The 71,615-nt window shown below is 40.5% G+C and overlaps 2 protein-coding genes across 4 annotated transcripts in view; one reads left to right on the forward strand and one right to left on the reverse strand.

Annotated features, from left to right (window-relative positions):
* The first annotated feature begins 371 nt into the window (after positions 1-371).
* Positions 372-38,883, forward strand: FHIP1A (FHF complex subunit HOOK interacting protein 1A). Its single transcript, XM_010120922.2, has 11 exons — positions 372-473; positions 1,864-2,490; positions 7,341-7,499; positions 9,715-9,801; positions 22,787-22,954; positions 26,656-26,735; positions 28,177-28,364; positions 28,862-29,902; positions 33,448-33,626; positions 33,917-34,055; positions 38,044-38,883. The coding sequence occupies exons 1-11, from the start codon at positions 372-374 to the stop codon at positions 38,292-38,294; spliced, it is 3,021 nt and encodes a 1,006-aa protein (XP_010119224.2). The 3' UTR covers positions 38,295-38,883.
* A 9,855-nt stretch (positions 38,884-48,738) lies between these two features.
* Positions 48,739-71,615, reverse strand: part of GATB (glutamyl-tRNA amidotransferase subunit B) — a 42,111-nt gene continuing 19,234 nt past the window's right edge. For 2 of the 3 annotated variants that reach the window (XM_086747441.1, XM_086747442.1), the window contains exons 6-13: positions 68,768-68,881; positions 67,604-67,688; positions 67,190-67,234; positions 64,961-65,150; positions 57,934-58,067; positions 57,439-57,517; positions 51,785-51,919; positions 48,739-49,215 (exon numbers count right to left, since the gene is read on the reverse strand). In XM_086747441.1, the coding sequence (XP_086603567.1) occupies positions 49,087-49,215; positions 51,785-51,919; positions 57,439-57,517; positions 57,934-58,067; positions 64,961-65,150; positions 67,190-67,234; positions 67,604-67,688; positions 68,768-68,881 (911 nt within the window). In that variant the 3' untranslated portion in view covers positions 48,739-49,086. The remainder of the gene's footprint in view (positions 49,216-51,784; positions 51,920-57,438; positions 57,518-57,933; positions 58,068-64,960; positions 65,151-67,189; positions 67,235-67,603; positions 67,689-68,767; positions 68,882-71,615) is intronic. The other variant, XM_086747443.1, reaches the window with a different exon arrangement.

Genomic DNA, 71,615 nt, shown 5'->3' on the forward strand with positions numbered 1-71,615 from the left:
TATTTATTTCAGTAGCATCTTAATTCAGTCACTGATTTCAAAAGTTTAAGCATTAGAAACTATTATCATGAGGAGAAGTTGGAGAAGATGGTCCCATATAACATGCTTTAAAAAAGTCTATCCTCAAACTGAACTAAAAGAAAAAAAGTTTTAGCGTTGTCTTTAAGTACATTATTTTTTTGGTTATAGATTATAATTTGATGTGCATAGGTATATGTGTGTTTTGTTTTGTTTGAAACAGATTTCTGTGGATACCAAAGCTCAAAACACGATATCAATCTCGTCGTGGTGCTTGAACACCTGAGCTAACTACAGGATTTTCAAAAGAAATCCAGCATGGCCTAGTTGGCTTGACCTGTGGGAAATTTATAATGTCCTCTGGAACCAGTATCAGCAAAAATCGACAGGCTCTGAGCCTGCAGGGTGTTGACCCAGAAACATGCATGATAGTGTTTAGAACACACTGGGCACAGGTAAAGTTAATTAGTTTTATTGATTTGAAGTAGACTGCATTAATAGGAATTTGCTTCATTCTTTCTTTTGCGATAATCCTGAATTGCTCAGGAATAAATGTCTTTCATGTAGAATGTAGCAGATCACGCTGAAACATTTTTAAAAGGCAAAGGTAATTGACCTTTCAAGGTATGGTTAGGCTTTACTAATCACACCTTGAACTCCAGATTTGCACCTAAATGGGAAGTACCGGGACGTGGTAATCTTACAGAAGGCTTAGATCTTCTTACTGGCTTTCCTAGTGACTGTACCCTGTTGCAAGCTTCTGGGCTTCCTTTCCTTGTGCTGGGTAGGGCTTGCCTATCTTTCATTAAGTGTATTATAGGCATGGGTGCAAAGTTGTGTGTTTTTTACGAATAGATGTAGATTATGCACTTCAGCATAATCTAAAAATTTTTTGCACATCATTAGGATTATAATCGCTTTTAGGCAAAGATGTTTTGCTCTGAGCACCATAATATAAGGTGTTGTTTGCTGCAGTAATATGAATGAATAACGGTTTATGTAAAATTGATTTCTGTGCTGCTGCTTTTGCTGGTTTTTGGCTAGCCTGAGAAGCCAGTCAGACGAATGGTGGTGTTTGAGATGTTTCCAGAGCCACAAGAGCCATCCTTCAAGAGTCACCTTTTCTCACTTAAGTCTAGTGATGCTGTCGTGTTAGGGGAGCCACTGTTCCTTTGTGTTTGGGGGCAGTTATCCTCCACATAAAGGCTAAAGACAGTGGCTGTTTCACAGCCAAGTTTCATTGATTGCGTGCAGAACAGAATTTCATCCGCAAGTATAAGTGCTGGTATGACAATTGTTACTCAATCCTAAACTGAGGATCCTAAATCCTATATTGAATGTTGCAGGAGTATGTGGGCATCAGTGGCCATTTTGTTTCACATCAGAAGTGGCAAGGAAAGATCAACTCTGTGGGCTTCTTCCACTCTTACTACTGCAAGTCAGCTCATTAAATTGATACTTCAGAGCACAGTTACTCTGGGTGAAGAGTAGGCCCTTTGATTTCAGTCCTCTGTGACAAAGAAACTTATTTCAAACATCACTGAAACTCAGTTTCTGAAGGCTAAGGGAACCTAGTTTATCCATACTTCAGAGAACCCCAAGTTTTCAGCGATAGGACAAGTCACAAATGGGGATGTTTATTAAAAAAAAAGGTGAACAAGAGCATTATGTTTTGGCCTTGTTCATGCCAAGTGAAACTTTTAAATTTAGAAAGCAAAGTAAAAGCATAAAAAGAGTTTGTGCTTTCTGTGTTAAGAACTTTAATGTTTTTTTTTCCTTATGAGGTAAGTGCATATTTTAAAAAAAATGCATTAAAATAACTAACCTGTCTTTGTTTCTCTTTAGGTTCTGAAAATCTTAGAGAAACATGATCCTTTGAAAAACACTCAGGCAAAGTATGGGGAAATTTCACCTGATGAGGCGAGCACTGTTCAGAATTATGTGGAGCACATGCTTTTTTTACTGATCGAGGAGCAAGCAAAGGATGCTTCAATGGGGCCTATTCTGGAGTTCGTTGTCTCAGAAAACATAATGGAGAAGCTTTTCCTTTGGAGTCTACGACGAGAGTTCACCGATGAGACAAAAATTGAGCAACTCAAAATGTATGAAATGCTAGTAACCCAATCTCATCAGCCTTTGCTGCATCACAAGCCCATCTTGAAGCCTTTGATGATGTTGCTGAGTTCCTGCTCAGGAACAGCCACTCCAACAGTGGAAACAGAGTTGGTTGTCCTCTTGAACCAGCTCTGCTCTATAATAGCCAAAGATCCCTCCATTTTAGAACTGTTTTTCCACACCAGTGAGGACCAAGGAGCTGCCAATTTCCTCATATTTTCCCTGCTGATTCCCTTCATCCATCGAGAAGGAACAGTAGGCCAACAGGCCCGTGATGCGCTGCTTTTCATAATGTCTCTGTCTGCAGAAAACAACGTTGTTGCAAACCACATAGCAGAAAACACCTATTTTTGCCCCGTGAGTTGCTCTTGTTTGTTTGATCTTCAGTGCTAAACTGTCTCCCCTGTATTCTTTCCATCCTTTTCTGTCATTCTTGATAAAGATGTGTTGTAACACATTTGTTTCTGCTAACAGCTATTTCACAAATCACGATGCCGTTCAAGCCAGCCCTACTGCCAAACGCAGTTTTGCTCCTTGTTTCCATACCAGTGTCTTGTGCTTTTGGGCCAGCACAGGTGTTTTTGTAGTTACACAGTGAATTGATTTGGGAAGCTGATGGAAGTTATAGCAGTACCTGGTGAGGGGAGACTCCGATGAGATTCTGGGGTGAAGGGAATGAGAAATGGGAAGAAGGTGTACTGAGGCTGTTGTTTCTGGTGGCAGCGCTAGCTTAAGTGGGCTGTGCTTGCTGCACTGTAACATCAGATCAACAGTTCAAAAACTACAGTGAAAATCGTGTGAGTGCTATAGAAATGTAATATTTTTGCAAGATAAAAGGTAGACTTGCTCTTTGTCACATAATTGGATGTTTCTGTGTCTGTCTCAGGCAAACCACCATCTTGTTATGTTGTACTCTGTTACAAAACTTGGTAGCAGTATTGCATTGTTAGATCTGGCAAGTCACTCTTGCTACATGACTAGAAGACTTTTGCTGTTAAACAAGTAAATCGAATTTAACAAACAAAGCTGCCCTACTGCAGTTTTAAAGCTAAAGCAGAATGGACATGACAACACCTGCTACTTCATGCCTTATCACAAAAATCACTTTGAAGTCTGCACTGGATGGGTTCAAAACCAAATATCATTCTGTAGAAAGGCTGTTCTTTTGTGCCAGTTTTTTGACTGATTCTTTTATCTTCTGCATGCCTTGTGTTTTAGTTTAATAAATGCCAGAAATAATGAAGTGGAAGGGACCCTTAAGCAGCTACTAAAGCAGAGAGCTTTAGAGCAGGGAACACTAGAATCTCTGCCTCAAGCATTAGCACGACAACTGTTCCAGCCATAGGTTTCCATTTACTCCAAGATTGCTATGTCCTTTGAGCAGTAGGGCAGAGCCAGGTTAGCAGGCTGGAGGAGGCCTACAAATTCCAAAACAAAACTTCTAAATGGCTTCCTTTGTCAGTTGTAAATACTGCATTGAGTTTCTTGTGCTGAGAGACTTCAGTTAACCTTGTGTAATAGATGCTGCTGAAGAATATGAACTTGATTCTAAAACTGTCCCTGAGACAGATACCATTATTGGATCCATGCTATAACTTCCATAATTACATCTCTCAATTAATTAAAAAAAAAAAAGCAGCCTTTTTACACTGAAGATAAAAGCCAGCTATATTAACCTTCGAACATCAGGGAACCGTGATTGACAATCATTCTAATTAGGAAGGCTTCTTGTCAAAATGTGCTAAAATCAGACTTTTCTGAACAGTAATGAGACTGGCCTAAGTCTCTAATAAAACTTTAATGCAATGCCATAGAATTAGCGCACTCACACAAAATCTTTTTTTGAATTTGACTGTGATGAGCTGAAGGAACAGGTTTTGTTCTGGTGGAAGAACTGTAGGTGTCAGTGGCATTGCTGTCTATCAATCAAATCACTGCAGCTGTGGCCTCAGCTATTCTGCGAAACAGCTAGCACAGTCCTGTGCTGATAGGAGTGCATTTGGGTGGTACTGTGGTGATGCTGGCTCTGGTTCTGGGGCCAAGTTGGTAGTGTATAGGGTTTTCTTTACCATGCTTTATTGCGTTGTATAGACATGCCCTGGGATGGAGCCTGACCGTAAATCTCTGCTGCCTCATATACCCAAATCAGTGTTAGATCTCCACCAAAGTGAACTTGAAGGCTTTCTTGATACTATTTTTTTGAGCTAACTTTGGTTAGCAGGTTTTTAAAACTAGCTTGTCCATAGTCTTCAAAACTGTAGGAGAGTAAACTATAAAAAAGGAAGGAGACAGGCTGCAGGAAGATACATCGCTACCAAATATTTTAAACACAGGATGTGTAGACAAACTTGGGCAAAGTTTTCTGATTTTACAGATTTTCCTGCTGTATTACTTTTATCATGTTTTCACTGGAAGGTTTTCTGGATATGATTGAAGAAACTGTCTGTTCAGCATTATAATAAAAAAACAATATTTCTAAAGAATTTTGAGCATGATAGCATCTCAAAGTCTCTCCGTAAAACTTTGTATTTGTAAATACCTCACAGCTTAGGAAAGGAAGTACTAAACCAGGGGGAGGTGTGGCTCTGCGATGTCCTTGAAATCTGAGGCTGGACAGAGATGGAATGACTAGGGATGTGGGATGAAAGGGAATTACTAAAAGGAAATAATTGGCTAGATAGCAATTGATTATATATTAACAACACATTTTAATCATATGGTGTGTCTAGGATTACAAATCACATAGTGTCTTCTGTGAGTCAAGAGAAAGTAAATAAATCAAGGAGACTGGTTTTCAGAGAGACTCATGACCCAATGATGAGAAAGAAACTGCTGGAGATGCTTGTAAAAGTAGATGGGCATGTAGGGTTGACATGACAAATCTTGGGATAAGTTTCAAAGGAAACTGCTCTGAGCAAAACAAAAAAATAAAACCAGTCTTGCCCTCCAGGATTTGTTTCCTTCCCTTTCAGATTTTTTTTTCATTGATTTTTATCATTTTACTGATTAAAACTCCCTAATGTAGTCTCTATATGTGCATTTATTATACCTACTTATAGAATGTGAAGAGTGCTGTTAGTCATTTCAAGTGGTAATCCTGTTTATACCATGTACTTTTATGAAAAGTTTCAAATCTTTTTTTACCCAAAGAGATGAAGTTGCTTTGAGTGGCTACTCTCTGTCTCGGTGCTTTAGAAACATAATTTCACCTAGAGCCATTTTTGTTGTACTTCGTAGCAAAAGTAAGCTTTCTAAACTTTATGGATTTTAGCAGCTACATCTATGGCTTCTTACTTCAGTAAGTCAGAGAAGCTAAAGAATTCTTCACTTCAAGACATTGACTGATCATGGATTCACTGCTCCTTTTAGTGGAGAGTTGTATGTTTAGCTCAAGGCCAGTTTCTTGTGCTTAAGGGCTAAACATCCATGTGAAGGAGAGATGTGAGCAGTACAGAGCTCTGAAAATCAGGTTGCTTACTGAGAGGGTAAGTATGCATTCATGAATAGCAATTAAATTTTAAGCGGACAACGGAAAATCAAGTGTGCATTGATTAACCAGTTGCAACACAAAAGAAACTAAAGTTCTCTCTTCAGAATTGTTTCCTTCCTAGAATCATCTGTATCCTGGGTTTGTGAGTGTAAGTGTGTGTGTGGGTTAGGTATAGGTAGTTCTGTACGGCTAGTAAAATCTTCCTAACTTTTTGCTTCCAGCTCTTCCACTGCAAGAGAGAGAAAAAGCAGAAAGATTCTGGTTGTAGGAGAATGTGATTATACAAATAAAGAGTTGCTCAATGGCTTTAGCTTCTTAATTTTTTTAACATATCTCCAGCATCTTTCTTCGTATATCTATGTATATAAGTGTATAAAAAAAGTAGCACATGTGCTAAAGCAGTGAATTTTCCAAAGTATTCCCCCGCCTTAATATTTGGCTTAATTATGTATGCCAGAATAAATTCATCTTCAAAATTATGTGATTTAGAAATGGAGAGCATTCAGAAAGACAGCCTTTGTCTGACTGGATGGGTTAGTAATTATGATTGGTTATGCTTGCGTATGATCAAAACCAGAATCCCTTCTGCAAACTCTTGGTCTTTGACCTGCGCATTGTCAACTGTTTGTTTTCTGACAGATAAAACAGTTGTGTTTCATCTGAGCTTTGACTGTCTAGCCCTGTAGATGCCAAGCAGCCCTTTGCAGAAAGAGGAAAAATTCTTCCAAGAGTCTGTTGAATGAAAACTAAAAATATTTCCATCAAACTGAGTCTTAATGTTCCCATTAAAATGAGAATCATCTTAAAAATGATCCTGAAGTTGTATTAAATCATGTCAGAAAGATAGGAGTTGTAAATAATATTTAGAAAGTTTCCAGCTTCAAATAACTTTAGTAATTAAAAACTTGGTCTGAAACTACCAGTACTCTAGATATATTCAGTAAAATTTAAAAAACCTTTTTGGAAATAGGCTTTAAAAATTGTAACTAAAAATACAATCTTGTGCTTCAGTTATATATTCTACATAAATCATCTGTAAGCATTAATATCACCGGAAACAATATCTATACAATAAATTATTTCAGACTTTTTTATTTCTTCCCTTCCCCCCTTCCAAATAAATAAGAAAGAAAAATGAGACATTACAAACAGAATTTTTTTTAAGTGGATTCAGCTGAGTTCAAGTGCCTAGGAATGAAAGTCAACATATATCTGTGGTCTACATGAGGCTGAACTTCATTTTTCTTGATGAGGGCATTTTCCCCCTCTAATGGTTCTAATGTTTTGTATTTCCAAGTGAAATCTCTTCATATAGGCTTGTGTAAGAAGTAACATTTAAATCATCAATGAAAGACAAGCTGTAGATACATGACAGGGATGTTTTTTTTTTTTCTGGAAGGGACTGAAGGAAAGTATAAAACTATTTTACAAGAATTTTAAAAGAAATTATAACTTTAGATTAAAAAAAAAGAGAGAACCTGCTTTTCCCCATCACTTTCTCCTAAATATCAGCTCTTGGAAGAAGGATGTTCTATGGAAGGCTCTTTAAAATATTCATGTATTTCTGCCACAGGACTCTTCCAAAAGAAAATTAAATTAGTCTCAACACTCTCTTATGTTACTGAAACTAGTAAGAGAAACGATTTGTGGCATTGCCATTCAAGCAGATGGACAGTTGGAAAAATCAGCTTATTTCTCTTTTGTTTTTGAAATACAGGTGCTAGCAACAGGACTAAGTGGCCTCTATTCATCTTTGCCTGCAAAGCTGGAAGAAAAAGGAGAAGAATGGCACTGTCTGCTGAAAGATGACTGGCTCTTGTCACCAGCCCTTGTACAATTCATGAATTCCCTTGAATTTTGCAATGCTGTGATACAGGTAGTGGACCAGAGTTGGCCTGTGCTTTTGAAGCAGTAGTCTTTTATATATTCTGCAGAAGATTGTAAATTGTAGAGTTTATTTACTTCTGTTAATGGCATGGACTTGCAAGTTACACTAAAATAAGTTGCTTATAAAATGAATGCTTTGTGCTGTTTGTCCTGCTTATAAGGATGAATTAATGTGGTTTTGGTTTTCAGGTGACAAATCTCTCAAATGAAAGCAGCAGAATTGTGTGGTGGCTCGGTATTTCATTATGTAATTGGGAGGATTTTTCTATTAAAAAAAAAGTTTATTGCATTTTAATACCACTGTTGATACTAAAAGTAAATTGAATGCCTTTACATGTGGAAAAATATAGTCTTTCTATATTTAAGCATTGAAAAACATTCTGTCTTTGTCTAAGCTCTCATAATAGGGTACAAAAGAAAATAGTCTGTTTTGCCTGTTGTTGAGTACTACATAAAGAAAGCTTTCCAAGCATAATTAAGTATCTTCCTAGAAATATAATTTCATTTTAGATTGGCCTGTTTTGAGTCGATGTTCTTAATTATTATTTCTTGATTAGTTTTCTCTTTTTTTTTCTAGCTTTGATCCTTTACTGTTTGTTTTTTTCTCAGATCTGAATGTAAAATGAGATTTTTGTCTTTTTATGCTTTTTTTTAAGGTTAGAGAACGCTGTAGAACTGTGGTCCAGTATTTTATTAAAACATGATATAAATTCTACAGAAACTGTGGATTTATGCCTTACTTGAAGAAATGTGCTGAATAGGATTGAAAATTTAGTCTCATTTACTGTTAAATAAAATATATGTTTTAGTGAGATGTATGCGGAATACAGTAAAGCAACTGATTTGCTATTAAAGCATTGAACAAGCGAAGATAATAGTAGCTGTCATTCTTCAAATGCAATATACAAAATAGATGTTTAAACATGAAGAGGAGACAATATTCATTTTGATGTCTAAGCGGAATTTTTCTACAAGAGATCTATATTTGCAGGAGGTCATATTTGATACCTTTTAAAAAAATTAATATAAAAGTTACAGCAGGCGATTTAAAAAGTAGCATAGTATTTTAAAATCACTTTTCAAATAAGCTCAAAATGGTTAAGGATCTTCAGCTGACATGCAGAAAGAGCAGTTTCTGACCGCTGCTTGATTGTGTCTTTATAGTTGTTCTTCAGCTGAATTGAAAGCTCAGTCACTGCAGGAATTTTTGCTCTGTGCATGGAATGATTTTCATGGTATAGCTTGTTGTGTGTTGACTCAAAAACTTTGGCCAGAGATTAAAAAGGGACGGCATAGCCACGAACTCTTGCCATTTACTACTTTTTCCCTGGATCACAGCATAGGAAGGGTGACACCTTCTCTTCTCCTTTCCAAAGTAAGGGTTACAAATTAAAGGAAGTCTGGGAAGAATTGCTAGTTGGGAGAATGTAATTGTGGCCACATGTAGGCTGTGACATTGCAGTCTCTGTGTGAACTTCAAACAGAATATATTAACTTAGAATGCTTCTGAATGGACTTTTTTTTTTTTACTTTTATCAAATTTCTTTTAAATGCATGAATTTATAATATATTTTCTTTGTGAAAACAAAATAAATGTGTCATTATAAAAGCAGATTTTTGGCTTCTGATAACAGTTCATGTTTTAAAGCTCTGAACCACCTATTGAGTTAATAATGTAGGCTTTATTTTCATTTCTGTTTGTTTTACAGTGGGCATGTGAACAGTATGTTCTTACCCCATAGCTAGAGAGTGCTTTGATTTACCTACTCTTGAACCGTAGGAAGCAGCTGTTCTGCTTTTTCTGCTTGTAAGAGGACAAGTTAACAATGGCAAATCCACCTTCAAGGGACCCTGATGAGGTTGCAGGAGCTAAATTTAGAATCTCAAATCTTCCTTTGATGCATGAGTATACACCCTTTTCTGTCTGTCCATTCATCTTTGTAAGCATGCAGGTAGACTGAGAAGTCCCTGTTCTCTAATTTTGACAGACTTACTGTAATTAAACGTAGTTTGTGTGTTTCTTTGAAGAAGAAAAAAAATCTTTAATAACCTGAATCACGGCAAATGCTGGTGTGACAAAGACAAATGAACATGTCTTGCTACATAGGAAACTGTTTTGGTAGTGCATGATAGGAGTCTGTGCCTCGTCTTGTTTTAAATCTGACTGGAACTTTTCTGTGTCTTTCTGTCCCACAACCTGTTAGGTGGCACACCCTTTGATACGTAACCAACTTGTGAACTACATTTACAATGGATTTTTGGTGCCAGTAATGGCTCCTGCACTCCATAAGGTCAGTGGTGTATGCAAGTGTGACACAAATTAATAATGGATAAAAGCATTGTGAATGATCTCTGTGTAAAGATACTATTAAATGTACTATCAGTTGTGACTTCCATCTAATTGAGTAAGTTTCTAGGCTGACTTTCCATCTTTTCATTCCGTAGTTTCTATTTACTCTGTACAGATTATTAAGCAAGACATAGGTATTTCTGAAAATGTTTAAAATTCTTAAGTGAAATGAAGAATTTAAATGTTTTTGTTGCACTAGGCTTGACATATGATCAAAAAAGCAGTGACCTTTTAGATAATATTTCATCATGGCAGACATGTTTCCATGAGGATTATTTTTTTCCCAAATGAACATTTTCCAAAAGGAAAATGCCCACAAGGAAAATGTTCAGTCAAGAAATATTACACCAATTTTAGCAAAGTTGGTATTGCTTTGTACTTCTTATCACAGTTGGTAGAGCTATTTTTATAAAGTGGAGAAGAAAGCAATTTATGTTGCTTTGAAGAAAAAAAATGCATTTTTTTCTTTGAATTTTAGGGTTTATACTTCACAAAATATGTCACTGATGTTGGTGGATTACTTAATTTTTTTGTTAGTCTGCAGAAAACTATATTTCTAGCTGTTGCAGAAAATGTCAGTTAACAGTCTTTGTTGCCCTGAAAAAGAACACCTTGTTTGAAGAGAAAAAGTAGGAAAAACATGGGAGTAAAAATCCACCAAAAACTGCCAGGAGAGGACTAATACATTACTTTTTAAAGGTCTACTAATTTTCTCTAAGCCTGCCAAGCAGAAAGCACTGCACCTGTTCCATTTTCTGAGAGGCCAATGAAACACCGTACCCTGCTTCCTAGTCTAGGACTTGTCTTGGCAGTGCACACAATTCTTCGTGGTAAGTAGTCACTTACCACAAAAGTAATAAGTAGTAGAGAATCTTTCTCAATGATTTTGCAGACCTCAAACATTTGGCAACTTGGGGAGGGCTGAAATAAACTTTGGCTGTGATCGAGATCGAGGCTGTAGTCACCGAGATCACCTCCTTACCTGGGAGTAATTTTTTTCTATTTATGTATCTTGACCACATCCCTTACCAAGACTGGGAATTAGAATCAGAAGTGAAAAACTAACCAACTTTAGGTCAAGGTTATGGATAACAAAGGAGATATCAAAATGTAGCTGTGGGATTCTGGTCTTAGTGGGTACTGTTTTTACCTCTGAAGTATTTAAGACAAATTTTAGTTTGTTTTGAATACCACCATGCTGCTGAATGCCATGCTTATTGGTCAGTAAATCTGCTAACCCTCTGTTGGGTTATTTACCTGTTGATGTTACTTAAATCATTAAAAGTGTGATGTTCTGATTTGGGGTTTTGGTTTGTTTTTTTTTTTTTTTCATGTGATGGAAATTTTGTTGAACCTCATTTATATAGTCTGAAATTGAGTGAAATCGTATTTCTCTTGAAAATGGAGATGTTGGCTGCTAACGTATGTGAGTTTCAAGCCTAGCTCTTTCCTGCACCCCTGCATTCTCTTCGATGCCTTGTTCTTCCAGTAATAAAACTTTCCTTGATTAGCCTTAACTTTGACTTTTTCTCTTTAAAAATTAACTACTTATGTATATAAACTTCAAATGCATTTAACGGAGAAGATGGATTGCACCATCTAGTGGATCTGATACAAGGCTCTCACGTATGTGAGACCGAAGTTCCAAAAGGAACCAAGGGGCACATTTGACCTCTTCAGTCTTTCTGTACTGTGCCTCATGTTAATTTAACAGAAAATAAATATTTTACGTCTTTGCTCTTGGGACAGATGTCTATGTGCTAAGACAGCTAATTTTGCTGTAACAACTCTTTCATACATTAAGATAATTTCTATTTGCCATTAAAAACATTAGTGCATGAGGAGTAAGCTTTGAAAACTGTATCACCCACTTGGGGACTTAAGTGTCATAATTAATGTTTAGGTTAAGAAAAAATTATAAAGGGCCAAAATGGGAGAAAGGCCAGATAAAAACCAGAAGTTTTTTCATTGAACACAATGGATCTTGATTTTCTTTTAAACTCAACAAAGTTGTTCTCATATCCTAAAGTATACTTGGTTTGAAGATTTTAGTTTTAGCCAGTCATTCAGTTTGGGTTGTTCTGACTCGTTGTGGCTTATGAGTTCAAACACAATGAATAATGGAGCATGGTATAAATATTTGATTAAGAAGACAGATCTGTGAAAGGTTAAATGGAGGGCTGGTAAGAAGACACTATAATTATTGGTACATCTTCCTAAGGTGTTCACATAAATTGTATTTCTAGAATTTAACTGGTATGGAACAGCTGCTCCTGATGACTCTTGGTGATAGACATGGAAGGAAGGAAGGGAATCCAGACCTCATGTGTCATTCAAACCTTAACATACCAGATCCGATCTGGCACCTATGGTTCTAGCTTAATGCAAAAAAATCAGAAAGGAGATGAGCTTCTGGCTCTGCCCTTGAATTACTGTTGGGTAGGCATACTGTTTCAGACCTATTCTCTCTGTACTATATGCTAGTTTTCCTTCAAGCAGTAATATTTTGAGGAAAAAAAAATTCTCTGCAGCAAGACACAGACTTGAATTTATTATTTTTGCAAAGACAACTCCAGTGGAGAATGCAGACACCTCAGAAAGAAATCTTCGAACTTTTCAGTGTGATAGAACTTGATTTCTGTTTAAAACAACAACAGCAACATAAACAAATCATGTTAATGTGACTTCCTGTCTGATCACTAAATCAAATTTAGTTGATTCAAGTATACAAAATAAAATAAGTCAAACAGTTCTTCAAGCACTATTAGGTCCATTGTATAGGTAGTAGCATTATTAGCTTTTAATCCCTCAGGGAGTAGCAGCAACATCGGTTTACCTTTGCAACTGATGTATTCAGATATGAGCAAGATGTCTGGTACAGGGAGAGTTACTCACTTTTGGATAAAAGCTAAGCCTGTATTGTAGATGATAGGTGCTGGTCAGTGTCTTCTTTCCTCTTGTCTCTTCACAAAATCACAGAATGGCTTAGACTGGCAGGCACCTCTGGAAATTGTCCTGTCCAGTTGCCCTACTCGGAGCAAGATCAGCTAAAGCAGGCTGCTCAGGGAGGTGTCCAGTTGGATATTGAATATGTCCAAAGCTGGAGATGGTGCATCCTCTCTGGGCAACAATGTTCCAGTGTTTGACCATCCATATAGTAGAAAAGTGTGTGGTTGGAATTTCCTGGATTTCAGTTTGTAGCCTTTTGCTTCTTGTCCTTTCACTGGGCACCACTGAGAAGAATTTGGTTCCATGCAGCAGCTGTTTGCACACACGGATAAGATCCTTCCTGAGCCTTCTCTTCTCCAGATTGAACAGTTCCAGCTCTCTCAGCCTCTCCTGGTGTGATAGGTACTCCCATCCCGTAATCATCTATCCCATCCATCCTTTGCTGGACTTGCTCCAGTATGCCAGTGCATGTCTTGTACTGGGGAGCGGAGCACTCTAAATGCATCTTACCAGTACTGAGTAAAGGGAAAGAATGCCCCCCACCAACCTGCTAGCAGTACTGTTCTTAATGTAGCCCAGGAGGCTGTGGGTCATCTTTGTCACAAGGGCACTTTGCTAGCTATGGCCAATTTTTTGTTCACAAGGACCTGCAGGAAATGTATTGCAAAGCTGCTTTCCAGCCAGTGGGTCCCCAGTGTGCACTTGTGCCTAGGGTTATTCCTCCCTGGCACAGGGCTTTGCTCTTGTGTTACTGAACTTCATGAGGTTCCTGTTTGCCTCTTTCTTCAGACTGTAAGGATCGCTCAGAATGGCAGCAGAGACATCCAGTCTATCAACTACTCCCAGTTTTGTAACATCTACAAACTTGCATGAGAGTGCACTCCATCTCATCATCTAGGTCATTAATGAAGATATTAAACAGTATTGGCCCCAGTGCAGACCACATATCAATGGCCTCTAGCTGGGGTTTGCATTGCTGATTACAAGCCTTTGAGCCCAGCAGTTCAACTAGTTTTTGATCCACCTCGCTGTCCACTTTTCCAGTGCGTTCTTTGTAATTTTCTCTATGAGGATGTTGTACAAGAGACAGTGTTGAAAGTCTTGCAAGATAAATAATATCAACTGCTCTCCATTTATCCATCGAGCCAGTTATCTTATTGTAGGCTATCAGGTTGATCAGACTTGATTTCCCCTTCGTAAATCCATGCTATCTACTCCCAGTCACCACCTTCTCCTTAATATGTTTGGAAATAGCCTCCAGAAGGTTTTACTCTATTCCCTTCCCAGGGATCAATGTGAGTCTGACCAGCCTGTGGTTCACTGGATTATCCTTCTTGAAGACTGGAGTGACATCTTCTTACTTCTGGTCCTCAGGAGCCTCCTCTAGCCACAACCTTTCAGAAACCAAGAGCGGCCTCAACAGTCAGGGATGCAACCTATCAGGCCCCACAGACTCACGTATGTCCAGTTAGTTGAAATGTTCCCTAAGCTACTCCCCTTCCTGTTAGGGGAGCTACTTCTCCCCTTCCTGGAGCAAGGAAGACTTACCTGTAAGGTAAGGGTAAGTCTTACCTCCTGTAAGGGTAAGTCATCCTTGCTCCAGATTTCTGCTCTCATTTTAGGGTTTACCGAAGGCAAAGCTTGCCAGTAAAGACCAAGATGAGGAAGACATCGAGTACTGTGGCTTTTTCCATGCATTTTGTCACCAGGTCCCCTTCCCCATACAGCAGTGGGCACACATTTTTCATAGTCTTCCTTTTGCTGTTGAAGCCCTTCTTCAACTCCAGCTGGGCTTTGGCTTTCATAATCCTTTCCCTGCACACTCAAGCAGTTTTAACATGTTCTTCCTGGGCCACCTGTCCCTGCTTCCATCTGTTCCTTTTTACATTTCAGTTTTGTTAGGATCTCCTAGTGCATCTATGCAGACCTCCTTTCCTTGACTTCCTTCTTTTCTCCCAACTTAAAACGTTAAACTATCGAACAAGAATTTTGGTAAAAGCAGCATCAGAATTTCGGTAACAGTAGTTCAGAATTCAGTATGTGCTCCAAAGCTTTGAGATACGTATATGTGTGATCTGGAAATGTCTGTAACATTTATGGAACTATGTAGTAAGCTAGGCCTTTTTAAAATTTTTACAGATTGTCTTCCTATACATACTTACTATGTACACAGCTCACTGCATGAATGAAACAGTACAAGTGTGTTGAGGACAGAGATATGTTTCTATGAAAAAGTCAGGGGGTGGGGAGACCAACATATTCTGCTGTGTGTGATCTTTATGGTTTTATCTCAGGAAGCTAGTATGGAGTTGAAAAAAGAATTAGCTTGTTCATTTTTTTCCAGTTAGGGAAATTTCAAATTGATTGGGCTAGCAAGTAAGCTTGAAAGAACCTGTTTTTCTGTGAAGGTTATTTACCTAGCAGATTAACTGCAATGTGCTTAAACAAGCCAAACATTCTAAAGTTTGAGTCCCTAACTTCATTTCTTAAAGATGAGTATCCTAAATATAGCATGTTTGTGGAGCCTAATTTATACCTGGTCTGTTACAGTCTTGTCACTTGTGTGAGTTATCCCACCTACACGTGTAATGAGCGATTGAGAAATACGTTCATCTCTCAGAAGCTGCACACAGCTGGATGGATGAACAGAGCCCAGATTGGTGTTATGTAGCTAGGGATAGGCATTCGCTGGCTGTGCTGGATAGCACTCTCTTGTCCTTTCATTGTCTGGATTTTATTGTACTTTTTACAAGAGAGTTACCTCCCTTACTCCTGACATCTGAGTTTCTTAAGAGATCAAAACAAGTAATTCAATGACATTGTTCAGGGGGGGGTTGTCTTTATGCAAAGTCACAAATTCCTTATTTTTGCACAAATTCAGTTAAAAACAGAATAAATAAAATATTTTGTCTGTAAAGATATAGAGCTGAAGAAAAAGGTTGATTTGATAGTTTTCTTTTTGTAGTATCAACTCATGATTTAAATTTTTGCCCAAACCATCTTTAATTCTTCCTAGTGTAAGTGTCCGGGATTTAAGAAAGTTAAAGACTATCTGTCAGAATCTCTTCTTCATTTTAAGACTGGTATTTTTTGATGGCGTGTCAGTTACAACTTGAAATTATGCAGTTCTGTACGTTCTTCCCTAGATTTTGGTATTTAGGAAAATGATACTTGTGAGAAGGTGTAGTTTTGCTCAGGCACAGAGCCATACCATTAAATTTCTGTGACATATTTAATTGGCTGTTTCTTGCTTCACTGTCAAAAATAACTTTTGGACCTCTATCAAAAAATATAAGGTCTTCTTGGGCTGAATTGTACAAGGGTCCACGTAATCAAACTGGGCTGATTTTTCTCTTTGTTTAAAATTGAAAATCTCAGGGTGAATCCAGAATAACCCTGTCAAAGTCTGTTTTACTGGTTCTGTTAGAGGCCATATTGCCTTGTTTTAGTCTTTATGTAGTTGGTAGTAGAAAGTGCTCATTTACCTTATTCTTTTAGGTAGTTGCAGCACCATTGTAGAAATCTGAGGAGTGAAATCCTTTTGAGAAGGTCTTTGATATGTATATATTTGGCAGTCAAAGCCATGTGCTAGATAGTGAGGAGCCACACTGTGGTATATATAAATGTTCTGCTGTCTTTGATACAACTCAGATTGGTTATATACATCTCTTTACTGGAAGTGTGTATGATTTACTTTTAATTAGGTATTCAGAGAATTTGGGTGACAAAGACAGCTATTTGGAACATCTTGAGCGTTTATGTAATCTGTGTTATTTCAATTTATTGAAGATGGGGCTAGAAATTTGACAAATTATGTGATAAAAGCAAAATTTTAATGTCTTAGCATTTACTGCTTTACTACATTACATTTAATTGCTAACTATGGTATAATTATTTTTCTACTTGGAAGGCTTGTTTGAATAATGGAAAATTGTACCAGCTCTTTAGTGTAAAACGTTGCTGTTGGCCGAGTGAACAGAACTGCTCTGTGGAAGCGCTGGCATGGTCCTGCCAAATAAGCTCTGTCAAATGGACCTCAAGTCTATTGCGTGCTAACCCATGTAAACGAAAACCTCTAACACAGTATGCTACTGTGATAATTCAATAGTACTTGCTTGATGATTACACAGCTCAGCTAGGGGGAAATGACCTGTAAATTATACTGTACAGATTAGAAGGAGCGTCTTTATAAATATCCTACAAGACTGTCAGATCTCATTTAGAAATAATAGTCTTTCACCTTACTGAAAAGTGTTTGGACAGCTGCTGTAAAAAGGTGTAAACCAAGTGTTACTGGGAAACTTTGAATGGTCTCATGCTTTGGAGAAGCCTATCGATAGCTACAAGACTTAATTTTACCGGCTCCAGAGTGTATATATTTTAATAGTACCTTTCACTTTTTGCATCAAACACTGCCGTTGAGTTGAATTTTAACCTGATATAAACTGGAACAGTTATAAAGGTAAGCTGAGGGAAGTTGAAGCAGTTCTGGTTTTCTGCTTCTCAAAGTGTGCAAACTTCTTCTGTCCCTGATCCTGTGTGTCCCCTCCTCTTTTTGTCAGGACAACTGTCCCTATGGGAAACTGATTGAGGTTAAAACTCACCTTTATTTCCTGGGTAGTTTTAACCTGAATCAATTCCCTGAGCCAATTAACTTTGTGGTGAAGTGAAGCATGAACCCTTTTGCCAGTATAAGCAGGGGGCAAGAAGCTGAAAATGAAGAGAAAGGAGAAGAGACTAGGAACGGTTGGATTTTTTTTATCACTGAGGTGAGCTTATCCCGATTCAGAATCATAGAATGGTTTGGGTTGGAAGGGACCTTCAAAGGTCATCTAGTCCAACTCCCCTGCAAGGAGCAGGGACATTTCCAACCAGATCAGGTTGCTCAGAGCCCTGTCCAACCTGGCCTTGAATGTTTCCACCACCTCTCTGGGCGACCTGTTCCAGTGTTCTACCACCCTCATTGTAAAAATTTTTTTCCTAATATTCAATCTAAGTCTACCTCCCTCTATTTTGAAGCCATTACCCCTAGTCCTGTCACAACAACTGCTTGTGAATCCAGAGGATAAGTTCTTATTAGAATATTCATGGTCTCTTCATAGGCAATATGAAATCCTTGTCAGGAAGGGAAACGTGAAGGAAAGGAGGAATCATGATAGCCATGTTCCTATAAGAGGGCATGAAGCTGTAAATTAGAAAATATATTGTGTGGATCCCAAGGGAAAATAGCCAGTAATAAAGAATCAGTGCAATTGGTCTAACACAGTGAGTGTAATATATTAAACTGAACTCACAATGACAGTAATTTCTGGCTCTTTGCTATTACTTGGCACAGTGACTTGTAAAAGCTGGATCTCTTTACAGTGTTCTGCCTCACCATCTAATCAGTCATCAGAGGAGGGGAAAAAAGATTTGCTAAAAATTATTACATAATTAGAGAAGGACATTACAAGGCTAAAAGTGGCTTTCTGTTTTCAATAATAGCTAATCAAATATCTGTCTGGCTATGAAGACTCTCAGGTAGCCCCTTTTGCAGCAGATTACATTTTTTAAAATATCTGGAAAAACTGGTTGTTATATAGAAAAACGTGTGTATGGGATTTTTAAATGGTATCTTTAGACACTTAAATTTATATGTATATTGAAAAAAAATTCCAACAACTTTTAAGTGTTACAACTGTGGATAATAAAAATAGAAATTGTAGAATACTGGTCTGATTACCGCAGTGGATTATCTCGTTCTTCATTTTCAGTCCTACAGTTTTATCTAGGAGCAGAGATATCCCTGATCTTTTACTTTAGCGGAGGGATCAAATGCAAGGGATACTACTGGTGGGTTTTTATTTTTGCTGTTGTGGCAATGGTGACTTTTCATATTGATGAAATATCTTTATCAAAAACATAGTTTGAAATGTACATATTTAACAAAGAGCTTTTCTAGAAAATTACCATGTCTTAACTTTATTAATCTGCCTTTGTTATGGTATTTTTCTTGATACTTGAATTATCAGAAGTGAAGAATTTTCAAATTAAATATCAGATTTGTGGATGTGTGGAAATTTTGGCTTGTTTTTTATCATCCTTTCAAAGATATTACATTCTGAGGGCTAGCTAAAAGCTTACTTGGCCAAATTGTACTATAAATGTTTGCAATGATGTAAAGTTTTTGTAAGCTGCCTCGAGGTTCGACCATAGTGGACATGCTTGACATGAGTAGTAAACATTTTGTTCTCTAGGAGCATTTGTTCTTCTGTTGTTTACCTAGGTACTGATTTGAATTCATTAGAAAGGATTTTCCTACTTTCCCCAAATCTCTCTCACGAGATGTTCGTTTAAGGAGAGACAACCAGCCAGCAGTGTGAATGAAGCTTAGTAGTGTGGCTTTGGTATCTTAGAAAACAGACATCTTCAATAATAACTGAACAAATTGAATGAGTCTCACTTTCTACACTCATGGTATTATGTATAGTGTGATCTGTAGAAAAGGTTTGCAGAGTTAAAAGGGTTTTTGCCAAGGCTGGATTTTGCCTAGTGTAACTGATTTCTCCAGCACTCTTCTCTAGTTAATTGCAAAAAAAAGTGAGTTCTCTAGAGGCTCCTTCAGAGCAGGCTAATGTATCCTATTCAGTAAAAGGAAAGTTAGCCTTATGGACCTGAAATTAGCCTTTTTGAATACTTCTGTAGATGCCTCAAATCTTCAGAAGTTACACTTACTGTCAGATATGGTAAAAGGCAGAAGCAAACCCAGAATGCAAGGTGGTAAAATAAGATATAATTGTGGAAGCACAGATGTCTGCTTGCCAGGTTAATTGATCTTTTTCTTAAGCTGCATACGTGGCTTTCCTTTCAAATGCCAAAAAGCAATATTTTTGTTTGATTTCCTCTTGTGAGGAAGCAGAAGGATGGTCTCTCTGCTGGTTTATATGGACAAGTTGCGCATAAAGACGTGCTGAGAGAGCACTGGGACTTCTAGAACACGATAGCTTTAAAATCACTTGTACAGCATTAACTTGGCTGTTCTGAACGTTACACAGTGAGGTGTGAAATAGATCCTAGCTTTAATTTATTGTGAAAGTTTGAAGCAGTGTTGTGGATAAGGCATTTTCATTGAAAAATGAAAAAAGATTCTAAAAAAATCCGTTTGAATCTTGACAAAACTGAGTCTTCTTCCCTCTTTCTCAGAAAATGGTTAAGCAAATTCAGCAACTTCTCTCCTAAGAAAAACTAAAAATTAAGTGTAATGTGTCACCTTGCACAGAAAACCTCAATTCAAACAATTAAGATTTAACAAGGTTCTAAGTTACTCCTTTGTGAACTATTTGGGCTTCATTAATCATTGGTTTGTGCTTCTGGCTCTGTTTGGTGGTATCAGTGAAGTGTTGGCTATGGTAAACGTGATTTTTTTTTTTTTTTTTTTTTTTTGTGTCTAGTTCTCAAGCTGTTAGGAGCACTGAACAGAAATGTTCTCAGAATTGAACATTTCTTTTCTAAAATAGTCTCTAGCTGGCTTTCCTCTGCTCTTTATTTCATTCATGATATGCCCTCGGAAAAGCATATGAATTTCTCTCACTGATACAAATGTAGCAAAGAGCATCCGCTTCAGAAAAAGGTCACTGCCCTTGTGAATCTGCTGGCTTTTCTTGCTTTCATTTACAGCTTCAGTATTTTATACATATACATAGGCCCATTGCTCAGCTGTCAGCAAACGTCTGTGAAACCCACAGGCCAAGAACGTGCTTCCTTTTCCCCATAAAGGATGAAGGAGAAGTGACACAGAGACATAACGATGTATTACTTCTGTCTGGCCTTTTCTTGGCAGAGGGTTTAAACTCTTCGATGAACTCTGTGCTATCATAATGATGTCACATGATGGATTTCTTGGGGTTTGCTTTTTACGGTTTGCTGCTATAAAAAAAACCAAAAAAAACCAAAAAAAAAAACCCCAAAAAAGCCAGTTCTCAGGGCAACAGTCAACAGCTTTCATCAGAAAGTAATTCTTTGTCTTTCTTTTTTACCCTACAAGTCCCCACACCTTTTGGCTGTTGAAGGAAAGAAAAAGAAAAAAAAAAAAAAGGAAAGAATCTTGGTTCCAACCAGAAACAATTTCCTTTGTTTCACAACCCTGGCTCATTTCCTGAGCAGATTATTTGGTGGTTGAAATGTGGCAGCAGACCTATGGAAAAATGTGTGTATGGGCATAAGCATGTTTGTTTTATCATATTTACAGTAATAGAGAATTTGAGGTAGGACTGTAGCCACAGTTCTAATTTAATTCTGATAGTTTGTAACTTTAGGGTGCTTAACCTAGTAACATTTTTTTTTTTTCACTTGACCCTTGTGGAGGAAGGAGGAAGAATGAATTAATAAACTATATTCTGAGTTGGAGTATATATGTTAATACATATTTTGTGAAATAAATATATTCTCTTTTCTGGTTTTGGTAGCACTGAACGTACAATTACAGATCTAGAAAATACGTCTCGCTGTTGCTTACTTAGCCTTACAAAGTTCACAGATCCTGTGAGAGTGCGCCTTGTTCCTTTCCTTTCACTGTTATATTTTAATGCTTGATTTTGGCCAATCTTAATGCAATAAACCAAGAAGGTGAACTTAATCCCATCCTAGTGAAAAATCTGACTGTTGCTGCTTCACTGATGTATTGTTTCTAATGCCAAACCGAGCTAGTAGCCCACTGTAATAAGGATGGTGTAGCTGAGTGTTAGAATAAGCCCTCAGAGAGTGAGTCAATGTCTTGACTTTAGAGCTTCTCTGTGCTCTCCTCATCAGTGCCCCCTCTCCATAAGGTCTGGAGGCTGCATGCAGCATTCCTATGTTCTGCGTAACGAGCCAGAAGCAGCTTGTGATCTTAAATGCTTTAAAGAGAATGTTTGCAGCGTGACATTACTGTGTACGTGGCTAACATGCAGCATAATAGAACAGGGATTTTAATATTTACCGCATGTTACGTAAATGCTGCCCTTCTGAGTATTTTCTAAATCCTCTTAGCTCTTAAGTGACAGCTTTGATTCTTTTTTTTTTTTTTAATAAAATCAGTCCTTTCATTTATCCAGCTAAGTTTGGTAAACAAAAGATTTTTTTAATACTTCCTTTCAGACAGGCACATTCCTGTATTTAAGGATTTATCTTTGTGCACTTAAGCTTATTAGGTTCCTGGGTAACTATTTTTAAAAAGCTGACTTTGCAACAGCAGTGTATGGTGCAGAGGTGGCCTTTGGAATTTTCTGTGCCTTGCCAGTGCATACTGTGAATAGATAAGCTCCGAAGGATTGTAATAAGCAGAGCAGTGTGGGTGACGGTATGCAAGTGTTGCATGGGTATTGGATTTGTACTTGGATATACAAATAGTAACTAGTGAAGATTTTGGTCTTTGGTTTGTGTGTGTGTACCTATGTATATACATACCCCTTTAAAAAATCAAATTAAATGAGGAATTGTGCTACGGGAAAATAAAAAGAAGGAAAATAGTGGCAAAATCCTGGATAGCTGTGGGGCTTTTTCATTTAAAGCTCTAGAACCATGAGTTTGTACTGTGCTTTGACTGTGCTCTGTCATTTATTTTTAATAAAGCGGTAGATGCAGGTTTTGTCAACATTTGAAAATGCTTCTGAAGGATGACAGAAGTGTGATGGAAAAGAGCTGGCATGGGCAGAAAGATGGCGGGGAACTTCTAGCATGATTTGGCTCTTTGTGTTTCAGTATATGTGAGATTTGGGGTGTCATTTTGGGGGAGGATTTTTTTTCTGGGGAAACAAGACAGATAAGAAATGGGTTCAAAATACCTGTAATTCACAAGCATGCTGCTTTGCAAATTTTGAAAGTATAAAGAGCTTGATGTTTTTGTGGCGATGTTATATGTGGAGAGCTTAGGGTGCTTCCCAGGTATCACACCATTGCAGAGGATGGATAAATATTTTGTCTGTGCAGTATGTTTGCATTTACGTTATTTTTGCTTGTAGGTGACTGTGGAAGAAGTGATGACTACTACTGCATACCTGGATCTCTTTTTGCGTAGTGTTTCAGAGCCAGCCCTCCTCAAGATTTTCCTCCGTTTTATTTTGCTGCACCGACATGAGAATGTGCATATCCTAGATACGCTTACCAGCCGAATCAACACACCATTCCAGGTAGGACAAGCAAGAAGGAAGCTCAGATGCTCAGCAGGGATGTAGGTTAAATATTTAAATGGGAGATTCCCTATATTCAATGGGTATCTGTTTAGCTAGGAATTTTCTCACCCTGCCCAAATGTATGGTTTCTCCATCCCCTCATTTTTGTGTGTGTGTGCATGTGAGGGCATCTAGCTACCAGTATACTATGTTGATAAATGTGTGAGGTGGTTTCATGCATACAAGAATTGGGCTAGAGGGAGATGGGGGCTTCTGAAAGTTTGAATTCTGTTAGAAGACTAAAGGTAGATTTGGAAGTGTTTTTATTCTGGACACTGCTGAATTAGTGCTGCCATAGATAACTCACCCTAGGACTTATAAATATACTTGTGATGAGGAGCATTTTGATCTTTGGAGTTCTGCCAAGCAACAGGCATTTTCAAATAGTCCTTCTGGGGAGATGATGGGAGCCCTATAAGGATGTCTCCAAATTGATCCAAGCTGTGAATTGCAGTATTGCCAATATATTTCTCGGGAATCAAGTCTATATTGTTGTAGCATGTTTGCTTAACTGTGATCTTGCCTGCTTTCTTCTGTGATTAAAAGGAGGCACTTTCTTGCTTGAGTGATCAAATTGCTACTTTTCTTTGCCTTCACTCCCCTGTGCAGTAAGGTTTATTTCAAATTTGCAGTGAGCCCCTTCTCCACCTAGGCACAGTGCACCACAGTGGCTGGAGAGCTAGCTGACAGGTAGCGGAGTTACCCTTGCTAACAGTTGGATCTTCTGGCAGAGAAAAAGACTACTTGTTGCACTGGACTACCCTTCTGAGCTGTGCTTGGCTGGCAGTCTTGGCTGAATCTTGTGTGGTGCATAGCTTCATGGATAAAGTAAAGAATGTTGTTTTAGTGCAGATAGAAGAGAAGCCAGAACACCTAAAGCACATGCATTAGATTTGTGTATTAGAGACAGTAGTTTCATCTGAAACTTGTTTGAAATGTGAGTGCATGCAAGTACAGGAATATGCTGCTGTTACTGCATCTCTAAGATGGATTAACTCTGAAAACTGAAACAGTTTCTGTCGACAAAAACGCAAATGCTGTTGTCTCTGGTAATCGTTAATTACTGTTCCACAGGCAAACGAGATGGGAATTGTAAAGAATTCTGCAGCCTTGAGCAACTCAGGATCTTGGCCAAAATGGTTCTGTGATGCTAAATGAGTTTTCTGCAGTGTAGCTTGGCCAAGTGCAAAAGCCAGAACTGCAGCCTTCTGTGTTTCCGTAGCACAAAAGCTGCATACGTTATTATTGATGAAAATACTTATCAGTAATTCACAGGGTTGAACTTATGTACGGACAGGTGGCAGAAAGACTCATAAAAATACCATCGTCTTTCTCTCCTGAGCATATATTAAATCTATTTTTTTTTTTTTTCCCAAAATACAAAATAAACTAGCTTTACTTATTCAGCTGATTCCTGATTTGCAGTATGGTTGCAAAGACAAATGAGAAATGTTTCCCTATAAACTGAAATTTCCTAAACACAGGAAAAATCTAAGGCACTAGTAATTTTTGTGAACTTTCACAGTATGAAGAAAAGTTAGACTTGGCTCTCAGTAAATTTCACAGAGGAAATGAGAATTTCCCTCTGTCCCCCGTGTAAAACACACCTTTCACGCAAAGATCTGGCTTCTTTCAAAAGCTTGTTCGTGAAGCTCTTCAACTCCTATTCTTATTAAGAACTCCAGTTCTGGTTTTTTTTTTTTTTTTCTTTTCTTGCCCTTTTACTTTCTCCATCTATTTCTGTATACATGAGATCTTGGACTAACTAACATCTTCCTGTTGGCTCCTAATATAAGCAGTGGACAGCGGCGGCAGGGCAACAAGTTTGAGCTCCGCTTTGCTTCACTGCAAGCCAGCTCATGAGTGTTCCCTGGTTCTCTTCTCTTGGCTTTTCCCTTTTCTCTTGTTCTTCTCTGGGTGTTAGTTCAATGACCAGAGTAGGGAAGACAATTAAAGAAACTTTTGCTTTTCAGAGGCTATCAAGTGAGGTTCACTTAAACTTTGCTGTTTAACTGTTGCACAGATATAGCTACAAAGTAAGGCAAAATGTATGTATCTATGTATATTTATATTTCTAGAAGTACATGCGTTTATCTGGTCTTGGTTGCCAGACATATTGTAGGGGAGCTGAGTAGCTCATCTGAAAGAGAGAACTGGAAATGGTGAAACAAAGAGTCGTTAAGTGGACATTCTTGAGAAAGCATGGGCTGGAGAGAGGAACATAGCAGTGTGCTGCTGCAGAGCTAGAATAGAGCATTTCAACAGTGGGAGTAAGCAAAGTGACTGCAAAGAGGAGGAGGAAATTCCACAGTGTGGAGGAGAAGCCATGCCCAGGAAGGATGCTGGATTTAACCCTGAATTAATTACAAAGTGACTGAAAAAATGAGGTAGAGAAATATCTGTAGCTTTTTCCTTATTTTGTCCTAATCTGTTTCTTTTATTAGGTACTGAAAAGTACAATTAATTTAATATATCAATTGTTTCAGTTTACATAATTAGTATAGGGAGAGGCAAGATTTAAACATCAATTTGAAACTCTTTCTAAGGGTCAACTTACATGATTCTCACAAGAGTCAGCCTGGTCCTAGAGTCCAAACCAGCTGTGAGATATTGTTTCTAGGAGAGAGCAGTGCAGGAGAATGTGCCCAAGCTAATTTGCCTTACGCAGCAGAGAGGTGATGATGCTGTGATCCATGGAAACCAGTGAAAGCTTACTGCTCATAGTTCTGCCGTGCTGGATATAACTGTGCGATCTAGCAAGCATCTGGCAGGTAGAAATGTACTGTATTGAAAGCTTTGAAAGTGGTGTATGTCTAATTAGTGACCCAAAAAGCCTGTAGAAGTCCATGTTTCTAGTCTGTCCTGAAGTCACTGTGAAAGTGGGATGTCTATCACAGAATGGGTATGATTTTTGTCTCTGCTGAGTGTGACTACTGAAATACCTAGTTATGGGTACACATTTGATCAGACCTCTTGCCAAAAAGGCAAGCATGCAATTCCAATGAGGAATCCCATTTTTCTTTCCTTTCTCCTGGTCTCACGGCAAGGATCTTCATGCCTTGCTATGGTTCCCAGCCATTCAAGTGACCTGTAGTGGAGGGATTGTGAACACTCTGTAGGGAGTGGATTCTGATGAAAAGGACTTGTTTAGTCCTGGCCTATGTCAGAGCATTAAGCTATATGTATAGAAGCATTCATCTTAATGTGTAGAAAACTAATCATTCCTTATACTTAAAGCAACAGAAACTTGAGATTGTTTATAACTTTTCTTTCAGAAAAGACCTTTGTTGGTTCAAATTCTATGTCAGAAGTAAAAACTAACACGCTACATTGGAAGACACAGGGTTCAATTCATGCTGAGTTAAATTAAATGAATATATTTGAGTAATATTAAAGACTGGTAAATTACTGCTGGTTTTAATAGCTTATTTGAAGGAAAATTCTCTATTGTGTCTTGTTGAAATGTAACATGCTATGTGTATAGCTCTAGACAACTTTAAAAAAAATCCCATAGGGGTGCTGACAAAACTAAATATCATACTAACAGTGTCTTATAAAGCTTGATGTTCTAGCAGAGCTGTTTTGTAATGTAGTATACAGGGAAGTTTGGAAAGGTACAATTTCTAGATGAAAAACTGACAATGTTTATAACTTTCCAGCTCTGTGTGGTCTCCTTGGCATTGTTCAGAACGCTCATTGGCTTGCATTGTGAAGATGTGATGTTACAGCTAGTTTTAAGGTAAAGCCCAAACTCCTTTTTCCACTCTTCATCCTAATTCTGGAACCTAGAGTCTCTGCCTGTGGATGCAGAGCTGGATGAGAGCTCTCTAAGAGAGCAGAAATCCAAGCAACTACAGAGATAAGAATATTTATGATCCTGACAAAAGTCTACCAGACCTGAAGACGTGATTTATGTCCTGTGATCTTCAGGAGCAAGAGATTTTTCTTGTGATTTATTTCTATAAAAAGTGAGAGAAGAGAAGCTACCGAATGTATTTATCACTTCCAAACTGCTTATTCCCTGCTTCTAAATGTAGAATTCTTTTCTCCTGCGTGTTTTCTCTAGTGTATTATACACTGTGATACACAGCTATATACTTGTTTGCAGCTTCCACCTTCAATCTTGTTTCCCACCTCTTTGATTCCTCTCTCACCGAGAATACTGCGGGTTCCTAAACTATTGTAGGTAGATTTTTATGTTATGTACTAAATGCATGGATTATTTTTGGTTCTAGCTGATGGTTCCATGCATTGCTTCAGAATACTCACTTATAATATTAGTGTGTGTTTTAGATGAGAATTTATTATTTAGTGGAAATATTGGTGTAACTAAATTGGGCTTTTAGCACCATAGATCACATGAACATTTTGGACACTGTCCCTCCATCCACAGACATTACGGTGAAATTCCCTATAGCTGTGCCTGGGAATGCTGTTAGGACCTCTGTGAACTCAAGTATGTTGCCACTCTAACAGCAGTAGAGTGCTGTATTTAATCTTCTTTTTGTTTATTTAGGGACTCTTTTAGAATTTGTTTGCATTTTAAACATCAAAACATCAGTCCAGTTAACACTGAGACTCTTAATAAAGTGCTCTTAAAAAGTTGAATGAAAGTGCTTTGTAGAAGTTCAACATGAGACTGTGCTTCCTCTATTCCTTGTACTCCATGTAGGTTATTCCTTCCTCTGCCTAGAGCTCAGTCTTGATCCACTGCAGTAGAACACCTTGATGACCCTTCCCTTTTTTTTTTTGCTGGCTGCTTGCCTGGCACATGTAAACTGGTTCTCTGCGAATTTCCCAGGAAATCAAATAAATTAAGGATTCTGAGACTGAACTCATTGATAGTGGGACCAAACACTCTGCTGGCCTTTGTCATCTGCCTGTCCCCATACTTCCCCCATCCCTTCTTACAGCAGGTTTGCTCTGACCTGCAAAGGATTGTTCACTTCCCCGTTCTGATGCAACTGATCTCCTACCTCTAATCATCTTGACAGTTCCTCATCAAACTATAGTTTCGCAATACAAAGAGTCAGCATGTCATGTTTACAATATGGATCGCTATCAAGATTACTGTTTCTTTTAATTTGGAGAGGCCAGGAAAGTGGGAAGAGGATTTTGTATGTTGTTGCTTTCTCTAACATGAAAGGACAATGAAGTAATGCTAGACACTGCTGTTTCAGGTATCTGATCCCATGTAACCACATGATGTTGAGCCAGCGGTGGGCTGTGAAAGAAAGAGATTGTTATTCTGTGTCTGCTGCAAAACTGCTGGCCCTGACACCAGACTGCTGCTCTACTGGGATCACCTTGACACTTGAAAGCCAAGGAAAAGATTATATTCTATGGACAAAAGCAGCACAAACTAAAGGTAATTGGTGCTCAGGGGAAGATTGGATCATGAACTGAATTTGATTTGGTAGCAGCTCATGGGAGGAGGTGGGAAAGGATGCGGGGAGGAAATGTGGTGGGCAACCATAAACTGGGCAAGCCTGGACTGGAATGCTTATTTAATTCCTTCCATGTGTCTAGGTCTATTGAAACCTTATTTTAACAGCTATCCAATATGCATTGATGAATGTAATGTACAAATACATTACTGCCACTCTTGCTGCTTCAGAGTAGTCACTGTTGTTTTAAGGTTTGAATGCAGGCTGGTCTCTCAGAAGTCTTGAGTTACAGCTCTGTCTTGGCAATAGGAACAAGTCATGTATGTTTATGAGCAAATCTCTTTACGCTTTGATCTTCCTGCCATATTGGATGGTTGGGACTAACAACTCTACCTGCCATGTCTTAGTGGCTGCCTTGCTAGAGAACTTTTGGGTTGTTTTATTCTGTTGTGGTATGAGTAACCTTCTTTACTTTCAGATTCTGGTAGACAGTCTTCTGAATCTACTTGCATTGTGGAATATGGAAAAGCTGTGGACATCAGTTACTTGCAGTACCTGGGGGAAGCTCAAGAAGCCATCCTCCAGTGTCTGAAAGACTGTAAGGTTTGGTCTGCCTTGTATGATGGTGTAAACCCTGATCCAGATACCTTTATCCAAACACTTGCTGAGGAGAACGGTACAGATGTGGAAGACCCCATGTTTCGGCTCCAGCAAAGGACACCTAGCATGTGTAGCTCCTCTCAAGTAACTCCATTTGGTGAAAAGATGCAGTTGGAGCTAGAATGGGATGATAGCTACGATACAGGGATTTCTCCTGGTTCTGATGTGAGCTCACAGCAACCGTATGATGATCTGGGAAGCATAGAGATGCAGCCGCCTGCAGAGCCACCAAAGCACATTCAAGAAATGAAAAAAAATGCTATCATGCTCGTCAAAGGATCTTACATAGAGGAATCGGACTTTCAGGATGATGTTATGGTTTACAGGTTATGTGCCCAGAAGGATACTCAAGAAAGTGATAATTCCAAGGAGAAAACTGTAAATGTAGCCAGAGAACATAAGGTGCAAAGCCAGACTGTAGTCAATGGGCCTCTTGCAAAGAGCCAGCTGGAAATGGACTTGGATGAGCACAGTAAGAGAAATTCAAGCTTGACTCAAGGTGTAATGAAAGAACGAATAAACCAGAAAATCACTGAGATTGATCCACAGCCAGACTTAGAGTTGAAGCTTTCTCCTCAGGAGGCAGATCGTAATTTAAGTGTAAGACTGCTGAGCACAGATGGTGAGGATTTCATTGCACAGTATGACAAAATTATTAAGGAACTAGATCCAAACAGTGCAAGCTTGGAGAAGCAGAAGTTGGATACTCCTGACCCTGTCTCTCCTGCAGAAGAGGAGGAGGACTTTGAGAATTTCTCAGTAGACACCCCTTCTGCAGAGAGCATGTCATCTCCCTTTGGACCAAAGGAGGATGTCTCTCCCAAGAATGCTTCAAGGAGTCAGAGTGTTCCATTTACAGGTGGAATGTCCTGTTAATTACACAAACAAATATAACAAATACAGGCAGGTTATTAAAAATGGCCAAATGGGATCACACTGTGTGGTGCACAGCACAAGCACAGGCAAGGAATGGTCCTTGGCACTAAAGAGGCTATAGCCCAAATAGCTGAGACTGGTCCAAGGAGGGTGAAAGAGATCCAACGTGAAAACAGAGCAGAGCAATCAGTGTGGTGACAGCAAATGGTGGTTGCTCAGGGTTTGTTTTTTTTTTTTTGGTTGCTTTTTTTGGTAGTTGTTTAAAATCTTAAGTTGTTTGTATGTCAGAGCTCCATCATTCTAGATAAAGCTTTTGCAGTTGAAAGTGGATTGGAGTAACAGTTGTAACATATAGACCCCAGGTAAATAATTTGTTTTTCTGGTGGCTTTCATCTCTGATGCTATGGATGTGGTAGCACCTTGCCATTTTTTCCTCTCTGCTATCTCACCTTTCAGCACCAGGTGGCAGCACTGGTGCCGTGTCTGTAGGTGCCAGTCTCCACGCTCTGCCCTGGCATCCTGTTCCTCCCGTGTCAGCTCTGCCCCGCTTCTCTGCCTTGGGCCAGGCAGCGGTGTAAGCTTGGTCTGCGCAGGCTGTCCTGCCCATTCAGGAACGGCAGTGCTACCGGAGGTTAGGGTGGGCTTTTGGTCTGTATTTGTGCAGCTCCTTACATTGCAGGCTCCTGGTCTGAGGTTAGGTCTCCTAGATACCATATTAATGCAAATAATAATAATAAAAAAATATGTATCTAGGTTTCTTCATCCAAAATAAAACCTCTATAAGATGCTTTGTTCATTTGAAAGGAGGGGGAAAACATTCATTTATGTCCGTTGAAACACAGCCCCTCCTGGTCAGCTGTAGCCAGCATGCCCGGCACTATTTCTTAACTGAAAAATTCAGCCTATTTTTCAATCAATTTGCTATTTTTGCTGTGGTGGCAATTTCCTTGTACCAGAAGCTAATCTCATTCAAACCTTTCTGTTTCCCATTATCTGCTGTCAAATGTAGCTCAAAAATTTTTTCTCTTGGTCTCTCATTCTTCATCTAATCCATCCCTCCTTTTATTCCTTTCCAAAAACCCCACACCAAAACCAACCCTCTCCACCCCAAAAAAACCCCACCAAAAAAACCCAACCAAGCAAAACAAAGGAGAAGAAAAGCCCACCACAAAAAGCCTTGCTGTTTGCTCCCCATCCACAGCAGGTTTTACTCTTAGGCTGTTTACCTTGCTTTGATGGAGATCTTAGTGATTGTAAGTAAGGAGGTGCTCATAACAATACCTCAGGAATGTTGAGGTTGCAGTTTATTTCAAATGTAATAATATATTTGGTTTAGAATGCTATGTTATGTTTGTAGATGTATGTGGTAAGGATTTTTGGGTTGCTTTCACTCTTTTGGGATGATGTAATGGGATGGGGCATCTCTGCAGCATCGAATAACCAGACAGAGGTTCCTACACCCAGGAAGTGTCAGCAGTGCACAGACGCTCTCTTCAGGCCTACAGATCTATGAAGAAAATGTCCTCTTGGTGTCTGTGTTGAATTTAAAAGCATTAAACGCTATCATCCCTATTTTCCTCTGAGCAAGAATGAATGTGGTGTTCAGGAACAGGAATTTATATTTCTTCCTCCTCACCACATCAGTGCTTGACTTCATGGCCACATAGAGATGCAGTCAGGAAAGGAATCATTTTTTGACTTCTCATCTGTTTACCCTGTTTCTGACAAAGCTTGCAAAGTGTGCTTAGTTCTTCTTATTTTCATCCCAGTAATTTATTGGGGGAAAAAGTCACTCTGCCACTGAGAAAATTTTTAATATATCTTGGTAACCTCTCTTGCAGTGGCATACAGCACTTGTCACAAGTACTCGCTTCAGCTTTACCTACTCAGCTTTGAAGCCTGACCTAGAGGAGAGAAACAGTGATGTATTTAAACTCCTTCTCCTGCAATCCTTCTTGATACAGTAGAGCTCCCACTGCACTGTGGTGCTCAGAAGCTCTGTGAAAATATCTCGGTGAACACAAGAGGGGAAGCAGTAGTATCTGTATCTCAACAAAATGTTTTGGGGCTGCTCCACTGGGTACCCAGGCAGGGGGAATTCCTGCAGGATGTGATACCAGCCTTCATTCTGATGGCTGACATGGTGATTGAAAGACAGCAGCCACATAAAGCCTTGTCAACACTGGCCCTCCTACCTTTCCTCTTGTGAGTGGAGCTGTGCTGGCAGCAGCCATGATAGATATGTCTCCAGGGAGTGCTTGCTTTGCACTTACGGTCGCTATAAAACATGATCGACTTCAACCTTTAGTGATGTTCTGTTAGGTGAAGTGGCAATGTGGGCACTTATGATTTGATCCTTACTGTTGCACCGGTCTAGAATTGCTTTGTCCTCTGCCAGAGTTTACAGCAGGCGTATCAAACTGGGCTAAACTATGCCCAGGTAGCTCAAATGGCAGCCGTTTGCTAGCTGAGGGGAGCTGGAGTCGGATTGGATTATGGCCACTTTCTTGCCTCTAGAAATGCCCACGGTATGCATCTTGTGCTGGGAGCTAGGGTGGGATTTTCTAAGTTGGTAGTGCTGTAACTGCATCATCCAGGGATTTCTCTGTGTGGGTTTCCCTAACTTTGACGCAGCCAGAATAGTGTGGTGGGAATCGGCATGCGATGAGGGCTGTTTAGACTTTACTTGTGATTACAGACTGCCTCAAGCATCTTGCTGGCTGTATCATCTAATGACGTGTAGTATTTGGTTAAAGTCATGCTCAGCCTTGCAAAGGTTTCTTCAGCTTGAGCACTAAGGGTTTCTGCACTTTCATGGTAAATGCTTCTGTATTTCAGTGGTTATCCTGCAGCATGAATACACAAACTAAAGCTATTATTTATTGGTGACATTTATAGGATAAAGCCTACATCTACCAATAATTTTGCTTATAAATCTATTGTAATGTCTTCCTGGCTTCGTGTGACTGTTTGCAGTATTGAAAAATGCCGTTTCTTGTGATGTGAGCTATCACAGGTCTTGATTTTTTTTTGTTTAGAGTAGCATTTTCATATTTTCTTTAGAACACCGCAGTTTCTTCATAAGACAAGAAAGCTAACTATAGTCTACTTTGCCCAGTCCTTATGTAGAAATAAGCTGTAAAAAGGGCAGATTCCGTTTGCACTGAAGTTAGTGATAGCATTCCGATAACTTCAAGGGGAACAGAACAGCAGACCATAGCATACTGGGCTAAATCCATATTGGTACATGTAAAGTAGAACAGTTATGCATGTTAAATATGCCACTAATGTAAACTGATTGACTAGCTAACGAAAGTGCTTCTACTCATGAAAGCTTTTAACAGCTCTGGTAATTCTGTTTTGTCTGTTCAGATACAGTTTGGTTTTTCTCCCTGCTGACTTTAATTAGCTTGTGGGAGGTCTGATTTGGTTGGTTATGATGATCAAATTTCCTTTTAAATGCGTATTTCCTAGATCTTAGGATTTTTCTTGTGAAAACAAAAGCATTAGTTCCTTCTTTTCTTGCAGGACCGTTCATCAGTGTAGTGCTGTCGAAGCTGGAGAACATGCTGGAGAATTCCTTGCATGTAAATTTGCTGCTTATTGGGATTATTACTCAGCTGGCAAGTTACCCACAGCCTCTTCTTCGCTCCTTTCTGCTCAACACCAACATGGTGTTCCAGCCTAGCGTGCAGTCCCTTTATCAGGTATTTCACCCCAAGCATTAGTCATGCCCATTGGAACAGTATTTTTCGGTATTTTGTTAAACCTTACGTTAGCTCTTTTTGGTTCCACCTGTTACTTTCCCACCTGTCTGAGAGCCTCTAATCTCATTTCGATGTTTTAATTACGTTTGTGCAAAGAACTGGAAATTCTGTATGACCGTAACTTTTGTCGTAACTCTGTTTTAATGCAGCCAGAGAAAGCCTGAGTATTCAGTCTGTGGCTGCACTGGGAGCAAGGGAGGAAAAAGTAATTGTTACTGTTGTTCTGGCAGGTGCTGGCATCTGTGAAAAATAAAATTGAACATTTTGCTTCCGTTGAAAAAGACTTCCCAGGTCTCCTCCTGGAGGCCCAACAGTACTTGCTTTTTCGTGTGGACATGTCTGATGCCACGGAAGAACTGCTAGCCAAAGGTAAGTGTTAACCACGCTCAGAGGAGTGCTGGGTGGAATGTTACCTCTCTCCTTTTCTTCAGAATGATTAAAAGTAGTTGTGGTGTGTTGTGAATATCATTAGCCAGATGTAGCCTTCTAACTCTAAGCTGATGATGCTCAATAGGCCACACTATATGAACCTATTTGAATATTCTTTGCTCTTTAGAAGCTTTTATTTGCTACAGAAAATGCCCGTTTAAAAGAGTAACAAAATCAGCTCTTGGCTCGCTGTCAGTTTGGCCATAAACAAACTTGCTTTCAAGGCATGGGATGAGATGGCATATGTGCATGATTTCATTTTATTTTTAGCCTGACCTTCAGCTAGTCATTGGTTCTTTTTTGATAAATGTGAGGGAGGACAGAAGTCCAGAATGAATTGGTTTCTGCAACAGTTGAATAAGGCTTTGTATCTTGGTTTGGGCTACTAATGAAGGGGATAGATATTAGCCAGAAAACTTTGAATGTGCTTTCTTCAATAAAAAACAAACAAACAAAAAAAACCCCTCCAAAAGAGGCAAGTGGATAGGTGTAGAAGCTGGGGCACTTTGAGAGCAGTGTGGAGTTAAACAGGTATCATCCCAACAAGCTAGCTTTCCAGGGGACTTCTGTAGCATCTGCTGCTTCTCAAGCACAGTGCACGCCACACCTATCTTGACAGTTACCAGTATTTGCACTGCCGTGGGGGAAGCTAGTAGGAATAAGCAAAATGAAGAATCTTACATTACAAGAACTTTCTGGACGCAGTCAGGCAATTGGAAAAGTTGGGGCCCTGCTCAGAGGACGTGCTTGTTCTCAGCTTGCTGCTGAGCAGGCAATCTTGGGTGCAGGTTTCCCTTAAAAGCCGGGTTCCCACATGATGGGAATATGTCAGACTTGGTGAGAGCAGTAACCACAGTGATTAAGAGCTGACTCAGCAACAGGGTGCAAGAGAGGCTGCATTATGAGTGTGTGCTTGCTCATCATTGGGGGTCATTAATCATCGCCCACTCTGCCTCTACCTCTGTGAAGATATTGATGCTTTTCTTGGATTTCCAGAGGTGTGGAAAGCGGGACTTTTTATGTGCTATTTTAATTGTGTTTTCATTTTTTCAAGGCTCTGAATAATAATTTACCTAGTTTCCCATCAGCATGGGATGTGTTTCTAAGGTTTGCAGTGTATCTGGTCTGTAAAATTATGATCTTGCTAAGGCTGCTTCTTGAAGAATTAGTCTGTGGAAGGTGCCTGCTGTAAAGGAGCTGTGTATTGCAAATGTCGGTTGCATTTTAGGCTCTCCATTCTGGTGCCATAGATTAGAAAGCCTTACAATTAGAGGATATTGTAGCTAGCATGTGGGAAATGAGATTAGGAAGCAACATTTAGTGCCCTTTTTTTCAGATACTGGCAATAAGAACTTTTGTATAATGCATTCCCAATGGCATTTATTTATACTTCCTATTTTACGTCAGTTTTCTTCTGTGGGCTTCAGAATTTGCCAGGTTGACTCATGCTGGTCATTATTTAGGAATGTGAAATGAGGCTGCTTAGTCACCCTGTTGGTACATTTTCTTCTGTGTTGTGGCAACTCCTGCAAAGGCGGCACCTCTTGACAAACAGATGGAGGACAAATAAATGTCTGAGTAACTGCAGACTTTGTTTCCAACAAGACTGGTGATGCAAGTAATCAGACTGTAATTTTGGGGGCAAGTTGACTCAGTAGTCCATCAACCCACAGTAGTTAATTATGTTGATTAAGAAGTGCAAGGCAGGAACTGCTACAGTAATGGTAAATGGAAAAAAAATAATTTAGGAACTCTGGTAGGATTTCTTTGCATTAGCTTGAATGCCACTTTTGAGCATCATGCAGATGAGCTGCTCTCTGAGGGTTTTTTCTCCAAACGGAAATGGTGAATAACCCCAAAGTTTTCTCTACAGCTCTGAGTAGTGGAGAACACAAGTGTAAAACCAAAATGTTCCAGAGCATTTCCTTCCTCTTGACAGTGCTGGTTTCTGAAGGTGTTGGAGCAGAAATGGATGATTTGTTCTTTTCTGCTTGCAGCACTATGTGGTTTCCTTACACAGCAGCCTGGGTTCTGGTTCGATATGTAGAGCTGTCATGATGTAGATCCCGTATGAAATGCTGCACTTATTTCAGTGCATTGGTAACGGTTTCTCCAGAGTACTCATTTTCTCAGTCTCTCAATTCTGTGATTCAGTTTGCATCCTGACCCTAGAAAGAAGTGGACAATCCTGGTCAAAGAAAAAAAATCCAGTCTCTTGTCCCTAGACCAGCTTTCTGAGCTTTTTTCTTTTTTTTTTTTCTTTTTTTTTTTCTTTCCAGTAAGCATTTAAATCTAAATCAAAATGTTTTTAGGGAAATGTTTCAATTTTGATGCTTTTTGAAAGGAAGAGTTTAAAAAAAAAAAGAAAGCTTTGACAGTATACTAGCGGTCTGGTTATATTGGCTAGTCTATTTAAAAAAACTTCAAATATTAATTATGAAACATTTTTATGTTATAAAATCTTAAAAAAAAGCTCAAAACTTTATCTTTTCATTGTAATTCATAATTTAAGTTGTTTTTCCTCCCACAGTCAGAATTTTTCACAGAACTGAAATTCCTCTACTCTGTCTGTAGTAGATAAAAATTTGTAGAATAACAATATGAATGATTGATAAGTCTAGAGTTGGAAAGGTTTTTTGAAACTCAGGAAAAGTACAGCTCTGTTAGATGATTAAGATGAAAAGTTCTTTTGAGTATTTGGAAGCGTGCAGTAATTCCACAGTGCATTAAGAGAACTACAGGAAAGGAACAAAAGTGTTGAACAGAGGGATTGCTCTGCTGCCTTGGTGAGGCGTTCATCTACAGGTCCTCTCGTTACCTGCTTGTAGAGGTTTCAGAAAAAGGGTGGTGTAACCCAGGACCAAGTTGTTTTAACATAAACTGCATCCCCTTTAAGGGAAACCTCTTCTTACTGCAGCAATGTAGCTTGCGGCTTGTCTGCAGCATGTGAGTTAATATGACAGTCCCTTATTATTTTTTTTTTCCCATCATTTACTTATGCAACTCATGAGAATATCCACTTGTAAGTTAGACAGGATTTTATCTGTCTCTGCTTCTGGCCTCCATGACGTCTTGCAGCAGTGAGTTAATTTTTCTTTGTAAAGTATTTATTTCAATCAGTGTTAAATCTTGTCACCTTTTTAGTTTCACTAAATTAATTATCATTTAATTAAAGCGCAGTTCTGCTGCAGGTTGAAACAAGGAGCAATTGATTGAAATCTAAGTGCATGCATTCTGATGTTTGAGCCCTGATCCTCTGAACTCCGGCAGCAGAGATCACATAGCAGAGCACACGGTGGTTTTCAGTTGCTCCTTTTTTAATGTTTAGTTGCTTTACAGGGAGTTAGAGGTAAGTGCAATTAGTGGGGGCTACAGCTGTAGAAAAATCCAATTTTCAAATGATTTATCCCTTAGTTTCTAGCTTGCTTCAAAGTCTCATGGCGATGTGATAGCTCAGCCTCTAACACATTTACACAATGATTCCCGGGGAGAGGACAGAGACAGAGAGAAGTAAAGTCCAAACGATATTTTGATCTGAGGAAGAGCTAGAGCACAGTATCATTTAAACTGAGACAACCATGCTGGGTCTAGATGGGTAGATCCCATCTGCTGTTTCATAAGGTAAATCCATATCAGTCTTTCCCTTGACTCCTGCCCACATACAGAGCTGGAACTGAATAATACGTAACCTGGGGAAAGGTGGCCAATAAAAAATGCAGTATAACCAGGCCATGTAGAACTTGAAAATGTTAGATTAGTGGAATATCTCCCTGCACAGTCTGAGTACTGCACACTACAGCTCTGGACACCATCTTTGTATACTGGGTTTGGACACTGTACAACTACTGTGTGTGCTTAATATACTGAATTACTTTTTTTTTTTCTTTTTCTTTTTCTTTCCTCTCCTCTCCTCTCTTCCTGGCTGTAGGTAATGTCCAGCACAGTAGCAACACAGGGAAAGGAAGGAACCTCTCTGAAGCTTATCCGGCCGTACTCCAGCCTTTCCTGGGACATAAAGGAAAGAAAGGCCTGGCTCATCCCGGCCTTCCCGCACATGTGAGGAATGCTGTACTTGCAGCTGCCCTTTTCCCGGAGTTCCTGAAGGAGCTGGCAGCTCTTGCCCAGGAACATTCCATTTTATGTTACAAAATACTGGGGGACTTTGAGGATTATTATTAGTAAGTTTTTAAAAATGTATTTTAAAAAAGCTTTTGGAGTTTAAACAGATTTTTAATGCAAAGCTGCTTACAAAAGAAGGTTGTACTTCAATATTTCCTGAAAATACTTGATTTGGAGGGGGAAGAAGGAGGCAAAATGTTGTTCCACGTTACCTTATATTAGGCCTTATAATTTCCCTCTGTGCTATATAACTTATTTGAGTGATTTCTGGTACTGCTCTTACTGCAGCTTCCTACTTCATCTCCTCCTCTTTACACAGCCACCCTTCTCCAGTGTCACTGATTCCTGTTGAATTTCTGCAGTAGACACTTGTAAGCTGGCTAAGAGAGGCAAACGTTTCAGCTTTTTCTGTTCCAGAAATACTCTTCTGGACAACTCGTTAGAGGACAGTTTGTCTGGGAAAACATTGCCCCATGGGGGACAGTTCAGGGTATAAAAATAAACGCAAAATCTGCACAAAACCCCTTTCTGTGAAGGGTTGTGCTGCTTTATGTCTTTGCCCTCTTTCCCCCTTCCCTTCCTTTTCCCTGAAACAGGGTTCTTACCAATCCATATCTGAAGGCCTCTTTTTAACCAGCGGCTCAGGTTTTTTTTTCGAATTCAAGTGATCTTACGTGTATGAAACCCATGAGTAGCTGAAAGCAGGTGCTGGCCCCTACACATACCATATTGCCTTATGGCGCAGGCAGATCTGCAGCGCTCAGCTGTTGGTCTTTGAAGTCAAATGAACTGTGTAAGTGGATGTGGATTGCAGACTGCCTGGAATTTTCCTCGCAGTTTCTCAGCATTCTTTGATAACTACTGCATTGCTACCTAAACTCTCAAGCATGCCTTATTTAGTAAGATTTGCACAAAGTAAAAACAAAATGTTTCTATGCAAGCTGTAATTAGTATGTCATTTGTTTTTATGCTTATTTTAATAAGCTAAAGAAAGGTGTTCAGTATCTTTCAGTAGTATTAAAAGGACAGCAGGCTGGTTTTGTCTCTCTTTTTTTTTTTAAAGAAAAAGGTCAGCTTGCTCCTGAAAGCTGTTCTGTTTTATTGTTAATTTTTTTGTTGTTGTTAAGGGAAAGTTAAATACTGTATGTTTACTTTTAATTTAGGTGTTGGCTTTTCCTAATATTGCACTTTTTGGGATGGTGAGGGGAGGACTGGACTTCACCAGCTGTAGAAAAGGAAGGAGTAACAGGGAAAGCTGTCTGCTGGTGACTAACTGCTTGAGAAAATTCTCTTCTGTGACTAATGGGCTTCATTAGAAGAACCCAAATATGATGAATTGGTGCATCACTGCTGTGTTTTGTCTTATCTTAGTAGCATAATTTTGCTTCCAGTGCTGTGGTTGGCTACATAAAGAAAGACTTAGTTCAAGAAAGCCTTAAACCCCTTTGTCCAGGAAAGAAACTTAACAGCAACTCTATGAAATCTGAAGAAAAATAAATCGTAAACAATATTTGCATACATTAGTTCTCCTGCTCATTGTAATTTTGTAATGTGGGATGCTCCAGTTAATCGCATCCTGATTTTGAAACACACTTGCTCTGAGATTGCAAGGGAAAAGAACACTTTAAAAAACAAAAACCAGACACTCCAGAAGAGTCTAATCAATTGCAGGTCAAACTCTTGTGGAATTTGCAGTGCAGCTTAAGCTCCTAAATCCTTTAGATGCTTCTGAAAAATTGTACCTTTAATCTACAAGCTGTGAGAAGCATGCATTGTGTCAAACTGCTGTAGGCTATTCCAAGGAGAAAAAAATAAATCCCAAAGTGTACCTCTAACAACATCACCTCAAGAACTTCTCTGGGTCTGTCTTCACTTGTTTGCTGTACAGTCTTCTCTTCCACAACGGCTGAGGGTCATGTTGCTTCCTAGCTGACTCTCTGGTTTGCTTTCACTTCTCACTTGTTTATTTTTTTAGGCACCATTCTTCACCATCCTGTAAATCACCTACAGACCTCCACATGGCCCTGTTTCACCTCACAAGCTTCCTTGGAAGCTGAAGCCAAGGCTGTGGGTTTTTTCTTAAATATTAGTTATCCAGGTTTGAGAGAGCTCTTTCTTTTTCTTTTTTTTTCCCCTGCGCTGTTGTTGTAAATGGATGATGAGCAAGTTTAAGGGTTTGGTTTGTTTTGTTTTTTAAACTTGTCCTAAGACATGGTGGGTTATTTCCTCACTCCCCCATTCCTGCTCCCACTGTTGCCAGTAGTGCTGTCTTTCATGCTGTGCTTGCAGGCCTGGCCTGGAGAGGTTCAGCAGTGGTGTCTGTGGAAGGTGGTTCAGCATTGGGGATGCAGGGTCAGTGCTTGCTGTGCTCTTCACCTCTTCTGTTAGGAACTTTGTGAGCAGAAGAAAGAGTACCAAAGGAGTGTGTGTCAGCCAAATTTTAGTGGTTCAGAAACAAGTGCTAAATTGCAGAAGCAATCCAGTCTTTTTTCTGACTTTTTAAAAAGGAATTAATTTTTTTGTTGTTGTTTTTAATAAAATAAAGCATTCTGCAAACCAGTGCTCAAGGCAGTACGGTTACTGCCTTGTTTTTATTGTAAAATAAGAATCTTTATTTGCTGGTCAGACAGGATTTCTTTTGAGATTGTTAATTTTAACTGGTGTTTTCAACAAATGTCACAGCAGTTTCACCTCAGCAGGTCTATTAAGCTGCATGGGGATTCAAAAATGTAGGCTGCTCAAAAAAGCATCTGTAAATTTGAGGAAGGGGAGGATTTACCTCATAAGCTGTAGTAGGGCTTATGCTCTACATCCAGTAGGATAAATTCAGCCTTTAAAAGCTGGAGTCACATGGAAAGCTTCTTGCTGAAAGGTCACAACTGTATCTGCGCACAGTGTCCCCTTGTAAACGGGAAATCTCTCTGTCAGCTCCCCAAAAGGAAGAGGTGGAGGAGCGCAGTGGCCCTGGCTCAGGACTATAAAGATGGTGATCATACGTGTAGCTTTGTATTACTTGGTTCCTGAGTGGGATCAGTCTCGCAGCTGTGTCTTAGTTGTGATGGTAGCATGAAGTCCAGCACCCAGCAACAAGGTATTGGCAGGAATTGCATCTTCCTGTCTTCAAAATGCAGAACCTGTGATTTAGCTTGAAAATGTCCATCTTGTGAGATTAATCACCTCTCTGTGCTTAAGTTCTTCAGCCAAATGCTTGTTTAATAAGCTTCTTCCCTCCAGTTAGATAATGTGTTATCCTGTCTCTCACCAATGATATATCTTTTTCCAAAAAATTCTATATGCCTATGGTCCAAGCTGTGGTCCAGCTGATAGGCCCCCAGAGGACACAGCATTCTGCTGCTCTTTCCAAGAGTAAAGAAGTGCTCTGTGGTCTGGATTTCCCCACATTGACACGTGTGTGTGTGGTTGCAGCAGTCCGTCTTGGGCACGTTGCCTCAGCATCGGTCACAAATGAGGTTTCTTGGGGTTTGCAGATCTATTCCAAAACCTGCAGGTGGTGGCTCAGTGATACCAAAGTTAATTTTCAGTCTCCTGCTACATGTTTCAAACTGTGAATGCCACATTTCCACTGATGGAGCCTTTGAGTGTGTTTTTAAGCTGTTCTGCTGTAGCAAGGGATCTTGCTGGCAATTTCAACCTGCTTCCCCCCCCCTCCCCCCAACCTACCTATAAAGTGAACGCTTTGTCTTAAAGCAGTTGTAGTCATTCTCTTTTACCTTTATTTTTGGATGCCCTGGGGATTAGTCTCAGGACACACGCACACATGGTTTGTGTTAATTGCAACAACTTTCATTCAGAACAGCATCACCCTTTACACATGCTGATCTTTGGACATGCACAGTTGGTTGCAGTTCATGTGCAGTGTTGTTGGCCCTGCTTCCTGCCTTTGTATTATTGTATCCTAGGCATTTTTCTTAAATTTGATCTTTTGCATGTGTGCCCTAAAGAAAAATGTGATATTTCAAATGAGATCAAGTTGTTGATGTTGCAGTTTCGGGTATGAAAGGTGCACTGCCTTTGTGTCCCGCTAACTTCTGACCTTGGTTTGGAAGAACAGAAATGAGAGCTTCTGTTCTCAGCTGCATTCAATGGAGATGAGAGAATTCCCAGTAGCGGGCATGTCCCTCCCACCGGCCCACCCAGATACATCCTTCAGAGCATCCAGTTCATCAATTACTTAGTTCCTCTTTCATTAGGGTTTGTCACTTTGTAAAAAGACTGATGAATTCAGTGGTGGTGTGCTGCCGTACCCACTTTGCACGTTTGCCTTTCGATTTGATCTTTTTAGTAAGACAGGTGGATGTCCCAGGATGGGAGAAAACCCAGTGTGACTGGGGTGAACCCCGGGCATCGGCGGGGGCCGTGCTTTGGAATGGGAACCAGGCTGGATGAGCCTGAGCAGCATTTCTGTGGCCAGCACTGTTCTGATTGCTCTGTGGCCTGGGCACAATGCCCAGTGGTCTGTTCGCTCCTTCAGAGAAAAACATTTGCAAACAAACTTTCTGCATCCTGCAGAGTCCACGGGCTTAAGTTCAAGAGGTTAAGTTCTATTTACCAAGAGAAGCAGAGCATCTAGCACAGCGCGTACGCATTCACTATCCTTTTGTGCGCTCTGCTTACGCCTCACAGAAGGGTTCGTGCTTCGGGAAGGTTTTTTAGCTCCTCTAAGAAGCTCTGAAATCTTAGGGTTGGGAAGAAAAGAATGGGAGCAGTGTGATTTGGTGTAGATAAATTATTTCATTGTATCATTTGAATTTGCAGCCAGAGCTCCTGTTTGAGGGCAGCTTGATTTAATAAGCAATTTACTGTGCTGTATTTACTGAAATTGCTATGTCATGCCTGCAGTTTTTATGACAGCTCCTATTACATTCGTAACATTTAAACTGCATCTGCGGTTATGAGTAGAATACTGGGATTTTCCTCTTTCTTTTCTTTTAGCTCAGATAGCTCTGGCACAGTACGGTAATGTTGCTGCTGTGTCCAGATCCGATTTAGATAATTACAGTGTCTTCTCCCTTGCACCTTTTGAGCATTATCAGCAGAAACGGAAGGTACATGACACTCGGGCTGCTTACGTTAACGAGCAAAGCAAAGGTAAAACACCGCAGATTAGCAGGGGGCACTTGGCTTTGTGTGAAATGCAGTAAGAATTTGCATTTGTGTTGCTCTTATTTACCAGGAACAAGAAAAACAAAGCTCATAGCAAACTTCAAAAATGAGTATGATGGTGTCCGAGTAGCTGTCCAAGTGGGCAGCACTGCTGTGTGATGTCTTGTGCGAAGGAGGGAGGGAAAAAATTGCTCCTTGTTAAGGTGGTGTCAGACTTGCCTAAGTAGGTATTCAGATAACATGAGGGTGGTGGTGGTGGTCCGACCGCAGCCAGCCACAGAATGCAGTGCTATCTCAGTGACTTTGGCGCTGAAAGCCCAGCTCTGACTAAATGTACTTTATTTTTGAGGGGCTCCCAGCTTTTCTAAACACGTTGTGGCCCAGCATCAATGTATTTCATTTGTTATGTGCTCAGCTGGAAGCCTCTTATTTATGAATAGGAGCATTACTTGGATTCTCAAATATGTAGGTACTTAAAGTGGCATTTTGTTGCTGACTGTGCAAATCTGCTTTTTGTTCATTGATTATAATGGTTCTTGTGTGGCAGCTGGATTAAATTAAGACTGAAGTCTCTGGGCTGAAAGCCCTGTCGGAACTTTTGTGCAAAGGCTGCATTTCTCAACCAAGTAACTTTCTCTGGCGCTTCGGCAGACTGCCTGCATACAATTATGTATTGTGGACTAAATACCTGCAAACTTACATTTCTGGTTAAGCCAATTCCACAGCAGCTGTATCTTATTGAGTCTACTTCAAAAATAACTAGCTTGGATTTAGACCAAAAAATAACTTGGATGAGTCAAATCCTAGACAACTAAGCTGTGTCCAGCTCAGTGCTGCTGTGTCAGTTTGGCCAGAGCTCAGGCAAAATGCTCTCAACGCAGAGGGAGTGGCGCTGGGTCTCAGTATTCCTTGCTGCAGCTTGAGCCAAGGACTCCTCTCTCGAGGTGTCTCGTGGTGTCCAAGTGCAGCTTGGTGTTGGCAATTCTGACCACTGTCTGTCGTAAAACTGCAGAGTCATAACATTGGTTTTTGAGCTTCAGTGTGAAAAACTTAGTGGCCTCTAAGAGAACTTCTGCTTTCTGCTTAGACAAAATGCCTGTGCATGTGAGGGAGCATTCCCTGCAGTTGAAACTGTTGGCCTTCAGGTACTCTTGTTAGGATTAGCTCATGGTAGTACAACCTCTGCAGCTCTGAGTACTGAAGCCAGCTCTAAGGGAAGACTTGGTCAGCACTCATGGTGACCACGCGCAGCTGCATTGCTCACTAAACTCTACCTTCTTTTGCATCTTTGTTGCCTCATGGCAGCACCGGAGCATTTCTGTAGGTCTGCTTTATTGCAGTTGAAATTCAGGCTGTACGGCCTGGTGTGGATGTGTGTTGGAGCACAGTCAGAGGGAAGGAGCATTGCTGGTGCTTTTGTGTTCCCGCTGCAGTCATCCCTAATTACCGATCTGGCTTGACACTGGGGCTTCTGGATGGAGTTTAAATCTGGCGTCACCATGGGCAGAAAAAGGTGCAGCAAATTACAGGTCATTTTACTGCCTTCCTCCCACTGTTTAGCAATAGAATTCTCTCTACGTGTAGATTACCTGAAAGTTTGCCGTTTCTGGGGGGACAAGAATGACTTGCACTCAACAGCCAACCCAATGCAGGTAAGCTTCTAAGCATTTGGGTTGATAAATCTTTACCTCCTATCTGCTGTAACTTGGTTTTATATGGCCATTTTGTGAAGCTGAATCCTCTGAACTTTGGAGTTTGTGGAAACAGCATGGCAGGGAGGATGCAGGCAACAAGGGCAAAACAAACAGAAGCATGCTCTTCCATCTTTCCCTTGCACAGTTTGAGAAGAAAGAGTTGAGTGAAAACCCAGTTTGTTTTTCTTTATGTGGAGAAAAAAAAACAAACTCCATGCTTGTGTAGAGCATATGCACGAGGCCGTAAACACTCAGAAGGTGCTGCCAAGGTCAGTGGGTGTGAAAGTGTGTAGGTAGAGGGGTGCTCAGAACAGAAATGAGAACACTACAGTACACTGACACCACCCTGCAGAAGTGGAGTGGAAAGGGGCTGCGCTTAAATCGCAGCAGGAATACTCTAGCTGTAAATTTTTTAGTTAAGGTTCCTATCATATGCTTCTATTTTTAACCCAGTTAAAATTAAACGCCGCAGCCAAGGCTGAGTGCTAGAAATTCTTTCTTTACTACTTCAGCATTGCCAGGATCTTTTGGACAACTTTCTTCTCCTCTTCTGCAACCTCAGATATGGGATACCACAGCTATACAGGATAGCAAGTATCGTCTCTCCGCTCTTGGGAGCGACCTCCTAAAGGACTTCCAGCAACGAGCAGATGAGATGGCCATGACAGTGTCTGGTGTCAGCTTTTAATTTGTGAGCATTTTCCTTGGCCCTCTGTTCATGGAGGGTTACTGCTGAAAATCTGCATGAAACTGTCCTTAATTCACCCCACCTAATGCTGTTGCACAGATGGCATCTGCAATCAGTAGAGCAGGGAGCGCCGTGGTAGCTAAATAAGACTTGCAAGTTGGGGTCAAAGCCTCAATCTTAATTCTTTAGCCTTGCGACAACCACACTTAAAACAGCCTCCTGGTCTGCAAAATGTTGGAACACCTCGTAGTCAGGCTCTGCCTTTTATCTTGCAGTCCCACCTGTCCTATGGGTTTTTTTTTTAATTTGTCTTTACAATAGCAGATACTAAATTCCTTGGGGCTGCTGCTTCTGTCTTTCAGTGTGCTCCATCAGCTACTACTATGCAAACAGAAACCAAAGCTCTTTTGCACAGTACGCAGTTCACTTGTGCAGTACTTAGAATTTGCCTTTAGCTCCATTTAGGAGACAGAGGAAGGTGATGGTTGTATTCAGGCTGCTTCATCAGGCCCTTGGCAGGCAAAAAAGAATCCCGTGTTTTGCTGGTACTGGTTTGATCAGAATGGCGTGAGGTGGCTGAAGGCTTCCGTAGTGGGAGCAGTGGTAGCTGGCCCTGCTGAGCCTTCTCATCTCTGGGTCCTAGCGCTGCCAGCTACCACAGCTTTGAAGTTGGTAGCTGGTATCTCCACAAATGTTAAAAAGATTCATCATCTTGATCTCATTTGACTCAAACAACTTTTTTCAATCAGAAAGAAATTTACATTTTGTGTGCGTCTGCAAAAGATTTCTTTAAAAATTTTAGAAGTGTCTGTTTCATAATACAGTGCAAAATTTATAGAGTACAGCTGCTCTTTCCCTTCCCTGGAAGGGGAAGAATATTAGAATTATCCCTTTTTAATCTTTGTTGTCCATTGTGTCTGGCAGGTGGAGGTTAAAATAGATTGAGATTTACAGTAAATCCATTTAAAGATCTAACCCTGTACCCATAGAGAACTTGGCTCATCATTTTTAACAGGTTTTGCACCATATTAGCAAAGTGTAATTGCACAGGAAGAGAGTGGTGAAGAAGAAGTAGCCATTAAAAAGACGTCTACCAGCAGTAGCCATGCTACAGTAGTGGAGATCCTTCCTTCTTTTAAATACAGCTCCATTATTGCTCTTCCAAATACATCATTGTTTTGCTTTCTCTTTTTTAAGAGGCACCCAGTACAGCACAGGGGAAACTCGGCACAGCAGCATCAAGCTGTGCAACAAAAAGCATTAACCTTGGAGGACAGCCTTTTGGAAACAATTGTGTTTTTCTAAACTGAGGGAGTACCTCTAAATTAAAGTTCAAGATCTCATGCAGAAGCCCTTGTGCCTTTTTGTGTCTTGCTGCCGTGGCAAGAGTTGAACAGAATTCCCAAATTTGAAGTTTGCTATATAATCTACACCTTTATTGACTGAACATTTAAGACCGCCACAAGCAAAACTGGTACTTTTTGCTTATGCCGTGACAAGCGATAGTAAAATCTTTTGTGTGAGGTTTAGGTTACATGAAAATCCTGGGGGAAGGTGGTTTGGGGTTTTGGTTTTTTCAGGACTTTTTGGAGGTTTGGTGTGGTGGTTTGAAGAGTCACAGTTTTGGATTGCAACCATGTTACTGCTTTTTGTCAGGCTGTATGACCTTTGAATTGTAAAGTTATTTTTATGTGAATAACGGGTATACATTTTATTCATTAAATGTATTTGAAAACCACTGGGGTTTTTTCCTTCCAATTGAGAGTTCACACTTAAAGCGTGAGCCAGTTTGTACAGAAATGTCCTCCTCGAGACACACATTAGCACTGCTCCTCATGAGAATGAAATGCCATCAACGGAATTTGAACTGGTGTTACAAGCATCACATTTGCAAAAGGTGACTGGAGTCCCAGGGCCCTACCTGCTGTGCTCCTGTGACAGTATCTGCCCTAAAGAACAATTCAGAAGAAGTATCTCTGAGGCCTGAGATAAATGTGATCTTTAAAATGTATGGCTTAGCAGCCTCCAGAAGGGATTTAAGAACTTCACACCCCTGGTACTAAATGAGATTTCTTTCCCTAATAAATGTAAATGTGATAGGCTGCCTCTAAGTTGGGTTTCCTGTTAATAGTTTGATCAGCTAAAGTGGGTTGGGACCGGGAAGTTAACTCTAGGACCCTGGATTTCAGTGAGTACTTAAAGTCAGGAGCTGAAAAATGGAAGGTATAAAAAAAAAAAAAACCAGCCTGAAACACTCCTTAGGATCAAATAGTGGAGCAGGCCCTGCAACGCAGCTGAATCCTGCTCAGTTTTGGTAAGCCAACTGCATGTTCCTTTACTTCCACAAAGTGGTGCAGTTCCAGGCGACAGTAGAAAGCCATGTGCCAGAGAAGCGTGCAGCCCTGGGCTCTGGGCGTTTGTAACACAGGGTCAAGTTCTCAGCAGCAGAGAAAAAAAACCAAAATGGAGCAAATGGTTCCTTTACTGAGCTACTGTGTAGCAAAAAGGCCCTGCTTGTTGCTCTGTAGGTTGTGCAGGGCTGGCAGAAGCAGGGCACAGGCCAAACTGGGCTGTGAAGCTCAGAAGGGCTCAGGCATGCAGCCGATGGCTGACAGGCACTCCTCCACAACTGAAAGAGCTGCGAGTAGGCCAAGCAGATGTTTGGGCATGTAACAAGAAGGCGAGCAAACAATTTGACACTCATCCTTAGATGTAGGCACTGAGATCTGTGTGTGGCACTAGCCTCAGGCACGCACTTAAGCAGCTAGCGACTTCATCCTTTCCCCATCTTTCAAAAACCAAGAATGACAGCAGTGGATCTTTATTCCCTCCTGCTGGGCATGGAAGCACACACGGTCATCTTAATTACTGCCAGGTGTTTTAATCACTGTTACTAGTGTGCTCACACTAATTTACAATGAGTTATTACGATGCACCACCAGACTTTGCATTCAAGACCTGTGAATTTTTCTTCTCACAAAAACGCAGCCAGAAGAGCTGAGTTTGCACTCGCTTTATTACAAAACTAACCAATACAGCTCCAGCTCTCCGCATACTCACAGATGCTCCTGGGAACGTGTTTCCCATGGGTGCATGGAAATCACATTTCAGAGCGCCACACTGAAGTGAGGGAGATGCAAATGACTGTATCATCTCCTGCTGTTCTTCTGCTCATCTGCCTTTGGCTGATGCATCCGGGGAAGGCCAGGCTGTAACGCTGCTTGGAGTACAACCAACAATCCTGACGATACACGAGGAAGCACCAAAGTTCATTTGCAGTGAACCAGACAGAATGAAGCACATGTCGTTTTTCTGTAGACACTTGTATGTTTTTTTCCTGTTGTAGCTACTCTGACAGCTTCTTCTCTAACAATTGCTTCACCAGAACAGGATTGGATCGTCCTTGTGTTTTTCTTTGTACCAGGCCAATTAATTTATTTAGAACTTTCAGATTTCCTGCCTTTATGGCCATAACCTTTAAAGAAAACAAACAAACACAACAGACACCACTGTTAGAGTAAACCTGGACATTTTCACTCATTCACAGCCACGGTATGAATATTTTTCACCTTTTGGACCATTGTGGTAGAATGCTATATTTTGGGCTAAGATGTTATTTTTAAAAACTGCCTTCAGCTTTGCAATAAGCTCCTGCTCTGTTCCCAAGCGACAACAGCAAGTCCCTACAGCAGCAGGGCCTTAAAACTAATGGCAAGATCTCCTCTTATTGAAAAAGTCAGAAAACTTATTTGGATTTTAACAGTGGCTGCAACTCAAACAGTGACTTCCTAGAAAAGAGCCAGAAAAATGAGATGGACTTTTCTTGCTAATAGGCTCTACCTTTTTACTCCATATAGTGTTCAGTTCTAACAAGTAATTTGCACTGCATCACAATCTGTTTGATAATATTTGTGAGGTCCTTCAAGCACAGATGTAGGTGGTTTTCTAACAGCATGTTATTGCCTTTAGGCAAGGAATCTTTTGCAACATAGCAATTAATTAAATGTGCAGAAATATGACCTCCTATCAGACAGCTACTGTTTGATGCACAATCACCTGCCAAATAGCAAGGGCCATATTTAAAAGCTAAGTCAAGACACTGAAAAAAAAAAGCATTGGAAATTTCACTTTCAGGCATTTCTAAAGGAGCTGCTGCTGCTGAAAGCCAAGCGTCTGGCCTTCACGTTGTTTGTGTGGCAGGGAAGACATTCTCTACATTGTCAGAGTTGCTGGGCAAAACACGATAGCTTCAATTAAACAGGACGTCATATTTACAGATACTAAGGGAAGGACTGCTAACATATGAACCACCAGCCGTGCCAATACCAAGCACAAATGCAAATATTGCTACTCATTGTGGTATCTGAATTACTGGCAGGCTAAAATCTTCTCTGTAATGCTACAACATAGAAAGGACTCACAACTCCTGATCTGCTAGAAATTAGCAGAGAGCAGTACAGTACTGCATTTTTATCAAGTGCTCAGTGTTGGCTTGAGCAACCGTGTGTAAGCCAGTTCATTTTAAATGAAGTTACTATCAAAAAACAGGGCTTTTTTTTTTTTTTTCCCGTCAAGTACTCAGTTAACTATTTTGTATGGTAGGCCCTTGCAGCAATTTAAAGCAGTGAATTACACGCCTTCCAAGGCAGCTTTTGCCTTAGAAGAAGATCATCTGGAAAAAGTAGGGAAGTGAGGCCGTTCTACTGCATTTGGCTTGACTAAAACAGTGGAAAACAAGAGAGGAATTACATTCTCAGAGAAAGCATTATTATTGAAATGGGAGTGTAGTTATGGACCTTTGGCTTCCGCACTTCCCAATCAGTTCTAATGTTCTTTCTATCCACACTTGTGCTTCCGTACCAGTCTGAAAATACAGCAGCACTTTTATCAGCCTCTGCAAATGAGTCAGTCTGATGGAGGTCAGGCTGACTTACTGCAAGCTCATTTTCTTTATCAAAAGTTCTCACAGAGCTGTTAGCATCTCCCAATGAGATCTGGGGTGGGTGGTATTGTTCTCAAAGGATCTTAATGTTTTTTTCCAAATGGCAAATGTATCTAGACAATGTTTATATTAGAAGTAAGCTATTCACTTCTGCTCTCACATTTTTGCTCCAGCAAACATATAAGCACTTGTTTTCATTTTGCTTTTTATAAAGCAGATTTTGGACTCTGTCAAGATCCCTTCCCACTCCTCCCCTTCATAATCAGCAAGGCTTTTTTCCCCTTTTTCCCAGCTCAGACCTTGTTAGACAGATGAGCCACGCAGGCTGCTGCGTGTCCTCCCAAGGAGATGGGGAAGAGCCAAAACCCCATCTTTCCTACTGCAGCATCGGTGCTGCTGCCACAGCCCAGCAGCAGAACAGCAGAGCAGGCAGCAGCTCTGGAGCCATGGATGCTGCTGCCACAGGGGTGCGGCTCCTCCCTACCCCATGGCCACTCTCAGGCAGGAGAGCCAGCTAGACTCCTCTCTTTGGCAGCAGAGGGAGACAGGGACATGGTGCAGAGACAGATACAAGTAAATTTTTGCCTTGCCAGCCTCTGATACAGCCTCTAATTCCATAACTAATGTATGCCTTGCTGGCAAGTAACTTCAATCTCCAGCTTCAGAACAGTTTAACAGTTGTGCCCTAATACTACAACAGATGAGATATAGATAAAAATCAGAGTTACGTGGCTGGATGGCTGGGTGGCCAGGTCAGGTTAATGACACTAGAGCTGGAGAGGGACAGAGCTCCATAGTTTTGCTTTCCTGCATTAAATTTTTATGGCCTCTCAGAATGACTTAGCACATTAGCCAGACTGGTAATTTCTTCTGCTGATCATTTTGTGTATGCTTCAATTTCCAAAAAAAACCCCCCCACCACTTAGTAAAATAAGAAAGGAGAAGAAAAGCCTGATAATATCTGAGCAGTAGCTTTAATGCTTCTATACTGGCTCTAGAGCTCAAATGCCAATCAAAAGGGGAAAAAAAAGGCCATTTTAACCCCCTTTTTAGTGCCACAGACTGCCATAATTCACAAGCTTCCCAACACCATCATAATCACCTCATTTTCTTGTCCATCAATCACCGCCTGGCAGATCTGTTCAAGCTCTTTTTGATCGTGTATCAGTTCAAGTTTCTTTTCTTTAACTATTTCAAGAGGAGTCTTCCCTTCTCCCTTCCACAATTCTCCAAGCACCTGAAAATCACAATGAGTAGCAAAGGTCAGTGCCTTGACACATCAATATGTTGTTTACATGCAGTATTTCAGAAGTCAGATTTTAGTTAAAGCAAGAGCAGATTGCCTAAATGTGAACAAACCCAAGATTTAATCCTGTGCCTCACTGAAAGAGCTCTTGTACCCTCCCTCTTCTTCTGCATCCTGAAATAAGACAAAGCATTTTTACTCGCTGCATGAGTGCGGGTCAACGGTTCGCTACCGGAGCTCTGCAGCCTACCGCAGTACCGGAGCTGCCGGCTACTACGGGTGATGGTAGCTCTTGAAAGATGTTTGCTTCGCACAGCCCCTGTGTACCTCGCTGCACTGAGCCACTGCTCCCTCGCTAGCAGAGGGGGGCACCACGGCAGAGACTGGCACTGAGTGCAAGGCTGCTCCGCAGGCAGCACTCGTGCTCGTCTCACATTCTTCACAGGAACTGCCTGAGAGCAGTAAGAAAATGCATTTCCGTGAGCAATGTCTCTGCCTGGGAACTGACAATTAGCTGACTATTGTACCAAGTCCGATGCCAGGTAACTCATCCCATTACCACTCCTCATCAGCAGGCTGTAATGAGGCTACGTATGACAAAGCAGAAGAAAAATAGCACCAAGCAGAATGAAGGCAGCAGTTCCAGCCCACCTATGCATCACCTCTGAGTACTGGGATGCTGGGCGAACCCAGGCCTCCAGAAAAATCTCCTGTTAACACCAGTGGGTTTTCCTGTGCTGTAGCAGGGCTATCGCCCTGGAATAAACTTGAGAGAAGAGAACATTTATAAAAAACCAATTTCCTTGGGCAGTCGTTTTCTGTATTCCCTTTGCTCTTATTTCAGAGCTGTGGGAGGAGAAAAAGAAAACCCTTATTAAAACAGCTGCTTGTGCTTCACCCTGAGCTGAAGATGTAATTGTATGTTTGGGCCACTGCTGTGTACCAATATGGAAACATAGGTCACATCAAAATTTCAGCATTAAATACTGATTGTAGGATGATGAAGAGGCTGGGATGGGGAAATGAGAAGGGGCATTCAAACTGCATGTTAAATAATTAGCAGGGCAGCAAGACAACTTCAGAAAAATGAAGCACGTGGGATGGTATCTTAACTACCCCAGCAATTTTCTTCAGCATGAAGAATTTTCTGGTACAAAAGACCTTCAGTTCAACAATTTTGTAGCCACAACAGGTATTTAAGAACCGTGTGCTGACACAATTCCTGCAAGAGGAGATTTGTTTGCCAGCAGTACCCCGAAGCTTTTAATGGGATCTTATCACTCTGCTGGAGACCTTGAGAGAGGGTAATGGCACGCAGCTGTATTGTGGCAGCTACATCTTGTCTTTTCCCTGTAAGAGGGTTAAAGGCAGATCACAATATTAACGTTACTGATAAGCAGCCAGAGTTACAACTGCTATAAGCAAAGCTCACAGCTGTTTATATCTAAATAAATCAGAGCAGTATATGATGTCTTCTACAAGATCTTCCTTCTACTGCAGTACTTAACAATCATCGTGCCAGTGCTACCTGGAATACTTCTAGAAACAAATGCATCCAACAGAGATTCAACCTGTCTGCAGCTGCTTGCCTTTTTTTTTTTTTGCTGCACTTCATTGCTACCCCAAGCAGCCCCCACCTGCTCCTCCCCCGAGGGCCCAGGCAGGAAACTTTCTGTCCTGGAGGCCTCCAAAGGCACGAGGACAGTGCATCACCCCTCAGAAGGAGCTCAGTCCTCTTGGCACAGCGCAGCCCATAGCAAAACACCCTGAAGAGTTTGAAGCGCTGCACAAATCAAGGGCTGGACAATGAATAAGCCGTATCACTCTCCTGGAAAAAGGCAGATGTGATTTTTAGGACTGGTATGTATTCAAGCAGAATGCCATGAGCTGCAGGAGGGGAAAAATCTGCAACAAACAAAATCTTAGCAGCCGACCATGGCAGAGTTACCCTGGAGCAATTCATACATCTGGCTGACTTAGATCAGGGGCAGGACAGCTTGACAGTCAGAGATCCAGCTCTGATTTCCTGCTATTCCTATGCCAAACACCTCCTGGCACTGAGAAAAGCTTGCCCATTAGAAACCTTGAAGGCACCAGATTTTCCCTGGGACATCTGCATCATGTGTACTTTTCAATTTGGTAGCAGGCATCTCCACTTAGCTAGTAGAGCAACAATGTTATCAAGGCCCTTGCTTGTTTACAGGTACATAGGAAAGCAGAAAGAGATGTGGCCAAGACCTGTCAAAGATGTACTTTTAAAAACGTGTTTCTCCACTTGGCAAGGAGTACAAATCTAAAGAAAGCAGTTTAAAAAATGATTTCAACTCATTTACACAAACTGCCTGCACCAGAACAGGAGGATCAAATTATGACGCCTCCAGAGCCAGAACGAGAATCTCAGGCCTCATTTCCATTACTGAAATCTCAGTAGTTTCTACTATTGATTCTTGCCTGAGCGCGATTAGATTTTAATGATGTTCTGCTGTCTCTGCCTTCACAGGCATAGCAGCAAACCATTGGTCAAGATGAATTAATCAGGACTTACACGTCTGGCTGCCACGGGCATCATATCAAACATTTTTTGCAACTGCTGAATGTGCCAGCTGACTGCTGTGCCTGAGAACGCTCCAACTGGAAACTCTATCTGCAGTGATCTGCTGCCAAGGGTGGGAGGGAAGCAGCAGGCAGTACCACTCGAGTCAGTCCTGCGGGCATCTCTCCTTTCCAGAGATGGAAGCCTCGACGTCTGGCAGTTGTCCCTCAGCCTCTGACAAAAGTGAGGGGCAGGCTGGGTCCAGTTCTCCAGATGGTATAGTCATAATTGTCAAAGCAGATGGTTCTGTTTAGGTTTATGTACCATACTCATGTCCCCGCTATCTACTTTAAAGTATGGGTGCCAAGTGGGTCTCTTGAAGTTTTTCCTATGTGGGTGACCTGTGCAACTGTAGAAACAAACAAGACCTGGGGTCTGCTCTGCTCTGGACTCTGCTACAGATCCCCGATGAAGGCATGACAAGGGTGTCCACGCAGAGTTGCTCCAGCATGGCTCTCAGCAGCAGGGGCAAGCTTCTCCTTCCCTGACCCGGGAACCAGCCTCCTCCCACAACGCCATAACTCAAAGACAGGCCCCTTACACCACAGATGTACTCACTGCCAGCCCTGCGAACGAGGACCACAGCCCCACCTTGGGCATACTCTCCATCAGACTGCTTTCGGCCCTGGGTGAGCAGCACCGCTACCTCCCACTGTGGCCTTCAAAACGGTGCCAGTGGGGTGGGCCACAGCACCTGCCTGCGCAGGTCCCCTGCTCCAGGACACGCACACCCCATAGCCCGGCGCACCACCAGAGCTGGAAGCTGCTCCCCCTTTGCAAAGGCAGGCCAGTCTGAAACCGCTTCAGAGACCTCTGGAGTAGGACGCTGTATTTGATGGCAAGTTGGGAGTCAGCTCTGTAATTACCTAAGTGGTAATTATGTAAGCACACAGTGCCCTTTCCCTGGCATATGCATCCTACCATACAACGTTCTGTGTCCATAATCAGCGCTCACAGCTTTTATCTGTCTGTGTTTCAGTGCCTTATACAGCAGAGACCGAACACAAAACCTCTTAAAAAATTTAAACTGTTAAGAGCTTCCTGCAGCAAGCATGTATGTGCATGCATGTCTGCACACTCGCCCCATCGAACCCTTCCATCCTTTCTCGTTGGATCTGTCTCTCCCACTGCAGTTCACTCTCTCCCACCCCAAGTGCTGCAATTCATCTGCTGTTGTGTATATATAGCCCCTTCTGCCCTCGGGCAATCCACTATCTCTGCCTACTGCTGAGAATTGTTATAAACATTTGTTATTCTTCCGACATCTAGGCAACCAAAATACTTTTCTAAATGTGGCAAGGTTTCTGCGGTTTGATAGCATCACTCAGTGATGGCAAACAGTACTGTTATTTTTCTGTGTCCAATTTCAGAACACTGAGGACAACATGCACATTACAAGGAGCTGGTAATTAAACAAGAAAAGGATCTCTGAAATTCTTGACATTTCATAACCCCTCAGAAGTGCTGGCACACAAATATATCACAAGGCAAAAAATTCCTGTAGAAGAGCTTTACTATCCTGTCGCTACCTCCACAAGGAAGCCAAGAGTTAAGGCTGGAGTTCTGAAGCTTCCCTTTCAAATGCAGACACCAAACCATGGGTGTGCCATAACCCGCAGGCACAGAACTGCTCTGCATTCCAATGCTTTTCCTATTAATACTTTATCTCCTTTTTGAAGCTTTTACTCTCCCAATCCAAAATTTCCAAATGCATATGCCTGAAGTCAGGCACTTAAAGCCTTATTTACAATGCCTGTCATACGCAGCTGGCTATTCAGGGAAGCAGACCAACAACAAGACCAACTTAATTAAGAACCACAAGGACCTCCAAAAAAAACTCTGAAAAAACCTCCACACCAGGAAGTTTAACTGCCTCCAAGAAGGGTAAAGAGCCACATTTGCAACAGGTACACTTGCTTTACAATCATGCAAAAAATACACTGATCTCAATACCATTCCAAAGTTTACTTGACCTAAATCAGAGCGTGCTAGAAAGATGGAAGCATGCCCTGTGTATTTCAGAGTGTTAAAAGCTTGAACGCAGACAAGGCAAGTGAAGTATCTTAACAGTTTCACTGATGACCATCTGAGAAGAAACAGTCATCTAATGTACTTACCTAGAGAATACTAACTAATCAGAAAAGACAATGCATTCCACATAAACGAGCCTGCAATAATTGGAGGCAAATGACAGATTATTCCCTATTACAAAAAATCTCCAAATTTCATCTACAGACACAGAGTAGTCACTGTACCCATCATAAGCAGTTCACAATTTTAGACGCAAATCATCAAGGGCTGATTTTTCAGATTGTCCTAAGCAAGAAGAGGGGAAAACTAGCTTTACCACGAGTACTTGCTTGGGAGGTCCATGACGGCACTTGCTCAAAGAAGCAAGTAAGACCAGACCTCTCCACTTTTGACTCGGGGGTACACCAAAGCAGAACTCTTTTTGTGACTACCCTCAGGTGAGTTATATCCTTTTCCACAAGCTAATGCTTGAGAACATAGACCTTACTGCCCCTTAGTACCTAGTAGCCGGTACTCAGCTTAACTGCAAGTCATGTTTCAGCTCCCACTGACCTTTCACTCAGGTCTGACTCGAACTGTGAAACTGAGATCTAGTGACCAGTCTGTTCAGAAGCAGAATTTATTTAATTGACTTCAGTTCACACTGCTTAAATCTACTATTTGGCCTGTACCCCCTTCTAACACTGAATATGCAGATGTATGTGTAAGATTATATATATAAGGCGTTTTCATCTAATGTATGTATACAGTCGATACAAAATTTATCCTTCATCAACACTCTAAATAAAGCAACTGATGTTCTGGTACACACTGATTATAAAATTGCTACATGAATGGAGTAAGCAACCACAGATTTAAAGTACAGTAAAATGAAAAAAGTACTAACCTGCTTTGCTGCTGTAGGAGAAATTTCTTTTTTTTCTAGAAGGTTCAGAAGGTCAGCCAGGAGAAAAGAACTGACTGGGCTAGGGAAAAAGGAGGCAAAAGTTTACGTCAAAAAATAAAGTGAAGTAATGTATCTAGGCTACTGTTGCTTGCCTCAAGATCACACAGTTTAGCATGACAAGCTACTATTTTTCCCCCATGATACACTATATTCTACTTTGGTATTGATTGTCTGATTATGCCTTACCATTGTCATATTCCAAAGAAGGAAAATTCTGATTACGAGTCTTAACTACATGGCCCTCTTCTCTGCAAGGTATCTGGTTAACTTCACTCAGCATGACCATGTCAAGGCCTACGTAGTACTGCCTAGTGTAACAAACTTCCCAGATAACAACTAAAGCAGAAGCGAGGAACAGAGGGACACGATACTATTCATGGTGCATCAGAAAAGGATCACTTTTATTTCACCACCGTAGTAATCAAGAAGCCTGACCTTTCCTTTACTGTTAGGGAATGTTGTTTCAAATAACTGAGCAGGTCGTTGAGAATCCAGCCGATCACTTTCTTTGGCTTCATCTGGGTCTGTTTTACCACATTTTCAAAGAATTCTGATAATCCATCTTCATTCTGTTTAAGAAAAGTTAAACGCATCAAAAAGATATCAGAGTGCAAACATCATTAATTAAACAATTACATATGGAGTATAAATACTCAATCCTAAAGTAAACTTGGTTTTGTGAATTCATTGTAAAGTCACAAGACTTTGTAGTAATTTTATGAATATAACAGCAAAGAAACTATGTTACGTCTAGAACAGGTACCTACAGCTTATCTGCCAGCCTATTTCAATGGAACTTCCCATAAATGAGCGATCTTTTTTTCTTAACTCCTCTGTTAAACTGAGCATTTGGGGAGAAGCTTTCTTATCTCCTCACGTGTTTCAAATATGTGTAACGCTAGAGAATGTAATGCTGCCATCTAACAGGCTGTCATGCTAGCTTTTACCACAAAGAGATTTTTCTTGAAATTGTGTACAGATAGTTCACTCTTGATCTTGCAATGACTTCCATTTATTTTGGATTGAAGCAGTAAGTTTAGCTTGCATTCACTCTCCAATGATATGGAAAGGTCATACTGTAAGAAGCAGGGGTTTATTGTTCTAGTTTTTTTTCAGAGAAGCTATGTAAGCTTTTCCACAGCACCCTAAATGCTCAGAAGGTATGACAGTAGCAGATTCAATTTATAGCCTAAGTGAAATCTGAGATTGTTTTTAGAAGAACAGATACTGCACAGTCTGTTGAATGCTGTGCTGTTTGTCATCAAGGCATTGATGGATCTTTAACTGTAGCACAGAACCCATTAGGTCTGCTGAAGGCTGAAGAGATATTAAGTGGCAGCTCCTACCTTTTCAAGAAGGAATCCAAATCCAGTGTGCCACCGGACTTCTGCAGTGTGTGGCATAAATGTGTGTGGAGGACAAGCCAGCTCTCAGAAGCTGTGAGAGGTAATAGTTTGGAGACAGCCAAGGAGCTATTCTAAGTATACTGTTATCACAATAAAAACATCTCCCAAGCACATACTGACTGCAGCCAGATCTCTGAACAGCTCTGAGCAAAAAAGAATGGAGGTAAACACTGACCCAAAGCCTGACTTTTCCACTCAAACACATCCCATCAAAAGAGTCTCATTTGCCCTTGTTTTTAGAGGCAATTTATCACCACAGCAATACAGAATTTTAGACTTTCCTCCTCAAAACTTTCACAACACAAACTTCCAAGAGCTCCAGATACCACATTTTTAATTGGTAGTGATGTGTGGCTTTTGAGAAGACTGCAGATTACTGCTCTCTGTTCTGTGAAACAGAAAAAATGTACTTAGATTAACGTCACACCGTAAAACTGGTGTGACAAAAATCTGACCCATCCCCTTTACCTTGAGACCGTGAACAAGAAAACAAGTTCTCAGCCTAGGAAAGCCACTGAGGTCTTTCGTGAACCAAGGTAAACCTTGGAACTCCCCCTAGTTATCTATCCAGAACACACAGTCATAATTCCCTTCTTTTCCAGTGTTTTCACAAATTTAACCAGCAGTTACTTTGTAATAAACAATGTAAAATCTAAGGCTAAGTAGACTAGAGGAACAAATTTGGCTTAAAAAAAACAGTAAAGGAATTACGTGATTACCAAAGTACAGTAAACTTTATTAAAAACTGCATGTGTGCTAAATGGAATTACTAAAATGATGCATTACTAAATACTGTACTCTTTCTAATTCACCTCAGGATTCATTAGCACAAACAAACACTGATTATTTAAACAGCGGGTTCCCTTCCACAAAAACACCTGTCCAATTTCGGTAGGAAAAAGTGAGGAGGTATAAATGCTGGTTTCTTTACATATGCTGCAGAAGGTTTTACAAACACTCTGGGCAGAGTAGGTCTAGCTACAACATTACGCACAGGAAAACAATGTCTGCGGATGCCACATGTCTGAATGCAGGCAACACAACTCAGACGCAGCATGTCCAACACTTTCATCGCGGACAGGCTAAAGAGTGTGTATCTAACAGTGGGCACATTCTGATTTCTCGATACCAACAGCCTGGCTGGAGCTACAGCTCTGACCCTGCTGCCAGACCTTTGAAAAACTAAGGACAAACATAACCATTCACATTTTAATCAGATGATTTTCAGGCAGCAAAAGGAGAAAAGCCCAGGAATACTCAGACAGACAGACTTACGTATGCTACCACGTACTGGGCCCCCTACTCACTGCTTGTCCACACAAAATCAGACAGATTCCCAAAAAATTCCTTTGCATTTCATTTATGGCTTTTTTAAGTGGCTGTCATTTTCTGTAGCCAAAGAGTAAGAAAACTCAGCAATGCTAGACTGAAATAAATACAGCAGAATGACAAAACATCAGAATGAATGACAGAAATGAGACATTTTCCTTATTTTCTGGCCATATTAGAAAAACGCAGGCACAACTTGACTAGCTTCAGTTTCTGGATACTGTACTACTTGAACTTGACTATAATTTGTTCTGCATTTTAGTAAACTTTCTTCCTCCCAAATTGACTTCAACTACCAACACACACACATAACTGTCCTTTGCAATAGATCTGAGCTGAAAATCACTGCACACTCTAATGTGCTGGTCTACAGGAATGCTGACTGTTCTCCATTAATTCTGAATAATGTATTTTAATCTTCACAGAAGAAAAGCCAGAAATTTGGAACTGCAGCACTGAGTTTGTGATCCAGGCCCACTCAGTGCTCCCATTACACACCAAATATGCTGTAAGTTATTCATTGGAGTCTCACTGGCATGAAATCTGACATACTGATATTTCAACCAGATGCAAAATTCTTTCTTAAACACAGTTTAAAATAATCATTTAATAATACTGAGATGTAAAAAAAACTAGTGGAAGAGTGATGCCAGATGTTTTTTCAGCAAGTTTTAAAAAATATATTATTTTATAAAATACCATGTGTACAATCTTTAGGGACATTAGGTCCATAATGCCAACTTACGCTTTTAAAGATCAATAATGTTTCCCAAGAACTGAAGAAGAAAACTACATCAGCGATCAGAAATAAAATGCCATTTTTTTGCTTTCTTATTCCTATATTCACCATCACAGTTCTCACAATAACCAACTGTGAGGTAACAACTGCCGCAAAAATGTACAAGATTGTCAGGGAAAAAAAAAAACCAGAAAAATCAAGCCTATTAAAGCAGAAAAGCAGAGCAGTCAAAGAAAGCTCTACTTTTTCCTACAGCTTCTTACAAAATTATTGAAGTTCTAAAAATAAGCATGAAGTCATCTGTACACCAACATGTAGTATGAAGATGGTATGTCATAAACAAAACGGTCAAAACAACCTTCTACAGCATCCCACTTTTGACTATACGAAGGACTCACCAACATAATTGTTCCACCAAAGCAATAAGCCAAAGCCCAAGTGGAACTGCCACTTTTATCTGAGTAAGCAGGGGAACAGTAAATGTGCAGGAAGTCTTAGAATTCAGATGAGAAAGGATGCAGTCAGCCTGTTTTTTCTAAAGCTGTACTGTGACAATTGATCTATTTTTCGGTTGGACCTTCCCGGACGTCAGCATGTTTTTTGAAAACAGAACGTCACATTAATGTCTATGCAAATACATCTTATTTTTTGACTCAACAGGAAGCAAAACAAAAATACTGTAATACCATAACTGGCAAAGTTGTCAGAAATCCTTCTTGACTGAAGTATTTGCCAGTCTACCTGTTTACACAGAGAAGTAGAAATTGCATGTAGAAATTGAGTATGCAAATACCATGGAGTCTATGTGGCTCAAAGAATTGTATGCTTATGAATAAGAAGGGTTCTACATGAAGAAAATAAGAAACTTCATTTATTTTTGCAATTTATATAAAACTGTCAAAAACATAGCACTTTACACTTAAGAAATTTCAGATATAAAGACATTAATAGGTAAAGCTCTCCTTCCATCTCAGTACATCTTACAATTGGACAAAGCAGTAGTTTCATATTCTCAGTACTGCAGTATGTACAGGCAGTTATCGTATACGAGAACAAAGCTCACGAAGCAAGCTTGGAAACAAACTTGCCTGCTGAAGTATGGTATTGTTTTATTACAACTTTTGCGCATAATGTTTTCTCTAACAAGTAGGCGCAGAACAGAGATTTTGCATTGTGGAGTCATCCCTCTACGACTGCCATTTATTTAATGAGCACTCCTGGGTGCTCTAACCTGAAAGAATGCTCATTAGATTTGTGCATCTGGCCCCATCAGCAATCTTCTGCAACTTCTGATGGAAGCTTAACATGGCAATGGACATACTGTTTTCAGCTGAATTAAGGTTAACTGGTCTCCCAGTGAACAGGCAAGCAACTTTTACAGAGAGTATACATGCTGACATTCTAATGTACAATAAAAGAAGATACGCGATGAAGAAGACGTTCACTTCATGCATTCAAATAGATGCATTATCTTATTACAAAATGAATCCCAAATTTCAGCTTGGAGCTCATTAATTGCCTTCTATGTTGCAAAAAGGAAAAAAGTGAAAAAGCAAAAGCAATAGTAGATTTTGGAGAACAGGTGGAAAGAAAGTTGATGAGGCAAATATATAAGGCTAGCTGATAGAGATGACAGAAACCACACAGCAGAAGCCATCAATACCAGCAAAACTGAAATTGCAAGAAGTGGGTTGATGCCAACCAAATGAAAGGAGTGGGTGTACTGGGTCTGGCTGGGATGGAGTTTATTTTCTTAAGAGCAGCCCATAGGGTGCCGTGTTTTGGATCTGTGACTAAAGCAGTTCTGACAACACAATGGTGTTTTGGCTGCTGCTAAGTAGTACTTTCTCTTTTTCCCACTCAGTCCCCCACAGCAAGTAGGTCAAGGGTGGGCATGAAGTTAGGCTGGGGGGACAACCTGGACAGCTAACCCAAATTGACCAAGGGTATATTCCATGCCATATAATGCCCTGCTCAACAAGGACAACTGAAGAAAGGAGATTTTTGGGAGACGAAGTCATTGTCACTGGTGAGAGACTGGCTGCACATCAGTCTACTTGTGATTGCATTTGCATCACTTTTGGGTGTCTTTATCTCAAACCATGAATCATCTCGCTTTTGCTCTTCCTATTCTCTTCCCTGTCCCACTGGTAGGGGAAATGAGCAAGCAGTTGTGGTGCTTAGCAGCTGGCCAGGCTCAATCCATCACAGAGGGCGAGAAAAAGGAAAAAAAAAAAAAGTAAGAAAAAAAGGTTCAGGACCCATTTCAGTTTATTTTAATATGTGAGAAATACGTTGATGTGAAAAAATGCATGCATAGACAGGAATACTGACTGCAAAATCACATTCTGGAGCTTACACAATGAAATAGAAAGGTAAGAACTACTGACACCTCTCGATGCTATCACTGCAGCACCCACAACTCAAACTTTGTTGAGACTTATGACTCACCTGCCCACCAAACAGTAAAAGATCTGCAACTCAATAAAATGGCACACCACCACAAAAGCAGCTTTCTTCAGAAAAAAAGAACCATTTTTTTCCTGTAGAATCAGCTTGTGTACAAGTGTATTAAAATTACAGACACACAAAGGAGGGAGTCCAGAGGAGGGCCATGAAGATGATCAGAGGGCTGAAGCATCTCTTCTACGAGGACAGGCTGAGAGAACTGGGGCTGTTCAGCCTGGAGAAGAGAAGGCTCCTGGGAGACCTTATAGCGGCCTTCCAGTACGTGAAGGGGGCCTACAGGAAAGATGGGGAGAAACTCTTCAGCAGGGCCTGTTGTGACAGGACGAGGGGTAATGGTTTTAGATTCAGATTAGATATTAGGAAAAGTTTTTTACAGTGAGGGTGGTAGAACACTGGAACAGGTGGCCCAGAGAGGTGGTGGATGCCCCATCCCTGGAAACATTCAGGGCCAGGTTTGATGGGGTTCTGACCAACGTGATCTGGTTGGAGATGTCCCTGCTCCTTGAGGGGGAGTTGGACTAGATGGCCTTTGAAGGTCCCTTCCAACCCAAACCATTCTGTGATTCTATATTAGGTAGCTGAGTTATGTGCACTGCTCTCCCTCCATTTAGAGTCAAAGGAAAGAAACTCCTCCAGAGGACAATTTAAAGTACTTATGGTTCTGCTCTGAATCTTACTCTGAAGAAGTCCTTTTCCTTCTGTCTCCACTAACCACAGAGGTAACCAAAGCAGGACATTGTCCTAGCTTAGCTGGCTATCTGAAATGTCTAATCTTGGGTGGGTATACTAACCCCCATACAGAGTTAGTGGGAAACAGAGACGACACAGTTTGTATTTAAGAAGCTCAAAGACCTTTAGAATAATTTTGGAAGTTGTGAGATTTTGCTGTCACTTCCTTATTTATATCCATACTTGCCACATCCTTTTCTTTTTCATCCCCTCTTCTGGACCTATCCCTCATAAACTGCATTGTGAGGCCAGAGTCGATGTTACACAACCAACTGGGGTATTTACCCAAGCTGTTTTTTTTTTCCAAAATTATGTGGAAGCTACATCAACAGGCACGTGAAGCTGAAAGATTTAAACTTTTGAGTTTTGCTTCTGCAGTCAGGAAAACGTGTGTTAATTTGCTAAATACTGACAATGCCCAGCCTTGTACCAGACCCACAGACGAGAAGAGCAGGCACTCGCTGACAAGGATTTGTCAGCAGGAAGTTGAACATTTGTTGCAGTCAGTCACAGGTGCGTCTATGTGTAGACAGACAAGATCAATATGAAATAATAGTTATCTGAGTGCACCCTGCATGCAAAACGCTTCCAGGTGCACTGTGTATGGTTTCTTTTCCTTGCCATTCTATGTATATTGCTCCAAGGTACACAGTCTGCATTGGACGTATTTCCAACTAAAACACATCTACGAGAAACGACAGCTGGTTAATATGACATTTGTAAATCTTTTCAAAAACCGTGCAACTTCGGAGTTTCTAGGCTTGTTTTAGCACTTGATCAATAGACCTACCAATAAGGTGAAGCTGTGTTCAGGAAGAATCCCATACCGTTCAACAAGCTTTGCTCTCCTCACACGGGGGAGGTCAGGAAGTCTCTCACGAATCCAATCAATATTTACCACTTGCTGATGGTTCATATTAGCTGGCAAAGATTTTGTATCATACAGAATCAATGGAGGAAGGTTTGGCTCTGGCATAAACCTAGCAAAAATGAAGAACAACTCCTTTACAATTATTTTCATTCAGAAGCTAAACAACAGGGAATAAAATTTATACTACAAGTTTATACTTACCTGGAAGTTGCGTTACTATTTCAACTAAACAAAATATTAAAAATTCATTACTTAGTATATCACTGTTAAGTAGTAAGAGACCAGTCCCTGAACTGCTGCAAAGCCTCTATTTTCTTCTGAGTATTTGCCACTGTCAAAGAGTTGATGATAGAAAAGAGGTAATTAAAACACTTTCTGCAACCAAAATAGTAATAAAAAACTCCAATAAAACCAGTAAGAATAGATATGGAAACAACCCACTCGTTTTGGCATCCACCTTTTTTGAATTCAGTTGAGGATCTGGCCAGAATCAGGAGTAGACTGGCAAGGAAAAACCCAGACTAACAGCTGATTGGCAGGAATGATCTGGGTAGGTTGTAACCTTTTCCAGACTAACTTCAAAAATCTTGATGATATCTCACGCTGTGCTAAAAGCAAAGTTACTGTGCTCAGCGGGGTACCACCATAGAACAAAAGGCTTCCTTAAAGAAAAGGCCAATTCAAACCACTCAAATAGATGCAACTGAAAGAGAAACCTCACTCTTACGTGATCAAATGAGGGGTTAAAAAAAATTAGAAAAAAGACATTGGGCATCCTCTAAATCTACTGTAATAATTTCTATTTCAAATCTGCCTAAAAATATATTTTCAATTTAATGTATAATGTGCAGCAGTAAGCTACAAAAACCTGAAAAATACAGTTTAGTACTGATAATAATCTTAGTACTAGTAATAATCTTTCTGGTCTTTATTTGACATATCTTAGACTCATCAGTTTTGCCTAGGTTATAATTGATTTTTTTTTGCATTTGTTTGAATTAGTCTTGTTAAATAAGCCTCACGTCAGCTCCTACGATAATAAGGAATTAATAAACAGATCACTGCCTTTTCTGCTGGATTTCTGCAAACAATAATTTAAAAAGGAGACATAAATTTAAAGTTTGTGGGATGTTTTCAAAATCCTTGCTCTGCCCTAGTAAGATCAGTAGCGGAATATATGTAGATTTAACAGGAACACAGATATGGCAAAGCAAAGAGGCTCTGAAAGTTCTCCTGCAGAACTACAGCTCTCCAGCTGCGAAGTGAACTCTTGGAGTAACGAGAAGACTGTCTCTGGGATGCAAAGCTACAGAACTACTGGGACGATCAGCACTAAGATGGCCCTAAACAGCGGAGAAGGCAGGCATGCAGAGAGCACGAGAAAAGGTGCCCAGAGCAATCAGCAATCCCTGAGCTGCATCATTCTTGCCCATCCCATCCAGACACCACTGCGATTGCCTCCCATGCTAGGCCACTGAGCAGCTGTGTTGCTGCTTTGCAGCATTGCCCTAGCACTTGTTCCCAGCAGCACTGCTTCCCAACAGGACTCAAGCCTTGTCCCGTCACCCTCTGGCTAAATCCTTCTTGGGTGGCTGTTTATGATTTGATGGCTGTCATCTCACGCTGGTGGAAGGCAAGAAGTACTTAGCAAGGTCTTCAGTAGGTCTGTAAAGAGCCTATGAATACTGACAACTTTCAACAGTAGCTAGGGTATTCAAACAGTGTCTATGATCACAGAATTTAAGCATGGAGAGGCAGGGCCTGTTACATGAAAGTAATTTCCCACAGTATTTACTTAAAGTGGGAGTAATGCTTAACTTGGAATATTCTTACATTTTATATCAGGCATTCTTAAGAATACATGCGTACTGGCCACAAAGTAAACCTTCAACTTACCCGCTCTGAGCTAAGCTACTCCAGCTTACTTTTTGGAACAGGTCTCTGGGTCTTAGCAGAGACGAGACACAGTTCTAGATCTGAACTGTTCAGACCAGCACTGATTTTGACGGGTCTCTTCCCCTTCCAGGGGAAAGTAAACTTCCAACACATACTCACTATGCTGACTAACTTCCCATGCTCATTACACTGACAACACCTCAGAAATAAAACAAATTCTCAGCTCTTGAAATATTATTTTTTAAAAAATACCGATAATCTTGTTTTCCTTCTTTGTCTCTCATTGGTACAGTGCACCTAAAATAAAAACAAAACAAGTAAGATGTTGTAAGTGGTACACCGCAGAAATAGTTTTATGGCAAAAACACAAAACAAAAACTTTGCCTCATGAAGATCAGGAGAGCTTCTTAAAGCCGCTTCAAAGAATGTGTATATGTAGGAAGGCAGTCATTTTCACACAGACACTGCTTGATGTAGCACACAATCTGTTGTGAAAAAGCCTCAACTTTAAGAATAAATTACTATCTGTGAGGAGACTCTGCTTGTGAACATTAGCTTTAGAAGACAGAAGTTAAGCAATACTACATTACCTCTCCTGGTCATGTCACTACATATCCCTGGCACTCTAAAGCTGGTATTCCTGACGTTCCTCCAAAATAAACTCACCCAAGCTTGGAATCAAAGGCTCTTGTTTCATTCAGAATTGTTCCTCCATTTTCAAGTTCTTCAATTTGCCTCTGTATTTCGTAGTCTGGCAGAAACAAAAGGAAAAAGAATAAGCTTGTTACACTGCACTATTAGCTTCTGTACACTCCACTATTACATTTTTCATTGCTATGCAATAATGGAATAGTTTGTTATTTTAACCTTAATGAAATAAACAGCAGTAGTTACAGGCAGAATTATCAGTCACTGTGTCTCCGGCACTGTTTCTTTCTTTGCATGTTTTCCTGTTATCTTCTTTCATTCCCTTTAAATAGGAAACATTTTCTCCCAGGCACTGCAGCCAAGCCATATATTCCTAGTGACGTTCCTATCACCCAGTTGAGTTTTCTTTTGCAGATGTAATAATAATCCTTTCATGCTCATACCCAAGCTGCATCTGAACTTCACACATACTACCTGCCATTCTCAGTGGAAAGCAATCATGTACATGAGAAGACACAGCTACTGCTAACATATTTCAGTACTAAACATGCCAGGCATTGAATCACCTGCTTTATTCTTCTTGCAGACAGAGGTTTACTTCTGCAAGAAAACTGCAGAATAACATGGCTTCTATCCCCACAGTACCCATACAAAGATTTATTCTGACAGGGAGAAGCAAGAGCGGGGCTGCTCCACAACCGGGGACAAGCCAGGAACTGAGGGTGACCACAGCACAGGCAGTGCCCTCACTGCCCGGTGCAGTTGCACTGGTCTGAACAGCATGGGCAGAGGCATGTGCTACTAACAGGGTTCACTGACAGTCTCAGTCAAAGTGAGGGGATGAGCTGGTTTCCAGGTTCCATCCAGGGAGTTCAGTCAGAAGCAGGAGGAGGTAAGTCCAGAGACAGGACTAGGAACAAGCCTACAGAACAGGTCCAGGGTCCATTAGGAGACAAGACTAAAAAACGGCACACCTGTGATGTAGCTCCAGCAAAGTCTGAAGGCCCCAGCCTGAGCTTAAACGGAATTTCTGGACCCATGGACAAGGTGCACAGATGGGACACCCAGGTGAAGCTAGTCAGGGCATTTAAGGCCAATTACTGCACTCAGGAGCCTGAAATAGTTCATGTCAGACCACATAAAATACCTACAATCCTCTTGTAACGAAGCACCATCATTTACCTACTGCTTTTGCCAGGAATCGTATGCTATTGATGTTCTTCACTTCAGTTCTCACTCCATAAGGCTCTCCAGGGTGATGGACAGAAACATTGGCATCCACTCTCAGCTGACCCTCTGTAAAAGGAAACTTAATCAACAGAATAGTCTGCCCTGGAAACTAGAGTAAAAATCCTGTCATGCATTAATAAACTGCATGTTATGTGCAGAGCATTAATAGCAGACTTCCATATGTTCAGAAAGGAGTAACAATCATGTCATCATAGCATTCTGTTTGTGATTCCATCTCAAAACTCTGCCTCTAATCATTCAAAATTTTCTGGGAACACTATTTAAAAAAAAAAACAAAACCTACAGCTCATAATTCCTCTCAGAGAAAACTGCATGGTGCAGTGCAGCACAGATCCTCTAAGCCACATAGTAAAAAAAAGCTTCTGATTCATAGCTCTTAAATAAAGGGCAGAATTAGACAAGCAATTTTAAGTGGTGCATTGTGAGCTTCCATTCCTCCAAAAACAGCACAAAAATACCTTTCTGAATTACAATTTGATGGATATATACTATCCTAGCATAGAACACAAGAACTTACAGTTATGTTGAACAGATTTACTAAGGTGTTCTCGGAAATTTACAGCTCAAGGACAAAATGTGAAAACTAGTGGATTTTTTTTCAGTTTGTGAAAAGTAGTGGATTTGTTTTTCAATTCTCTTCCTCTCCTTCAAGAAACTGCAATCTCCCTCTGACCCCAAATTTCCCTGGCTGCCAAAACCTGAAACTGAATACAAAGTTATATATAAAAGCATCTTGCAATTTCAGTCCAAATGGAATATTGTCCTTTGAGATCTTTAATGACTCAACCACAAGTAACTTGGAATTGTATCTTCCTAAGTTTTGTCTCTCTAAAGAGAGACATCCCTTCTGAGAAGAAAAGGCTTGCCACAGCTATTCATCTGGTGGGAATAAGCAAACAGGAGAGGCTGTGCTAAAAAGAAACACCATGTTTCCCATATTGCACAGTGAATACCTGTGAACATTCCTCTTTGGTTTTGTTTTTTGTTTTACGAATTCACATACAGATAAAAAGAAGCAAACACTGTCTAGATACAGTAGCATTATTAAAGACAGCACAAAATAGCTCAGTTAAACCTGTGAAGACATCTACAGCTTCAGAATCCATTCCAGTCAATGGATGGAAATTGTCTAGAGAGGCCTTAGTACACTTTGTAAAAGGAGGCTGGATGATAGCACACTAATTTCCTCTGTCTTCACAGACTCTTGCCAGACATGCAAATGAAGGATAAAGGTGCTGGAATGACCCAATATCCCTTTCAAGACAAGCATTTTGCATGTGCTTCCTCTTTGGGGTGAAATGAGTACTTGTTCCAAAAGAGGAACAGTCTTGTCCTGCCCTTGCTTCATTTTGAGACATGACCTGCTTCTACTTGGATGTAAGTGTCAATGTGACAAGACAATGAAGTTAATCAGGCATAAGTGAAAGGAGAGCCAGGCCCCAAATGTTCTTTAAAAAGCCTTAAGCTCAGCTTCTTTTCCTTTCACTTTGCAATGAAATTCATCTTTTCATCTGTTTGTTGTTAATGAAATAACATCTGATAAAACCGGGCACTTGTCTTCACTGACCACACAAGTATAACAAAGGCAAAATATGAGAATGTAAAGCCCTTATTTGAAATAAAGTAATCATGAGGGAAGCTCCTAAAACCACCACCTTGAAAAAAAAAATCCAAACACTTTTAAAGCCAAGTACACCAGAGGAAAAATATTCCCAACACTGGAATTCTCTTCTAAAGTCAGAAATCTCACTGCGATAAACGGTATCATAGCGCAGTTGCAATGGCAATCTTAGGGCCAAGTTCAGTAGTGATAAGTGATGGTACACACGTATGTTCACGAAGGCCTTTGAAGAAGCATGCAAACCGGCTGCTTGATATTAACAACTGTGCCCCATTGGACATGCATAACACTAGTGTGAGAAAAGATTCAGAGACATATATAATGTCTAGCAATTTTTATTTTCCCCTACATTAAATTAGATTTGCATCACTAGCCAACATTTATTGGATCCCATTTACTAGGTGATACATGGACCACTGTGACTCAGTTCTCTAGGACACACATCCACTTATACTATAGGCTGAAATTGCTGCCAGAACAGTGAGGCCAACTGTCACAGGCAAAAATATAGCTTACATTGTGAACACTAATAGGTATCTTATAATTGGGTGTATGTGCGGAGGGGATGAATGCCCAAAACCGTATTTTTAAACTCTCAAGCAGAAGCCTGCCATTTGCTAGCTGCAACCATGAGCTGGTTGTAAATTTTGACAGCATTAGAACTGCGCAAAAATGGCATGACCTAAATCCTCCGATTAATAGAGTGACATGAGACAGAATCACCAGTTAGGAGGCCAATCACATGCTGTGCTTCTGCACATCATCTTTTGCAAAAACTGAGGCCTTAGGGTTCCAGAAAAAAAGAACTGGTGCCAAAGGCAGGGTTCCCAAAAGTGGAAGTAGTCTCAGAAAGACAGTAGTGATCTTGGCTAGAGAGACCCTGGATGTGGGGGAGGAGCCTGAAGATCAGAAAGATGCATGGAAACAAATGCCATGGGATGCCTAGGGACCTTGGCCTCTAACTCCCAAGACTGGTATCTGCAAGCCTGCTGTACAGCACGAACCAGTACCATTTTCCAGCCCACCTCCCCAGACCAGCAGTGATCTCTCTTGTGGGAAGAGAAATTGAGACCTAGAGAACATAATGCTGGAGGGGAGGGAAAGACAGAGTGAATATGTGAAATGATCAAGTAGGGTAAAAGCCGCAGTCTCATTGGT

The sequence above is a fragment of the Chlamydotis macqueenii genome, chromosome 4 (assembly GCF_036417535.1).
Source record: "Chlamydotis macqueenii isolate bChlMac1 chromosome 4, bChlMac1.mat, whole genome shotgun sequence".
Taxonomy (NCBI): Eukaryota; Metazoa; Chordata; class Aves; order Otidiformes; family Otididae; genus Chlamydotis; species Chlamydotis macqueenii.

Bases quoted from the DNA above. Each gene is read 5' to 3' on its own strand.
- FHIP1A (XM_010120922.2), top strand. From the start codon at position 372: ATGTCCTCTGGAACCAGTATCAGCAAAAATCGACAGGCTCTGAGCCTG. The intron at 33,627-33,916 runs GTATTTCACCCC...TTGTTCTGGCAG, and splicing joins GCGTGCAGTCCCTTTATCAG to GTGCTGGCATCTGTGAAAAA. The intron at 34,056-38,043 runs GTAAGTGTTAAC...TCCTGGCTGTAG, and splicing joins GGAAGAACTGCTAGCCAAAG to GTAATGTCCAGCACAGTAGC.